The sequence below is a fragment of the Dromiciops gliroides genome, chromosome 4 (genome assembly GCF_019393635.1).
Source record: "Dromiciops gliroides isolate mDroGli1 chromosome 4, mDroGli1.pri, whole genome shotgun sequence".
NCBI lineage: Eukaryota > Metazoa > Chordata > Mammalia > Microbiotheria > Microbiotheriidae > Dromiciops > Dromiciops gliroides.
The window spans coordinates 154073927-154139048 of NC_057864.1; the positions used below are offsets into that span (position 1 = coordinate 154073927).

A 65122-nucleotide genomic window follows, 5' to 3' on the forward strand; every position below is an offset into this window, starting at 1 on the left:
CCTCACTCCCTCCTACAGAGTTATCTGGGTCCAGTGGCAAGATATACATCAGGACAATTGTGCTATTTACTAGTTATATAGTCTAAGACAAGTCACTCAACATTCTTGGGTCTCAGTTGCCTCACCTATAAAATGGCAGGGGGATGAGAGGTTAAATTAGATAACTTCTAAGGCTCTTCCAGTTCTAAACCTGCCATGTTTTATCTCATGACATCCAGAATGGTACTCCCAATATAGTAAGAGAACAAGAGGAAGGGCCCAAGTGTTGAATAGACTCCTTTATGGAGGATTTATTGCGAGGGGGGATGAATAAGAATGACATAGAATGAGAAGGCATGGAGGCCATCTGATCTGCACCAGTGAATTAAACATCCGAACTAATGAAATCACCAAAATGTGAGCTCTTTCTGGGCAGGGATTATTTTGCTTTTGTCTGTTATTTTTTCTTTGAGTCAAAGCCATGATGATATTTAACTCAGCTGGCCTTGCACATAATAGGCACTTAATAAACATTGGTTGAATTGAATTGGACCTCCCTAACCAGACTGTAAAAGTCCTTCAAGAAAGGAAACATCTTAAAGAGCACTTAAAAAAATCACAGCTCCTTGTATGTACCATGTACCAATATGTAGTTAGGTGGCACAATGTTTAGAGTGGAAGACTTGGAGTCGGGAAGACCCAAGTTTGAATTCTGACTCAGATCATGACCCCAGAGAAATTACTTAACCTCTCTATGTCTGTAATAATGGGATAATAACAGTACCTACCTCACAGGGTGGCTGTGAAAATAATATGAGATGACATATGTACAGTGCTTTATAAACCTTAAAGTTCTATGTAACTGGTAGCTATTATTGTCATCATCATTATTATTTTTTTTGTGTGGGGCAGTGAGAGTTAAGTGACCTGCCCATGGTTACACAGCTAGTAAATGTCAAGTGTCTGAGACAAGATTTGAATTCGGGTCCTCCTGAATCCAGGGCTGGTGTTTTATCCACTGTGCTACCTAGTGGTCCCCTATTGTCATCATTATTAATGTATCATATGTGGAATTTATAGCATTACTCTAATTGTCTAGAATCACATTGACTGGTTAGCATGTTCTTGTATTATTTTATATGTGGACCCTGTCTAGGGTACCCTAACTACCTAACTAGCTAGCTCAACAGCTCAGTCTAGCTCAACAGCAGAGTCTAGGTTCTATTTGTCTCTCTACCCCCTAAACAGTCTAGCCTAGAGCTGGGTGCACAGAAAGTGCTCATAAAATTTTGACAGTGTCATTAGTATCTCTCTCACGACCCTCCCACTGATCTAGTCCAATAATTGATTTTACTCTTCTTCCTCTCCACTCTTGACCCTAGTCAAGCCTCCTCCATTCTTAAAAAAAAAAAAAAAATATATATATATATATATATATATATATATATATATATATATATATATATATATATTTATTGGGGGGGTGGGGCAATGAGGGTTAAGTGACTTGCCCAAGGTCACACAGCTAGTAAGTATCAAGTATCTCAGGCTGGAATTTGAACTCAGGTCTTCCTGAATCCAGGGCTAGCGCTTTATCCACTTTGACGCTTAGCTGCCCCCAATCCTCCACTCTTGAATCCCCTTACCCCTTTGTCCAATTACCATTCATCTCTTGGCAAACCCCAGCCCTGGATTACTCTTCCCATATGCCTCCTCTGCTCCTCCTTATGTGCTGCTGAACAGAACTGGAGGAAGCCACAATTGAGGGGACTCGTACATTAGAAATTCATGAAACTCAACTTCAGTTAGACTTTCATTGCAGGAAAGTAGTTCTTTTGTTTCTTCCTATCTAAATCTTCACAAAAATGTTCCCAAACTTCTCTCTCCAACTTCCTACACCTCCTCCCTACCCATTCTCTTAGCTCAGGAGATCACTCAATGTGATTTCTCTCTGCTCCCCTTTTCTTCATCTCAAAAACTCTTGATATCATCCCCCATTTTTTCCTCCTTTTCTCCAGTCACTGACAATGAAGGGGTTGGTCTCTTTGTAAAGGCCAACCTCTCTCCATGTACACTTGATCCCATCCATTCCTGTCTTTTCTAGCAGATTACAACTTCAATTCTCCCCCTTCCCCACCAATCTTAACTTCCTTCAATCATATCAAAGTCTCTCCCATCCTTAAAAATCCTACAAGCAGGGGCAGCTAGGTGGGCAGTGGATAAACCACTGGCTCTGGATTCAGGAGGACCTGAGTTCAAATCTGTCCTTAGACACTTGACATTTACTAGCTGTGTGACCCTGGGAAAGTCACTTAACCCCCATTGCCTCGCAAAAAAAAAAAAAAATCCTACAAGCTACCTTCATATTTCTTTTCTCTCTTGCTCAGTCAAATTCCTAGAAAAAATATCTGTTCCTTTACTTTCTCTTCTCTCACTTGCTTCTAGAACAACCTTTGTAATGTGGCTTCCAACCTCATCTTTCAACTAAAACTGCTCTTTTCAAAGTTCCCAGTGATCCTTTCATTGCTAAATCTGGGTCATTTTTTTTTTTCAGTTCTCATCCTTATCCTTCTCAACAACCTGTTTGCTGCATTTGACACTGTAGATCACCCTCTCCTCCTGAGTGTTCACTCCTCTCTGAATTTTCATGATGCTTATCTCCCCTCATTCTTCTACCTGTCTAAACCATTCCTTCTCCATCTCCTTTGCTGGTTCATCATCCAGATTCTACTCCCTAACTATGAGCATTTTCTAAATCACTGTCCAAGGCCCCCTGTTCTTCTCAGTCTTTGTCTTCTTCCTTTCTTCTCTTTCCTCCCTCTCTCAATCCTTCTATTTTTTCTTTCCCCTCTCTTCTTCCTTTCTCCTCTCTCTTTATCCCTCCCTCCCTTCCCCCTTATCTTTTCTCGGTCTTTCTCTCCTCTTTCTTAAGTTCCATGAGTTTCATTATCTCTATGCCAGTGACTCACAGATCTGAATATTCAGCCCCATTTTTCTGCCCTAAGCTTCAATAGTATGTCACCAACTGATTATTGGATATTTCAGACTGGATGTCTTGGAGACATTTCAAAATGGATATGTACCAAAAAAATCATCCCGCACCCCCTTGTGAACTTTCCTGTTTCTGTCAAAGACCCCATCATTCTTCCAGACTTCTAGGTTCATAACCTTGACATTGTCCCCAACTCTTCACTCTCTCTCCCAAGCCAGTTACTTGCCAAATCTTGACATTCACCCCCAATACCTCTTTCCTCTGTTCATACAGCTACTATGTAATAGTCTCACCTAGATTATTTCAGTGACCTCCTAACTGATTTCTCTGGCTCAGTCTCTCTCCTGTCTAGTCTATTCTCCACACTGTTATGATCTCCCTTAAGCATAGATCTAATCCTATTGCTTCTTGGATGAAATACAAACACCTCTGTTTAGCTTTGCCCCAACCTATCTTTCCAGCCTTTTTGTACATTACTATTTTTGTTGCACTCTGGGATCCAGCCAAACTGGCCTTTTCTTTATGCCTTACACATGACACTCCATCTCCCATCTCTGATGCCTGGAATGTATTTCCTCCTCACCTACTCCTTATAAAATCCCTCTCTTCCTTCAAGCCTCAACACAAGCCCAGCTTTCTACATGAAGCCTTTCCCAACTCACTCAAATTACCCCATATTGAACCACTTTATATGTAATGGGTGTATGGTATACACACATACACACACACATACTATATAGGTTGCAGATATTTATATTTTTTGTAATATCTATATCCATATCCATATGTATATACGTATAAGTGCTTTGTTTCCCATGAGAATGTGAATTCTTTTTTGAAAAGTTTTATTTAGTATGTAGTCCATTGTATACAGTGTTACACTCTGGGATCCAGCCAGACTGGCCTATTCTCTATTCAATACATGATATTCCTTTTCCCATATATGATATACATTGTATACATTGTATCTCCAGAGTTCAGCATATAGTAGGTACTTAATACTTGATTGTTTGATTTGAAAGGGAGGGACTAAGACAAAGAGGGGGACTGTCCTCTTGACAGAGAGGGGTGGTTTGTGGTAGGATTAAAACTCAGATTTTCTAACTTTTAATGTGGACCTCTGATTTCATCTTTTTCTCTACTATTGATTTTTGCCACTGGCAAATAACTTAATCTGTCTGAATCTCAGAATTATCTTCTATTAAATGGGGATGGATGAAGGACAGAGGGCTAGACTGGATGATTGCTAAGGTCCCTTCTACCTCTAAACCCCAGAAGACCAGGATTAACTTCAGGAAAGTTATTCCACATCTATGGACCCATTTCTTCATCAGCAAATTGGGAACAATAATCTTTGTACTATTTACCTCATAGAGTTATTGTGAGGAAAGGGCTTTATAAAGTTAAAATAAGATTAAAAATTGTTGTTATTATTAAAGAGTTCATTCATTCAACAAATATCTGCTGATCACCTACCAAGAGTAAGGTTGACAGCCAGTTTCTCCCCTCAAGGTTATTACAATCTTAGCAGGGGAGACAAGACAAAAATGAAATCTCTTTGAAAAGAAAAAAAGATCTGTGTGTGTACACGGAAAAAACCAACATTGATTATAGGTCCTATTCAGGTTACAAGAGGTGTAATAGAACAATAAATGATAATTATAAGGTGAATGAGAGAGCCAATAAGGGGTAGTCTGTATGAAAGGTAGTTAAGAAGCTGCATGGATGAGACTTGAGTGGGTCTTGAAGGGTAGAAACAGGTTCCAGGGAAAACAGAGACCTCTGCCAACTTGACTTCTCAGATGGAAATATTGGACTCCCAGTCTTTGGATTTAGAGCCAGGGTCTAGTAAAGTCCCTGGGCGAGGCTGAGAAGCAGAGGTCCCGCCTCTATACAGTGCGGGTGGTGGGAGTAGGATTAGGACACTTGCCAACACAGACAGGTATTTCCAGTCCAGTAAGAAAGAAGGAGGAGGGCGGGGGGTGGAGGGGTGGGGAGGGGATCGGATGTGCTAAAGAGCAGGGTGGATCTCCTGGGAGAGGGCGGGGAGGTCTGCACCCTGCACGCTGTTCCTGCCCCTAGGGCTCAGATTTCAGCCTAGGCTCCTGCCCCAGTCCCGCTTCTCTTCCCCCCAGGGAATAAAGAGCAGCAGCATAAAGCTACAGGACTTCGGGGCCTGGAGGAAGGAATAAGTGAAAAGGGGACAAGCTAAGGAATTGGTTCTTCCTGTTACCACCAAGGACAAGGACTTTGTCTGAGCTGCCCACCAGGCTGGACTGTTGAGAGCACCACGAGGGGGCGCCAAGGGTCCAAGGCCACGCTGCAAACCCTTAGAGAAACTACAACTCCCAGACTCGGGTTGGGACCCCACCGGCCCAACCCCTCCCCTCGCTGGCTCCCATTGGCAGCGAGCTGAGGGGGGATTGGCGGTCTCCAGGGTAACTGGAGGCGCTCCGAGCCCCTGAGGCTGGGAGGCGGGACCGCCCCCTATTGTGTGACCCGGAGAGCGGGCGAGCTGAGCGCAGCAGGTGAGGGAGAGGAGGATCTCTGGGGGAGAAGTGGGGAGTGGGCTGGGGGGGGGTTATCCTGGGGACACCTAGAGAAGTGGGGAACTCGGGTCGGGGGGCGGAGGGGGTGGAGGACAGAAGAGAGAAGTTTGGGGGAGAAAACAAAGACCAGAGTTTTTTTGGGAGGGAGGGTAGGAGGGATGTTGAAAAAAGGAGTTCTTGGGGAGATAACAGGAAAAGAGAAGAGTTCTGGGGGTCACACCACGAGGAGAGGGGAGTTGCAGGGGACAAGAACTGAAGAAGAGTTCTGAGGGGAACAACAGAAGAGGGGAGGACGGGATGAGAACAGAAAGGGGGGGTTCTAGAGGAGACAGCAGGAATGATCATTCCAGGAGGTGGAAACCAGAGTTCTGCTGGGGAGAATAGAAGAGGAAATTCAGGAAGAGAGAACGGGAAAAGCAGGGAGTACCTGAGGAGGGACCACCAAGAAATGGGAGTTCTAGGAAGAGAGAAAAGGAGAAGAGACTACTCCAAGAGGGGAGTCAGAGGGACAAGAACAGAAGTTCAGGGGGTGAGAACAGAAAAGGGGAGTTGGGGGAGAGATCAGGAAAAGAAGGAAATTCTGGGGAAAGAGAACAGAAGAGGGAGTTCTAGAAAAGAGGAATTCAGGAGGAGATAACAGGAGAAGAAAAGATCTGAGAAGGGTGAGGGAACAGGGAAAGAAAATTCGAGGGGAGAAAAGAAGGGGTTCTATGAGGAAAGGTCAGCAAAAGAGAGGGGCTCAGAGACATCTCTGAGGAAGAAACAGAAGAGGAAGAGTTCTAGGAGAGACCAGTAGTATTCCTGGGGAGAAAGCAGAAGAGGGGAGTTCCAGCAGAAGAGAAAGGGAGATGAGGGGAGTTCTGAGGACAAAAACAGGAGAGGAGTGGGGTCCTAAGGAGAGAGAACAGAAGAAGGGAATTCTTGAAGCAGCAATCACCAAAAGTGGAGGTCTGGGAGAAAACAGAAGAGGAAGAGAATTCTAGAGGAAAAGATGGAGTTCTGGTGGGGATGGGGGTGGGAGGGAGAACAGAATAAAAGTAGTTCTGAGAGAGAAAACAGGAAAAGAAAAGAATTCTAAGGGAGAGAACAGGAAAAAAGAGTTCTAGGGATAGGGATAAGAAAAGGGGGTTCTGGTAGGATGGTACAGGTCGGGATGGGGGAGCAGAACAGAGTTCGGTTGGATCTGTGGGAAAGGGGAGGAAAAACACTTGGGGAGATTACATGTCCTGAGGGTTTGAGGGGGAAGGGAAGGGGGGAGATTCCATGTACCTCACTATTGTTTGTTCTTGGGATAATGGGGTCTGTCATCTGGGTAGTTCCCATATTGAGTACTGAAGAATTCACAGAAAAGAGAAATGAAGTGAATCATATTGGCTCCCAGCAATAGTAGTACACACTAGGCTGGGGTAAGTTTGTCCATTGGAGTAGGAAAGGCATAGAGAGGAGAGACCCTGGAGGATGTTAAGGGGACATTTGAGGGGAGAGTGGGAAGATGGAGTGTGGAACCTGGCAGAAGGAGGGCTAGGCTGCCTATGGAGTCAAGAAAAAGAAAAAAGGAACCAAGTTCAGCTACTCACCTAGACCTAGAGAGAGGCTCCACCTGCCCCCCCCCCCCTCCAGCCTGTGAGAGGGTGGGGGAAGTTGTTCCTACCTACTTTACTCCCTGGGGAATGTGATTCATCTTTGAAACATGAACCTTTTGGGGAGGCTTCCGAGAAAAGCAGAGTTCTCAGTTTGGGGACATCATGAAGCTGGGTGTTAGAGATCACTTAACGAGTAGCAATATGAATATAAGAGGAGACAGGAAGGCCTGGGGGACTCAGTACAGGCTAATGTGATTTTTTTAAGGTGAGATTTCCTTGCAATAGATATATGGCGATCTTTTAAAAAAAATTTTTTTTCTTTTTTTTTCATTTACAAGCACATGTTTCCCAGTTCCCCTTCTCCTGAGTTGGGAGGGAGGGGCGTGTAATTTGTAACAAATATGCATAGTCAAGCAAAACAAATTCCCATATTGGCCATGTCTGAAAATGTGTGTATCATTCTGCATTTCCCTGTCGGGGGATAATTGATACAGTTCATCATTGGTTGGTCATTTTGCTGATCAGAGCTCTTAAGTCGGTCAAAGTTGTTTGTCTTTACAATTTTATTCATATGGTATAAATTGGCCACCTGGTTCTTTTCAATTCATGCAAGCCTTCCCAGGCTTTCCTGAAACCATCTATTTTGTCATTTCTTATGGCACAAGAGTATTCCATTACATTCATATACCATAATTTGTTCAGCCATTCCCTAATGTATACCCTTTTAGTTTCCAGTTCTCTGCCACTAAAAATAACTGCTATACATATTTTTGCACATGTGGGTGAATGGCAGTTTCAAGAGGGAGGGAGAGGATAATGAGTGTAGTGAAAAGAAAAATTGGAGTAGGAATTGAGAGTTTTGAATGTCCTGTCTCTGACACTATCTTGTGTGTCTGAGTACCAGCAAATAACTTAACCCCTCTGCCTCAGTTTCTTCTCTCAAATTGGAGTTATATTTATAATAGGTCTTAAATCATCCCCCCTAAATTGACCTTCTCCAAACTTGATCCAAACACCAATCTTCCTAGTTTCCCTTGGTCACAAAATGCAGCCAACATTGATTTTTCCCTGTTCCCATTCCTCACATAATAATCAATTGCCAAAATCCCATTGATTCTGTCTCCATAATATCTCTCACATCTGTCTCTGCTTTTCCCAGATTCTTATCATCTCACATCTGGACTACTTTAATAAGCCTCCTAACTGGTCACAATCTGTTTTCAGTCTCTCCCCTCTCCAATCTGTCCCTCATATGAAGTACAAAATAATCTTCCTGAAACATAGACTCACTTCTTTTATTCCCTGACCAAAACCTTTGAGTTTCTCCCTATTGTTTCTAGGTTAAAATACCAACTCCTTAGCCTGGCATATAAAATTCTCCACAGTCTGACTCCTATCTCTACTTTCTAGACTTACCTCACATTCCCTCCTGCCCGCCCCCTCAGTCTGTCTGTCTGTGTTCTTTACTGGACTTCTAGCTGTTTCTCACTTCTTGGTTTTCACACAAATTGTAACCTATGGTTGCAATGGTCCCTCATTTCTGCCTTTCAGAATTGTTTGCTTCCTTTGAAGCTTTTGTGATCTCTTACCCAAAAGTTTCCTCCCTCCTTAAATTTCCTAGAGTATTTCATCTATATTTATCCCTTGCCCCCTTTACCTTATATTATATACTTAGCTTTGTATCCCCCCCCCCACAGAATATGTAAACTTCTTGAAGGCAAGGGACTTATAAAATATTGTTTCATCTTAATATCTCTAGTGCCTAGCCCACACTAGGCATTTACTATAGGTTTGTTGAATTCAAATAACCCTATATTATTCACAGTGTTATTATAAAGCTCAAATAAATTTATGAATAAAGAATATTATTGGGAAACTTGGGGGGGGGATGTTGCAGATTACCCAGTCTTGTCTTGGGAATTCAGAATTTTTGGTTTGTGCTAGAGTCTACTTTTCTATTCCTCCACTTTGTACCACCTCATATACTGCCTCTCATTCCCCTTTTATATTATTCTTTTTTTTTTTTTTTTTGCGGGGCAATGGGGGTTAAGTGACTTGCCCAGGGTCACACAGCTAGTAAGTGTCAAGTGTCTGAGGCTGGATTTGAACTCAGGTACTCCTGAATCCAAGGCCGATGCTTTATCCACTGCGCCACCTAGCTGCCCCTATATTATTCTTTCTAGCCTGGTAGTTTCTCCCTTGACATATTCTGACTGACTAGCTTTGTTTTATCCCTTTACATTTTTTTCTTCTTCCAGATACTGGTTCCCCAGAGAATATCCTCATCTGGAGCTACCTGGGCCAAGGCCCCAAGTCTCCCAAAGATCAAATTTGGCTGCAGTCACAACTCCCTGGCTGCAACACAGAGGAATTGAAGAGTTTGCCGGAAAGCAGAGGAGAGCACCCTTCAGCCAGGGACCATCCCTCGGCCCCTCCGTCAGGGCTCCTTGGGGACAGGAGGGGCCGGGTGGGACAGCTGTGCTATGATTTGGTGCCTTGGCCTGGCCACCCTCAGCCTGATCATCAGTCAGGGGGCTGACGGTGAGCTCCTTCTGGGGCTCAAGAAGCCCAGAACCCCACATATACACACTAGAGAAGTGTAGTAAAGGCCCAGCTTGGGAAGAAAGAGAGCCCCTAGCCCCAGACTGGGTCCTGAAGGGCTGTGGGCCTTGGGGATATACCTGGGTCAGCAGATGGCCCATATAAATGTTTCTTAAATTGGATTAAAGCCTTCCACCCTAAGTCACCTGTATAACCCTGATACCAGTACTCCTTGCTGTGCTTCCATTGCCTCTCTCCCCTCACTCCCCACAGGCCGTGTGAAAGCTGAGGCAGTGACTGTAGTGGGCCGTACTGGGGAGAGTGCCTTGCTAAGCTGTGACCTCCTGCCCCCCACGGGGAGGCCCCCCCTGCATGTCATCGAGTGGTTGCGCTTTGGCTTCCTGCTTCCCATTTTCATCCAGTTTGGGCTGTATTCCCCCCGTGTCGATCCTCACTACGTGGGTAAGAACCATTCTTTGACAGAGGCAGCCGTGCCATAAGGATGGGGGCCAGGGCTTCCTGGCTTCTCATGCCCTCTAATCCCCTGACCCCCGTGCTAGTGCCCAACCTCTGATCCCTTATCCCCATTCCTAATTTTTATGGATTTGATACTAACTCTACTTCTCGGGATTCTGTACACGTTTTGTCCCTATCCACCCCCTCTTCCCCAAACACAGCCCCCAAGTATCTGAACTAACCCCATCCTGAAATCCTATCAGACTCTCCTCCAGCATCTCAGATTTATCGCAAACCCAATTATCCTGTTCTCCAGACCCCATCCTCTGATTCCTCAACCCTTCATCACTCCTCAGCTCATGCATAATTGACACAGGGCCCAACCTGTGTCTCCTCATGGGAAGTTTCCCAAGGCTAAAAGGCAGAAGAAAAGATGATGGTTTTAGAGCCGGCAGTGACCTTAAGAGGTCATGTAGTCCAAGCCCCTCATTTCACAGAGGTCAGGCCTCCAGGAGATCTTAGTCTATTCTATCACAGTATTAGGGTACAGCTTGACAATGAAGGAGAAGGAGGCATATGATTAAGGAGGATGCTGCTGAGAAACTCCTTTAGAAGCTGAGTGACCCAGTGCTTAAACAAGGGATGAGACCTGGATGAAGGATGTATTTCTTTCCCTTTCATGCACCTGGGGCTGGGGTACTGGACACTTCGGCTGTCCCTCTCTTCCACCCCTCAGTCCTTGGGTGGCTGGTGCCTGGGCCCAGGGGCAGGCTCTGGTCTCTGAATCTAGGGGTTGGTGGAAGGGGTAAGACAAAGGAAGAATAAGACTGTCTCCTTCCTCCTGACCCCTAGGAGGGCTTCAACAACAGATAAGAAATAGACACCTGTCCTCTATTAAACCCTCGAGCACACTACAATTGGGGACATCTCCTTCCACCCACCCCCAGAGCCAGAGCCTTGGGATAGTAGTGGAGGAGGCTAGAGCAAGATTACATGGAGATGGTGGGTGGTATGGGGTAGGGATCAAGAAAAGGTTGTTCCAGCAACCAGAGTTGGATAGGGACAGAGTTTAGAACATCTTGTGGTAGAGAGGGTGGGAGAATCCTCAGACTTTGAGGAAGGTATCCCTCCACTTCCCCATCCTCAAAGTCTTTTCCATGCTGAACCTCCTAAGGAGAAACCCAGTGGAGGCCACTGAGGGGGGAGAAGTGGGATCCTGAGAGGCCAACCCCTTTCTCTAATTTGAATCCTGAAGGGAGCTGTGGGATTGGCTGAAGCTTATGGGGGAGGTGCCAGTGGGAGAGGAGAGGAGACTGGCAGGTACCTAGGGGAGGAATACCCAGTGATTTGCTTCGGATTTTTTTCAAACAAGGACAGTTGTTGGCTAGAGGCCCAGTTGGGGGAAGGGGTCTGGGCAACTTCACAGGACCCCTCTCCCTCTGTGTATGCAAATGATGTTCCAATTAAGGCCACTAGAATAAAAAGCTCCACCGCCTAGTGTGGTTAGAGTCTGTGAGAAGATACAAGCTCTAAGAGAGAGTGGGGCCTCCCTAGCTTTGTAAGAGGGACCTGCCTGGGCAGCCTCTCCTATTAGAAAGGTGGGGCTGCCTGCCTGCCTGCCTGCCCGAGAATGTGGTGGGGGGCAGGGAGTTCAAGCTAAGGGAGAAGACTTTCCCCCAATGATTCCCTAAGGGAACTGTTAACTTTCTACCTTTCCAACCCTCACCCAGCACCATCACCACCACCACCACCACCCTCCCTTTGATGTCAGTCTCCCAAACAGATAATTCTCCTCTAGGGCTTCTGTGGGGGTGGGGGTGGAGGGGTGAACCGAGATAATTGTCAAGCAAACACCTACTGTCTCCCCTCTTTTCTCTCTCTCTATTGCTCTTTCTTACTCAACCTACCTACCTGGCTTTGTGCCTTTATTGGCCTCATTTTCTCTATTACTCCTTTTATTGTACTTAAGGACTCCTGGGGGTGATGTCTCTGGGGAAAGGACATGGGGAATAAGGGAAGTACCTTTCGTTAATTTGGGGCTCCTTCTCACCATTGTTGGACAGTATGCTGGGTTAGGAAGTCAGATAAGTAAGAGATACCTGTTGCCTATTAACCCCTTGAGTGCACTACTGTTGAAGGCATTCCCTTCTCTATCCCCACCCCCACTCCCACTCCCAGCCTCCCCCCACTTGCCTGCCACTCTCCACTCCCTACCCCCAGGGCCTCTCCTGCCTTTGTGTGAGGACTCCCAACCACAGAGTTGCCTGGCAACTGGAGGTGGAAGTTGTTCAGGACAATGATGTTTTGTCATAAACCCTCTGGGCTAGTGTAGGGGAGACCAGCACAAAAGCAGTGGTGTCTGTAGGGGGTGGGACAAGTTGGACCTGAGATTTAGGGCATATCTTTGGGAAAATGAGTTCAGGACTTGGTGGAGGCCAGTGGGAGGGGAATTAGTGTTCTACTGAAGAAGAAGAATGGAGAGCCTGATGTCCAAAAGGGAAGAGTTTGGGGATGAGTGGGAGATTGTAGAACCAGGCCTCTATGCTCATGGTCCATGAGGAGCCAATGACTTTGGAGTTTCCTTGCCTAGAAAGGAAGGACTGGCAGCTAGGTAATTTAGGGGGAGAGCAACTTTTAGTGTTTATGGTGGGATAAGCTAGAGAGACTCTGCCTTGCCTCCCACCCTAAATCAAGGAAGCTCAAACATGGGTTGTTCAAGTGGAAGATAGAATTAATTGAACAGGACTGGTTGAATGCTTAGCAGCAATGGGTGTGTGTGTGTGTGTGTGAGAGAGAGAGAGAGAGAGAGAGAGAGAGCGAGCGAGCAAAGAAAAGTAGAAGATAGATGGCATATCCTTGAAGACTTTATAGACTTACATTCAAGAAACCTGAGCTCACTCTATACCTCTATATGTCAATGGATTCCTGATTTCACTGGCCTAGGTCTGGCTGCCACTGGTGCAGACAGATTACTACAGCCCATTCATTCCCTGCCCTCAACTCCTGTTTGAAGCATATAGGACAACCTGAAAAGACCCAGGTCTGGGCCCTGCCTCCAGTATATACTGGCTGTGTAACCCTGAGGGACTCACTGAATACCCCAGTGCTCTAGGCAACCCCCTAACATCTGCTGGCCTGGGAATTCATTTCCTCCCCTGTTGCAATCACAGTGCCTACCCTACTAGTATTTGTTATTCAGTTGTTTTTCAGTTGGGTCTTACTCTTCATGACCCCATTTGGGAGTTCTTGGCAAAGATACTGGAGTGGCTTGCCATTTCCCTCCCCAGCTCATTTTACAGATGAGGAAATTGAAACAGATATGGTTAAGTGACTTGCCCAGGGTCACACAGCTATTAAGTATCTGAGGCCAGATTTGAACTCATGAAGATGAGTGTTCATGACTCCAGGCCTGGCACTCTATCCAATTGATAATGCCAGATTCTAAACATTCAAAAGTGAAATGCTGTATAAATATCCCAGGCTAAAGAAGTGGCTGGACATTCTTTCATTCCTGGATAACTTGAGAGTACAAATGTTCCATCCATTTTCTTCCATCCACCCAGAATACCCTTTCTCCCCTGTGCTCCTTCATGCGTCTCCTTCAAAAACCCCAGAATTTACCTCTTCCAGGAAGCCTTTCCTGGCTTCCCCTGCATCTCTCTCTACATAATTTATTCTTCATACCCTCTATATTTAGCTACATGATTTACACTAGATTCTCCTGCATGCCTTCCTCTTTTTCTGTGGTCTTACCTCCCCCATTATTCTCCAAGGTCAAGGATTATCTCCAGCTCTTTGATAATTAACACAGAACTCTGCCTTAGGTGCCACCCCAAACCAGGAAGGACAGACTTGCCAACAATCTTATCATCTCTAGCAAAGAACAGAGTTCACTGGGGGCCTCTGCCACTCAGAGTAAGTCATGGAGACTGGTGTCATCTGTTCTGCTCTGTGTTAGGTGTTCCACCACACCAAGTATTCAGGTTAACTGAGAGTTACCACAGAGATCTTGTGGCAGTTATCAAAGTCTATTAAAACATGCTTTGCACGAAGACATCAGGAAACACAATTTGATCTTTGATGAGTCAAAGGGCACCCCAGTGTTCCAGGGTCACCATCATGACATCTGTTACCACTCTTAAAACCCATCGAAGCAACCTGGTTACTTGCATTTCTTGGGGATTTTGAGTCTATATCAACTGGAGTTCGTTGTACATCTTTGGTTTTCATTAGTAAACCTATGCCCAGGGTACTCAGTAACCAGAGGTGTAGGGATATGGTTAAATATTTACTTCCCTGGCCAAGGCTTATCATCTGGGAGGGGAATTAGATGGAAAACCCTTTAAACACATTCACCCATTATGCCATGTGTCACACCTCTGCAACTCAGGGCCTATCTAAGTGATTTGCAAAGGGACATAACCCACCAGAATAAATACTTGTTAATATGGGCCTTAACAATAGCAAGTATCCTTAATATGCAAATATCCTTAATAATATCCTCTTTATAGTGGAACTAGCTTATAGCTGAGGTAGGGATGTGACCAAGGCATGATTTTGTTCATTGGGAATTCAAAGAGACAGAATTGAGGTATTAGAGGGAGTAAAAAGGTGGAGTTGAGTACTATGTATGTATGTGTATTGAGAGTGTACTTTTGGGTTCTGAGACTACATTAAGCCATGTGCATAACTAATTTAGTCTAGGCATCCACTATGCCTATCAATCAATAAACATTTATTAAGGACATATTATGTGTTTGGTAGGGGCAGTTAGATGGTTCAGTGGATGGAACACTGGGCCAGGAGTCAGGAAGACTTGAATTCAAATCCAGCCCCATACACTTACTAGCTGTGACCTTGGCCAAGTCATTTAACTTCTCTGCCTTAATCCACTGGAGAAGGAAATGACAAACTACTCAGTATTTTTGCCAAGAAAAACCCCACAGGCATTACGGTCCACTACGGTCGGAAATGATTAAATGACGGAATAACATCATTGGTAACATACTTAATAGTACTGCACACTGTGCTGTACCCCAAGCACTCCAAGAACTGTGCTCGGCTTGAGTATCCAAAGACAAAAGGGAAACTTTGCTCCTTGCCCTCAAGGAGTTTACATTTTATTGGGAGGAACAAAACTTTTATATTCATTTGTGTATTCCTCCTCTAACCTGGGAGCTACTTTAAGTCAGAAAACTTCCTCTCCCTGCCCCCCCCCCCAACTTTGTATTCCCTGCCTAAACTGCTTCTTAGTCTGAAGTAGTTGTTTAATGCTTATTGAATTGAAAGAAGGAAAGCAGGAAGTCTGACCAGAACGAAGGACCAACCATGAGTCTGGAAGTGTGAGCATGAATACCTGGGGAATTCTACAAAGCTGCTTGGAGGGTTTTTTAAGAGGGAAAGGAGAAAGGAGTCTAGGGGGTTGGTTTATGTTAGTCTCTCCACTACATTTCCCATAAATCCTAGTGTCTTGGCTCTGTGCATGGATGTAGGAACTGTCTGTACAGATGAGTCAAGGTGTATGCTTGTATGGAGCTATGCTCGGCTATGTCTATGAATCTCTGTGAATTGGACATTCTGATTGTGTCTAGAGTCAGGCAACCAGGAGGATGAAAACCCTTGAGTCCATGCCCTAGGAGGATCCTTTGAAGGAACTGGTCATGTTTAGCCTAGAGAAGAGAAGGTGGGCTGCGGAGGGGGGTGGGGGTGGCGCTTAGGGAATGGGAGGAGGGAGAATGATAGCTGTTTTCAGGTCTCTCAAGGGCTGTCATGGAGGAGACATAAGGCATTTCTACTTAGTTTCATGGACGAGAATCAGGGACAATAGATGGAAACTGCAGAGGTGTGTTTAGATGTTTGAAAAAAAAAAAAAAACCCAACCCTTCTTTAACAAAGCTATCCAAAAGTGGAGTGTGTGTGCGTGTGCATGAGCATGCATTCGTGCATGTGTGTGTATGTGTGTGTAAGTAAAAGCGGGGGGGGGGGGGAGGGTTTTCTCCTTTTCTTGGGTCTTTAAGCAGAGGTTAGATAATCACTTTTGTGGGTTATATTAGTGTTAGTTTATAGATTGGACTAAATGATCAGTGAGGTCCTTTCCAACATTGATGTTCTGTGATTCAATCATTCTTCAAATCAGTCCAGGGTATGAGCATCTGGGGGAAAGGAGCTCTGTGAGGAAACAAGGCCTCTGATTTTGCTCCCAGCCTGTTTGCCTGGCTGACCTGGGTTCTAGCCACCCTAAGGCGCTTAGGCCTCTGATAATAGCTCTGGGAGATTAGGGGCTTTGGCTGGAGAAACTTGGCCCCCAGCCAGGACAACCAGCCCTATTAGAATTCCAGGGGCCCTGGTTCCCAGGGTGGGTGGATGTTGGTGGCAGGGTCAGTGGGGGAGGGGGGATGACAAGGGATGCTAGTAGCTCTATGGTCTTTCAAACAGTTTCAGCTTAGCTCACACTCCTGAAGAAGGACTTTAGAGATGGAATGTCTTTGGGGGTAAGAGATGAAGAGGCTAATTTTTGCAAAAGGTGGAAGAAACTGAAAGCTAGTGTGTCTTTTCTTTTCCCAACTCCACTTCTAAACCAGGAGCCTTGTGCAGCCCCAGATGTTTGTCCGTCTGCCTTCTTACCCTTGGGCTGTCTATATAGGAGCTGAAGGCAGTATTTCCTTTTGTTTGGAGTGGGTCCCAGCTGTAGAAGCAGGGGCAAGTGGGAGAGGGAAGAGGAGAAGAGGGAAGGGGGGTGGGGTGGGGAGAGATGCCGGGCTAAGGGTGCTGGACAAAGGGAGCAGCTTTTTCAGATCCCTCTCCCAGTTGTGCTAGTATGCTCTGGCAGAATTCCCAATATCCAAGGGGGCGAGGGGGTGCCCCAGGTGTCCATAAGGAATTTTTCAGATGATACAATAATCCTTTCCGCCTGTGTTTCTTCTTCTAGGGCGTGTGCGGCTACAGGAAGGGGCATCCTTACTAATTGAAAGGCTTCAGACAGAGGACCAGGGTTGGTATGAGTGCCGTGTACTCTTCCTGGATCAGCCCAATCCCGAAGATGATGTCGCCAATGGTTCCTGGGTGCACCTCACAGTTAACTGTACGGGCTGGGGAACAGAGTCGTTAGAGGGGAGGAGGGAAGTGTAGAAGTGAAGGAAATGTGGGGGGCAGGGGAGCTAGAAGGTGGGAACTGCTCAAGGGGGATAACGGGAAGAGGTTAATCTTTCTCTCTAAACAGGGCTTGCTACCCCGTTTTACATGATATATAGGTATATAAAATAGGTATGTGGAACTTTTTACTGTTGCCACATTTTCCACGACCCCCACATTCAGTCCCATGAACCAACACGGGGTGGCGATCCATAGTTTAAGAAGCTTCGATCAAAAGGACAGTTCCATTCTCTCTCCATCTCCCTGTTCTACCCTCTCTCCCTTCTTCCCTTCCCCTCCAACTTTTCTCCAGTCCTCTTCTTTCCTTCCCTTGGGCATTGTGTACCCATTTCCACGTATAAATATAACCCTCTTGCAAAGTGTGTTGGCACACATTGTCTTCTTTGAATGCTCAGCCCAGAGCAGAGAGGACATTTTTATCCTGAAACACAGGCTATATGATTTAGACTTGCCCAGACTCCCCCAGCTATTTAGGCTCCAGGACTAGATTGCCTCTTCCCTTCCCCCCTCCCTCTGAAAGGCCCAACTCACTCCCTTGGCAATTCCCAATAAGTCCGATATGGGGGAGGGTGTGGGTGCATCCAGCCTGACGTTCCTCTAATCCTGGCCCGGCTCCACCCATCAATCTTGGCCCTGGGCCATCGATTGCCTGGGCTGGGAGGGAGGAGCAGCTGTGGGTAGGGTCATAGTGATGAGAGTCTTTGAGGTATAATGGGGAGAGGGCTGAATTTAAGAGTGGAGAAGACCTGGGGTCAAATCCTGCCTCAAATGCGATGTGACTCTGGGCAAGTCACTTAACCTTTCTTGGCCTATGTTTTGTCATTTGTAAAACGAGAGCCTTGAATTCAGTGACCTTTAAGGTCCCTTCCAACTCTAAATCTGTGCTATAGATCCTACTGTGGATCCAATTTAATTAACTTTAGGGGCAGTCTGCTTTGTGCTAGAGATTAGACTTACATTTTCATTGTCTGTGTGTCTTCTTCCTCTGGTTGGGGGAAAATTGACCCTGGGGCCCTAATGCTTCCTGGGCTGGGGACAGGGTCAGGATGCTTCCTGTGCAGAGTTGGGGATGATTCTGCTGACCCACCCAAGATAGAAATCCTACTTCTTCCTCCCATTGATTGATTGCTCGGGGCCTTGTGCCCCCTCACAACTGCTTTGTCCACAGCCCCTCCCAGATTCCTGGAGACTCCCCCACCAGTATTAGAGGTTCAAGAGTGGGAGCCAGTGACCCTGCACTGTGCAGCCAGTGGCAGCCCCCAGCCTCTTGTGGCCTGGAAGCGTGATGGGCGGGACCTGGGCCAGGGCCAGGGCCAGATGCAGGTATGAAGCAGGGAGGGTGGCAAGGGAAGGAAATTGGGGAAAGGGTGTAGAGACTGGTGAAACTATGGGCAGGGAGGATGACGGGACTGTGACTACCCCTTCCAGTAGGAGGAGGCTGGAGGTAGTTGGGCTTGAGCTATTCCTGGAATTTAGCCCCATAGCCACGGGGTCTTTCTGATCTTGGGATTCTGCTGCTCTCTGCTGGTCATCTCTGGTAGCACAGGACAATGCTTGGGACTAAAACAGATTGGAGCTCTTTTCCTCCCTCCCATTTTTCCCCCAGGTGCAGAATGGGACCCTTAGGATTGGAAGAGTGGAGCAGTCCAGTGCTGGAATCTATACGTGCCATGCCTCCAGTACTGAGGGCAGTGCCACCCATGCTACCCACCTGTTGGTGCATGGTAAGGATTAGGGTAGAGGGTGCATAGGGACAAAGGGATGGGGAAGGAAGGAAAAGATGATGATGTGGGAGAAGCTGGGGTGGGGGTGGGGGAATAAGGACTGGGAAGCCATGGATATTTATTCCTATAGGAAGGACACAGGGTCTGAATAGGAGCCAACTCTTCTGTGCACTAATCCCGGCCTCTCCTGTCTCTCAGGAGTGCAGCCCTTCTATCAACCCCCTGCCACTGTCTTCAGTTCCTCCCTATATAATGGCTCCTTTCCTGCTGCCTATTAATGTGCCAAGGTCTCCCCTACCCTTTAAAGACTTTCATCCAGCCCTGTTATCTCCCCAAGTTACCATCCCTTATCTCCTTTTCCTTTCTCAGCCAGAATAAGTCATCCATACCCCCCCTCTTCATTTTCTCACCCTCTTCTCTGTTCTGTTCTGTTTTTTTATTTTGTTTTGTTTTTTGGGGGGTTTTTTGCAGAGCAATGGGGATTAAGCGACTTGCCCAGGATCACATAGCTAGTGTTAAGTGTTTGAGGTCAGATTTGAACTCAGGTACTCCTGAATCCAGGACAGGTGCTTTATCCACTGTGACACCTAGCTGCCCCTCTGTTCTGCTTTTGACCCTACTACTTGAAACTGCTCCCTCAAAGATTACAATGATCTTTATACTATTAAATTGAATAGCCTTTTGAAAAAAGTTCTCATTCCTTCTCCATGCCTTCTTTTTGTATACTTTTATATACTTTGTATGCTTTTATATATTTTGATGCTGTTGACCATCCCCTCTTCCTGGATACTCTCTTCTCTTTCCTCCCCTGACATGTACTGCGCAGACTCTCCTATGCGTCTGACCATTCTTCTTTACTGGCTGATCATACATCTTTAACTACCTATATACATACATATATCTCCCTTTGTAATCTCACAGATCTTCATGGGTTTTTCTTACTTTTTTTTCTCTTCATGGGTTTTTAACTTGGGGTCCATGAATTTATTTTTAAAACATTCAGAGAACTATTATTTCAATATAATTTGTTTTCTTTGTATCAGTTTATACATTTAACACTTCTGAAAAGGAGGGCACAGGCTTTACATTGTTATAATAAAGGTTAAGAACCCCTGGGTTACATTGTTAAATAAAGGGTTAAGAACCCCTGGGTTACATTGTTAAATAAAGGGTTAAGAACCCCTGGGTTACATTGTTATATCTAATGCAGGGGCATCTCTACCCTACATCTATAGATCTAGCCCCCATTTCTCTTTTCTTAATTCCTTTAGTTGTTAATGTTCTTTCCTTCCTCAAATTAACTTACCTCTCTACATGTTGTATTCCCCCCCATAGACCAGGAGTTGCTTGAGGGCAGGAACATCTTTTTGGTTTTTGTATTCCTGATAGCTCATACAGTGCTGGCATATAGTGAACACCTAATATATTTTAAAAATTTGAATTGAATATGATGTTCAGAATGGAGAAATCAGAGGACAGACAGAGCTGGTGTCTGAAGGGCTTGTGTAGAGGGGCCTCTCGGGATGAGTTATTACCCTAAAAACAGCATCTAGGTTTCAGGGGCATCAATAGATCTACAAATAATTATTGAGCCTCAACTATGCTCCCAATCATGTTATATTTGTTGTAGAAGAAACAGAAGCAATGGCCAAGGATCACAGGGTTGAGAACTGGGTGAGACCTTCTAGTCTCACCTTTTCATTTTACAGTTGAAGAAACAATTCCCAGGGAAGTTTAATAACTTACATAAGGTCACTCAGATATTAATAGCACTAGGTCTGGGGAAGTTAGGTGGAGCAGTAGATAAAGCACTGACCCTGGATTCAGGAGCACCAGAGTTCAAATTCTGCTTCAGACACTTGACACTTAGTAGTTGTGTGACCCTGAATAAGTCACTTAACCCTCATTGCCCAGCCTGCCCTCCCCCCCAAATAGAGCCAGATCCTCTGGCTCCAGATCCAAGGCATATCCAAGTACACTGCCCTTTGGATGACTTATTCTGGCTGAGAAAGGAAAAGGAGATAAGGGATGGTAACTTGGGGAGATAACAGGGCTGGATGAAAGTCTTTAAAGGGTAGGGGAGACCTTGGCACATTAATAGGCAGCAGGAAAGGAGCCATTATATAGGGAGGAACTGAAGACAGTGGCAGGGGGTTGATAGAAGGGCTGCACTCCTGAGAGACAGGAGAGGCCGGGATTAGTGCACAGAAGAGTTGGCTCCTATTCAGACCCTGTGTCCTTCCTATAGGAATAAATATCCATGGCTTCCCAGTCCTTATTCCCCCACCCCCACCCCAGCACACAAAGCCATCCCAGAAGCAAGTGTTAGAATGGGATAGCATTGGCCATCAGTGCATTGGGACTTCTGGGGAAGGATGATTCATGGAAGTGGTGGGACTTAAGCTGGGAATTGGAAGATGGGTTGAATTTAGATAGGTAGAGAAGAGGAGGAGATAAGGAATTTCAACTCGGCCGGACAGCAAGAGTGAAAGCATGAATGAATGAATGAGCATTCATATGCAGGGAGATAATGGAAAGACCAGATTGGAGTGGAGTGGAGTTGTGTTGTGTTGGTTGGCTCCATAAATCAGGTGACTGCTTTTCAGCATTCTTTTGCAAGGAAGGATGTATTAAACTCATACTATGTGCTAGGCACTGTGCTAAGCACTACAAGTATCTTATTTGATCCTTGAAACAGGGCTGCAAGGTAGGTGCTATTATTCCCATTTTGCAGTTGAGAAAACTGAGATAGAGGTTACATGACTTGCCCATGGTCACACAGCTGGCAGGTATGGGACTGGATTTGAACACACGTCTTCCTGTCTCCAAGTGCAGCAGTCTAACCACTCTACCAGCTAGCTGCTTCAAAAGGGCTTCTTGATCAGGTATAGATTTGATTAAGTGTCTTCTGAAGTTCTCTCTACTTCTAAAAGTTTGTGATTTATATTAAGTAATGTCTTTAAAAATTATAATAACTAGCATTTTTATAGTGCTTTAAGGTTTACAAAACTCTTTACACGTGTTATCTTATTTGAATCTCACTACAACCCTAGGAGGCAGGTGCTATTATTTTTTTTTACAGATGAGGAAACTGAAGCTTTGAGAGGTTAAATGATTTACCCAGGGTCATACAGCTAGCATGCAAACTCAGGTCTTCTGGACTCCTAATCCAGTACTGTAGCCACAGTACCACTTAGCTCTCCACTCAAGAGCCAAGTAGAGACGTTCAGGCTCAATGCCATAGAAATGTTTACCCTCTCTGGACCTCAGTTTCTTCATATGTAAAGTGAGGTAGCACTAGATCAACTCTCTAGGACACATTTTGATGAAAATAGAGACATCCATGGGTTTGTAACCAGAGGACCTGAGACCCCAACTCTGCCACCTGTGTGACCATGGGCCAGTTACTCAATCTTTCACACTTTTGGTTTCCTCATCCTTTAAAATGAGAGGTGTAACGATTGGAATGACGCCACCTGCTGGAGACTTACTGTAGAAGAGTTCCACCCATGAAGCGAAGGTCTTTGAAGGCAAGAACAGGAGTCTTTTCTTTGGCATCAGGAAGTGTCGTTGGGTAGTGGGAGGAAGAAAGAAGAGACTGGCGCTCAGTCTCACGTGCTTTCCTTTGGACTCTGGTGGAGAGCGGAGCTAGAAATGTGCTCTCCCTTTAATAGATAGGAATCTAGGCCTTTCTCTCTCTCTTTACCAAATTCTTATTCTCTTTAATAAATGCTTAAAAGTCTAACTCTTGCTAAAGCTTATAATTTATTGGCAACCACTCATTAGTTATTTTAGACAGACTAGCTAGAATTTTAGCCCTTAACAGAGGATTGGATTAGATAGTCTCTTAGGTTCCTTCCAGATCAAAGTCTAAGATTCTAGCACCTAGCATAGTGCCTAGAACATAATAGGTACTTAATGAATGTTGAATTGAATCTTAGAATCTCTAGAGTTTCTTCCACCTATTTAGCTCCTGTGCTCTTTTTTATTTTTTTGGCAGGGCAATGAGGATTAAGTGACTTGCCCAGGTTTGCACAGCTAGTGTCAAGTGTCTGAGGCTGGATTTCAACTCAGGTTCTCCTGAATCCAGGGCCAGTGCTTTATCCACTGCGCCACCTAGCTGCCCCAGCTCCTGTGCTCTTAAGGAAGATGGGAGCCATGCTTCTTTCTTGAATATGAAATAACATGAAAAAGTTTAAAGATGTTTAGTCTGGCAGTGGTCAATATGCATGAGGATTGGGAGTGAGAAAGGGACTAGAACTTTTGAAGTATTAAGGTGGAATAAGGTGATGAGAGCAAGGGAAATAGGAATGGAAAGTAAAAGGAGAATCTGAAATTTTGAAGAAAGAAACAAGAAGACTTAGAATGGCCATCTGGACTGAAGGAGAGGGAAGGGTCAAAGATGATCCCAATCTCTGTAGTCCAGGACATAGGAGAAAGCCTAGATTGTAGCCCCGAGTTCACATAGGGGTTGATGGGAGCCTCTCATTGATCAGCCTAAGGATGCCAAGGTCTATGCTTGCATGTTGGTAAAGTGTCTTTCCTTTGCCATCCATTTCCCCTTCTGCCTTCTCCCTGCTAAAATGGAAGTGTTAGGAAGTCGGGGGGGGGGGGTGCTGGTTTTGCAGAGAAAAATGTGATTATGTGTAATATTTCAAGTGGAGATATTCTCTATGTCTGTTGCTCTACTATCTCCATGACAAACAATTGTAGTGTGTCTGAGGGAGAGGGTCAAGGGGATGGAGGTGTAGATGGGGAAAGGAATGGGCAGAGCATTCTCTCTTCTGTGGTTCTGAGATGAGTATGGTAGAGTTCCCTTTGATGTGCTCCCCCCACAGGACCTCCGATCATCGTGGTGCCCCCCCAAAATAGCACAGTTAATGCCTCCCAAGATGCCTCCTTAGCCTGCCAGGCTCAGGCTCACCCTGCCAACCTCACCTACAGCTGGTACCAGGGAAGCACCAATGTCTTCCACATCAGGTGGGACCCAGGGAGGACTAAGGAAACTGCTTTCCATTAGTTCTGTCTGCCCAGCATGGAAACAGACCACGGGGAGGTTTGGGGTGGGGAAAGGAGAAGAATGGAGGGGTACTCTCTTCTGGGTGGGATGGGCCCTGATAACATCTGGAAGAAAATTATCCCAAATAGCAAGGGAGGGGATAGTACAATCAAACTGGAGAACCAGGCTTCCCTGAGCAACAATTTTTTTCCCCTCTTTTCTAATGGATCCACACCTCAGAGCTGATAGTATAGTGACCCCACTCTCTTCACTGGGGCCAGTCCCCAGATTTACCACGCTCTCCCCCTCACCCATTTTCCTGGACTGGCTGTAGATGTCCCTTTTTATCTCCCTTGTTCATCAGAGATAAAGAATGTTTTGTTTTGTTTTTCTCCCACCAGTCCCTTCTTGACTTCCAAGGTATAGGTGGGAAGAAACTCACATGAGGAAAATCATGGAGAGGGTGGTCTATCAGATCATAAATAGCTACAAGTGCTGTTCCCCTGCCTGCTGCAGGAATCCTTTACACACTCTCTGCACATATTGCCTTGTAGCCGCCTGCAACCCCGAGTTCGGATCCTGGTGGATGGGAGCCTTTGGCTGCAGGCTACCCAGCCTGATGATGCTGGACGCTACACCTGTGTGCCAAGCAACGGCCTTCGCCAGCCCCCCTCAGCATCTGCCTACCTCACAGTGCTGTGTAAGCCCTTCTCCTAGCTCAGAGATCTCTGTGCTCTGTGCTTCTGGCCTCTTTTTTTTTTTTTTTTAAATTTTAAGTGTGGCAACTGGGGTTAAGTGACTTGCCCAGGGTCACACAGCTAGTAAGTGTTAAGTGTCTGAGGCCGGATTTGAACTCAGGTACTCCTGACTCCAGGGCCAGTGCCCTATCCACTGCGCCACCTAGCTGCCCCTTTGGCCTCTTCTTCTAAAGCCTTTTGCTCATCACTACCAGTCTGTCATCCTCTGCCTCACATCCCTAGACTCCCATCCCCACCCTTTCTTCCTCACTACCCCTTGATGGCCTGGGATACTTTACTCTGACCTATATGTCTTTTACCTCTCTTTGCTACCTGCTTCCCTTCAGACCCTGCCCAGGTGACAGTGATGCCCCCAGAGACACCCTTGCCTGTGGGCATGCAGGGAGTGATCCGATGTCCCGCCCGTGCCAATCCCCCTCTGCTCTTTGTCAACTGGACCAAAGATGGCCAGGCCCTGCAGCTAGACAAGGTGCTGGCTTGGAGGAGGGGGGAAAGGTCACAATGGAAGCTGAATGGGATCAGGAGATGTGGGGTCATGTGTGGGGGGACTCTAATTTTTCATTTCCTTATCTCTAAAAATGGGAGGAGATGTAGACTCAATACCTTGTAATGTCTCCTTCAATCTCTGATATTCTGTGGTTTGTATGGTCCCACCCTCAGTTCCCAGGCTGGTCCCAGGCTTCAGATGGCTCATTGGTCATTGCCCTGGGGAACGAGGATGCCCTAGGAGAATACACCTGCACTCCCTACAATAGCCATGGCACTGCTGGGCCCTCCTCCCCAACCCGTGTGCTGCTTAAGGTGAGTGAGGGTCTTCTGTCCATGGACCACCCAGGCTCTCCTTATCTTGAGGCAGCCATGGCAGAAGTCCTCTGATGCTGGCTCTCAGACCAGAGTTACTGTTAACTCCCAGTGTTAGTTTCAGCACTACCAGGTGAGATAACGGGATGGGGTGGGGAGAAGGGACAGGACCAGCGTCCATTCTGTGCAGAGCACTGTGCTAGACATTTAAGGAAGTCCAGCTTAAAAAGAGAGCATGGAGTTTATGATTTAATAGGAGAATAAAGTCTGCAGCACTAAATAAACAATGATACCTAATGGCATTAGAGAGCTGCAAAATAAAGGGCTGTGTGAGATTGAAGGGGGAAGGCTAGTGCTGGCAAGGAGCTTTAATTCACTTCAATTTCAACATCCATTCATTCACTGAATGTTTATGTGTACCTTTATAAGTGCATACATCTTATGCAAAGACAAAAAAAAATTAAACAGCCCCCACCCAAAAGGAAGATGATAGTCTGTGGCTTCAAATGATGGGTAGAAATTGAACAGGTGAAGGGAAATGAGAACATTCTGGAACTGCGAACATAATGAGCAAAAGCATGGAAGTGAGAAAATGCAAAGTACATTTGGGGAGAGAGAGTAGTCCAACTTGGCTAGAGTATATGGAACAGGGGAGAGGTACTGTAGCACCTACTCTGTGCTAAGCACTTGAAAAATATTACCTCACTACATCCTCACAACAACCTTTGCAAGGTAGGCAGTAATAATATTCTCACTTTACAGTTGAGGAAATGGAGGCAAACCTAAGAAGTTAGGTGACTTGCCCAGAATCACACAACTAGTAAGTGTGTGAGGCCAGATTTGAACTTGAGTCTGTCTTGACTTAAGGCCCAGCACTCTATCCACTTCCTCACCAGCTGCCTCAGATAAAGGTGGTGCTAGGCTGTGGAGAAACTTGAATGCTAGATTCAGGTTAATGAAATGTCCTTTGTATGGAGGGAGTCATGAAAGAATTTTGAGCAGAATCATGATGTGACTTGATTTATAGATGAGGTAAATCAGTCTGCCAGGCGTAGGAAGGATGATGCAACTCATTCTCCCGGCCCATCTGGATTTCTAGAATGGGAAGGCCACCAAAACAAGAACCGGAGAACTTTTCCCTCCTGATCCTCCTGTCCTGACACAAACACTTCACTTTCTTCTATAGTGGTCCAAGCCCTTCAGTTGACTGTCTATCACAAGGGGTCATCTGACTCCTTGGAAATAAATTCCCTTCTCATATTTCCTGCCACCTCAGCTGAAGTCATGGGGAGTCAGAAAAATGAGGGAAACTAGTGAGAGAAAATCAGGGGAAGTGAGAGGGCTAAGTGATAGGAGAGGCCACCAGCAGGGGGCGAACACATACGTGTTGAGAGTGAGTTGGGGTGGGAGGTGGGGTGCTGCTGGATCTCCCTCCCTGTCCTTCTACCCTTCAAACCTCCATCTCCATTTCAGGCTCCACCAGCTTTCATTGAACAACCAAAGAAAGAGTATTTCCAAGAGGTGGGGAGGGAATTGCTCATCCCTTGTTCTGCCCATGGGGACCCCACCCCCGCCATCACCTGGGCCAAGGTGAGACACCCAGACCCGGGCCCCATAGTACTCAGCATTCATTTACCTCCTACCCTTTCATCCTTAGGCATCTGGTGGGAAGAAAGAGCCCAAATGCCTCTTCTGAGGAGGAGGCAGAGAATTCCAGGATCCCATTCTCAGGCATGGGGTGGAGTAGTGTTAGGGAGGATGAGAGGTGCCTGTGGTAGTCTTTGTCATGAGGAGTGACAGGTGGTTCTTCTGCAGGTGGACCGAGGCCTACGGGGTGAGGCCCAGGTAGATGATAACAGCAGCCTGGTCTTGAGGCCACTGAGCAAAGAAGCCCATGGGCGCTGGGAGTGCAGTGCCAGCAATGTTGTGGCTCGTGTGGCAACCACCACTAATGTCTACGTGTTAGGTCAGTGTCCAGAGGTTGGGGTTTGGGGCAGGGAGCTTGGGGTGGGGACAGATGGGGAATCTGGACAGGGTTGGGGGTTGGCTCCAGGGACTTAAGGTTTTAAGGAAGATGGAGGAGCATGGAAAGGGGCTTAGACATAGAAGGACCTCAGGAAAGAAGACTTGCGCCTCTATCCAGACCCTGCCCTGTCTCCTTCCTAATCCCCTAACCCTAACCCTAGCCTATTTCCTTCCCCTTAACAAGGCACCAGTCCCCATGCTGTCACCAATGTGTCTGTGCTGTCCTTGCCTGAGGGGGCTAATGTCTCCTGGGAACCTGGTTTTGATGGTGGCTACCTACAGAGATTCAGTGTGTGGTATACACCTCTGTGAGTATTCCCTTACCTGCTGCTTCTTCCCAGCCAGTTCCTTGAGGTTTTTCTCTTTTCCTTAACCACCTCAATCCCACTGTCCTCTTCCTTGTCCCTTCTCCACTCCCCGCCCCAGATGTTTCCCCAGATCTCTTATCTCTCTGTCTCAGTGGTTCTTGTCTATAACAGCAGTTCTCAGAATGTGGTCCACAGACCCTTGGGGGTCCCCAAGACTCTTTCAGAGCGTCCACAAGGTCAAAACTTTTTTTGTAATAATACTATGGTGTTTTAGTTTCTAATATGGTAAATATCAATAGATAGAACTCACATAAACAAAAGTCTGAGAACAGTTTGATCTGGCTCAGTCCTGGGCTTTGAGTTCCTCTGAATGAGAGCAGGAGCCAGCCCCTCAGGGGACAGGAGGACACATAGAAAAAGGAGTGGTTGATGGAACAGGAAGACCCAGACCACTGGTTTTCCTGGGACCCGAGGGCTCTCATGATCCTGCCCCCTTTTTATCCCTCAAATCCCAGAAAATTCTGGACAAGCCTTTCAGGAAACCATATCTCACTGCCTCTGGGCCCCAAACCTCCCCCAGTTCATTAATCTCCTTGCCCTTGGTTTCCACAGGGCCAAGCGTCCTGACCGTGCCCACCATGACTGGATATCCCTGCCAGTGCCTGCAGGTGCTGCCCACCTAGTGGTGGCAGGTCTACAACCCCATACCAGCTACCAATTCAGTGTCCTGGCCCAGAATAAGCTAGGGAGCGGCCCGTTCAGTGAGATCATCTTGTCCTCTCCTGACGGTGAGACTTCTCCCAAGAGCTACAAAGATAAAGCTGGGGGAAGGGGCAGGGGTGTGGGAGCAGGCTGAGAGGGGCTTGAGTGGGGCCAGGAATGAGGAACTGAGAAGGGAGAGAGAGGTGTTTGGGGACTTGGGTATGGGGGCAGCTGGCGAGGGTGGTGTTGACTTACACAGTTTACAATCATGTGAAGAAGATGAATGTTAGGGGACTGAAGAAAGAGCTGGGAAGTGGGAATATTGTTTCCAAAAAGAATGGGTGCTTCAGAATTGTGGAAGGATTCAGATGAGGCATTTGGAGAAGAGGAAGACCTGGAGAACTGAAGAAGCAGAAAGGTTATGGGGAAGTGAAGCAACCTCTGTCTGTCCTGAGTGTCCACTGTTCCAAGCAGGACTCCCAACCACCCAGGAGGTCCCTATGTCACACCCTATGGAATCCCAACTACCCCTGTCCCCACCCCGAGGACTCACAGCAGTGAAGACACCAAGAGGTGTGCTGCTGCACTGGGAGCCTCCACTGCTGGCACCGGAAACACTGGCCTGTTATGCCCTGGAGGGCCGGCATGGCTCCCATGGCTGGGAGGTGCTGGACAGGGACATCAGTGGAACTGACACTCAGCTGCTGGTGCCTGGGCTCATCAAGGTAGGAGAGAGAGGCTAGTGGGCTCTGGGAAGGAGGAGGGGAGGGGGAGAGAGACAGAGATAGAATGACAAAGAAAGAAAGAGAGAACTAGGTCATTTAAGCACTTATGTTCCAGGCACTGCTAGATGCTAGAAATCCAAACACGAATGAGACAGTCTCTACTCATAAAGGGGAGCGAGGAGTGGGGAGAAGGGCTAGAGGAGAGGGGTATGGGAGCCAAGCTGCAGACAAGGGGGTGGAGCAATCAGAGAGAGTGAGAGAATGCTGGGTCTGGAGTGAAGCCTGGATATGGCTGGGACCCTTTGGGAAGGTCTGGGCTAGGGTGTTGCCAGTTGGGAAAATGGGCCCTAGCTAGACCAGTGGCTTCTCCAGGATGGGAAGGTAGTAGGTTTTCTTCGTTTTCTTCTGAGGGGGTTTCCTCCTATGGCCTTTGACATCATTTCCCAGGTGACTCTTCTGCTCCTTATTCACTGTTCCCTTCTCCCAGTCACCTTCAAAAAGATATTTTACTGGGGGCAGCTAGGTGGCGCAGTGGATAAAGCACTGACCCTGGATTCAGGGGGACCTGAGTTCAAACTCAGACACTTGACACTAGCTGTGTGACCCTGGGCGAGTCACTTAACCCTCATTGCCTGGCAAAAAAAAAAAAAAAGACATTTTGCTGTGTGCCTGCTCTATGTAGGACACTGAGCTGTGCCCTATGCCCCCCACCCTGACCTTCTTGCCCCAATTTAGGATTCCTTCTATGAATTCCGTCTGGTGGCTTTTGCTGGCAGCTACATCAGTGACCCAAGCAACGTGGCCAACATCTCTACAGCCGGTGAGGCCCGGGCAGGTCTGTGCTGGGGTTGAAGGAGGAGTGGACCCTCCCCACCTTTGGGAATGGTGGGCTCTCAGAATCTTGGGGATCATTCTGCTCACCTCAGCTGCCCCACACTGACTTCTCCTTTCTCCTCCTCCACACTCAGGCATGGAGGTGTACCCTTCCCGGACACAGCTTCCTGGCCTGCTGCCCCAGCCTGTGCTGGCTGGTGTGGTAGGTGGTGTTTGCTTCCTGAGTGTAGCCATTCTCATCAGCACAGTGGCTGCTTGTGCCATGAATAGACGTCGGGCTGCCAGACTCCGAAAGCGCCACCGAGGTAGGCCCTACCCTGCTGCTACCTGGCTTCTGTTGCCCACTTAGACCCCAGCTTCTCACTCATACCCCAAGTGGGGGGGGATGTACCCCAGCCTCACTTGTCCTCTCACCTAGGCCCTCTTCTTCATCCCACCCAAGCCCCAGGCCAGCTTGATTCTCCCCATTCCACCTTTAGGCCCCACCCAGGGCCTATGTTCTTACCCCACATCCATACTTACTTGTGATGTACAACCTCTCTTTGCCCTCTCACAGTCCTGTGCCATGCCCCATCACAGAGGCCTAACGACCTCTGCCCCAGCCCCTGTTCCTTCCCACTCCCTCTAGAGGACATCTGGAGCTTCCCATGCTGGGACTGGGGGCTCCATGGGGTGGGTAAGAGGACCATGGCCCAGGGACTGGAGCATGGAGTAAACGAAAGACCAGATTCCTCTCTCCATTACTGTCATCATCCCCCTGTTCTCACACCCTTCCAGATCTACCACTCATCTTCTCCCCCCCAAGGAAGTCACCTCCGAAGTAAGTTCTTCCATTCCCTAGTCCTTTGACCCCGCTGTGCCCTGGGCTGTGCTACTTCCTTCATTCTCCTTCACCTTAGGTGGGGCAGCAGTTGGTCGGGACTTGGGGGTGGCTGGGGCTTGATTGGGGCAGGAGTTTGCAGCAGATCCAATGGGGGCCCTGAGGAAGGGAAGATGTACCTTCAGCCTTCCTACAGGCCAGGGTCTTTTTCCAGTCGAGGCTCAGTCTTACCAGTCCCCCGTGCTGTTCTTCTCTTTCCTTTACAATAGGGGTTCTTAACTTGGAGTCCATAAACTTAAAAAACAAAACAAAACAAAACTTTTTATAAGAATCACAATAGAATTGGTTTCCTTTGTAATCTATATTTTTTCTTTTGTGCATTTAAAAACATTATTTTGAGCCAGAGTCCACAGGATTCACTCCTGCCACAGAGGCTCATGACAAAAATGGTTAAGAACCCCTGTGTAGACACTTTGGCTTTGCCTCCTGCCTTCATCTCCTTGGCATTGTCTGGTCCTGTTGCAAGTGTCTCATGTCCCATCTGTTAGAAGTGTTCTGTGCCCCCTCCATGCTGATGTGGGCACTGATGCCCCACCCCTTCCCAGTTCTGCTCCAGGCTCGGGCAGCCCTGACAGCGTGGTGAAACTCAAACTCCAGGAGTCCCCGTCTCTCAGCCTTCGACAAAGCCTGCTGTGGGGGGAGACCACCCAGCTCCCCAGTCCTCCTGCCCAGCTTCTGCCCAGCCCACTGCCCCTGGAACCAATCTGCCGAGGCCCTGATGGGCGATTTGTCATGGGACCAGGTGCCGGGACCCCCCAGGTTTTGCTGACCCAGGGCCAAGATGAGCCCCAAAGCAAAGGCCGTCGCCAGGCGCCCTCATTTGACTGTAGCAACAGCAGTCCCAGTGGAGTGGCCCAACCCCTTTATATTCCTGACATCAGTCCTGTGGGCCCGCCACCTAGCCCCCTGCCAGCCCCTGGTCCCCTGCTCCAGTATTTGAGTCTCCCCTTCTTCCGGGAGATGAACGTTGATGGGGACTGGCCCCCTACTGAAGAACCCAACCCTGCCCCACACCCTGATTACATGGACACCCGACCAGCTCCCGAGACAACCCTCTCTCGACCTCTGGGCTCCCCATTCGGCCTCCCTAAGGCAGTTCTGCCTGGGAGTGGGGTCAGTGCGGGGGGCTCTGATTCATCCTATACTGCTTTGGCGGACTGGATGCTTCGGGAGAGGGGGTTGCCTGGGCCTCCTCCTGCTGTGCCCAGAGGCAGCCTCACCAGCCAGAGCAGTGGAAGGGGTAGTGCCTCCTTCTTTCGCCCACCCTCACTGGCCCCCTCTCTTGGGGGCAGCTACCTCAGTCCCCCCTCAGGGGACACCAGCAGTTGGACCAGTGGAGGAATTGGCCTGGAAAGGTGGCCTCGGAGAGAACATGTGCTGACTGTCAGTAAGAGGTGAGGATAGTGTCTTCCCAACCCGGGGTCCCAATCCCTGATCCCCCTCTCCCTTTTCTGTTGCCCTCCCTTTTCTCTTTGTCCTCTCTATTCCTCCCTTGGGCCAGAAACTTGATTCACCCATCTCCTTAGGGTCCTCTGAAGTAGTGGCTAATCCCTGATTGTGGGCATTCCTCTGAAGCTGAGGGCACCTTCCATAGCCATCCCCAGGCGAGGGGGTGCATACTGTCCCAAACCTTTCTGCTCCATAACCCCCCCCTCCCACACACACACAATTATATGCCTACAGGAGGAACACTTCAGTGGATGAAAATTATGAGTGGGACTCTGAGCTTCCTGGGGACTTGGAACTGCTCGAATCACTGCAGCTGGGGCAGAGGGGTGGTGGCCTCCGGGTCCAACCGGAACTGAAACTAGGTGCGTGAGACCTCAGTGCAGGGGATCAGGCTCCAGCATCCTTCCCAATTCAGTTCACTGGGCATCTCTCTACTCCATGATTTTTTGTTTGTTTGTTTTTGTTTTTGTTTTTGTTTTTGTTTATATGGGGCAATGAGGGTTAAGTGACATGCCCAGGGTCACACAGCTATTAAGTGTCAAGTGTCTGAGGTCGGATTTGAACTCAGGTCCTCCTGAATCCAGGGTCGGTGCTTTATCCACTACACTACCTAGCTACCCCCATGATTTTTTTCTTCCTCCCTCTCCAGCCCTGGATTCAGCTTGGTGCCTGCTTGTTCTCCATTCCTAGCCAAATTTTGGTTTGGAGTTGTACGCCTAGTCTCTCTATTCTGGGATAATAGGATATTCCCTGTCTTACTCTCACAAGGGAGGTTGGCTTAGGTGCTCTCTCTTCCATGTCCCTCACATAGCTAGTCCCCTGAAGCTTTTTGTATCCTCTAAATCTGTTGCTTAAAAATCCTTCCATCTCTCTATCCCCTGCTTCATGCTCTCACAGGCTCCAAGGAGCCAGAGGGGTCCTCCTGGGGCACTGCCCAGCCCCCTGGGCCAGAGGAACGCTGTGCTGCACTCCGCGAGGAGTTCTTGGCCTTCCGACGTCGCCGTGATGCTACCCGGGCACGGTTGCCTGCTCGCCATGAGCCCATCAGCCACTCGGAGCAAGCCACGTTGCTATGAATGCTCTGTGCTGGTGGGACAAGGACCTATGGGCAAGGTTGAACAGGGACACCTGCAGGGGTACTGGGGGCACTGATAATGTCCCCAGCTGGTACCTAGGCACAGATACTGGCTGGGCCGGGGGAAGGATGTGGATAGCACTATCTCCCTTAGGTTGAATTGGGTTTCCCCAGAAGGGTCTCTCCTCCTCCCCAGGGCAAGAAGAGGGAGGATAGCCACATAGATCTCAGGGTCTGCCCTTGCCCCTTCTGTGTGAGTGAGGTGTGGGGGATGTTTTTACAGGCAATTAAAGAGAGACTGAGAATACTTCACTTGTGTGTTGTACCTGGCTTTGAAGCTGAAGGAGGGAGGGGTGGGGGACTAGGAGCATGAATGGTAGAGATGGGAATTCTCCAAGGTGGAACATGAGTCCCTCTCCAGCAAGGGGCCAGACCCAAAGGTGGGCTGAAAGGGTGATCCCTGAAGGGACTTTTGTCCAAGCAAATACTATCCTTCACGCTCAGCTCCAGCATTGCTTCTGCCTAAGAATGCTGAGTCCCCTCTGAAGAGACCTCCCTGCCACAACCCGCCTTCCTCCATCTTGCAAATGTATTAAAGAGTAATAACGGAGATTTAAAAAAAAAACACCTGAGATGGAAAGTGGGAGAGGAGAGTCAGTCTTGAGCTCCCAGAAGCCAACCCTCCCCTTGCCTCTGGGGCCCCAGGGAGGAGAGAGTGACCTCACTCTGTTACCACCTGTCCAGGCTTGAAGAAGGTGGCAGGGCAGGGCAGGGCAGGCCACACCAACAGAATAGGATTGCCTCCTTGCCCTGAAGAGCCAGGAGTTGATGTAATGCAGAAATCAAATCAACAAGCATTAATTATGCACTTTGCATGTACCAGGCATTGTGCTAAAGGCTTAAAAAGCAAAGGCAAAAACAGTCCCTGCCTTCAAAGAGCTCACAGTCCACCAGGGGAGATGACATCAAAACCACCATGTGCAAACAAGATATGATAAATTGGAAATAACCTTGGAAGGAAGGCACTAGTATTAAGGGGGGCTGGAGAAAAAGCTTTTTGCAGAAGAGAACGCACTAACTTTGAAATCTTCGGCCCTGGACTCCTGTCTTGACTCTGTCACTACTTTCGGCAAGTCCTTTCACTTCTCTGACTTCAATGACCTCAACTGTTATCTGGACTAGATTTCTAAGGTCCCTTACCATTCTGAAGTACATGATTTTATGGTCCTCTTCCCAATCAGACCTTACTTCTATTCCCATTCGGCATAATGGAGGGAGAGGAGGAAGAGAGTTGTCTTGGAGTGTGCCTCAGTTTCCCCATCTATCAATGATATGCATAGATAAGGGGTGGCAGGACTTGTTATACCCAGTGGTTGGTTGGTTGGTAGTTGTCTTTTGTCCTTTGAAGAGGACCAAAATGACATCACTATGTTAGTTAAGTTACAGTGTGTCCGACTATGACTGATCTGACTGATAGGAGCTTGAAATGCTCTACCATGGGTCAGGCACAAAAAATTTTGAACATTTGGGTTGGATTCTTTAAATTTGCACATCTCATGTTTCTTCTGAGCTATTTCAATTTTACTTTGCTCATAGAGCATGGCACTTTCTCTGATGAGGGCATGCCATGCTGGGCAATCCTGTGTCAGTATCTCCCATGTCATGCAGTCAATTCCAAAGTTCTTAAGAGAGACCTTGAGAGTGTCCTTATATTACTTTTTCTGACCACCATGTGAGCACTTGCCCTGTGTGAGTTCTCCATAAAATAGTCTTTTAGGCAAGCATACATTTGGCATTCAAATGTGACCTGCCCATCAGAGCTGCACTTTCTGCAGTACAGTTTGAATGCTTGGCAGTTTAGCTTGAGAGAGGACCTCAGTGTCTGATGTCTTATGCTGCCAGGTGATCCTCAGAATCTTCCTAAAAATTCAAAAGGAAGAGATTAAGTTTCCTAGCGTGGCACTGGTGCACTGTCCAGGTTTCACAGGTATACAACAATGAGGTCAGCACAATGACTTTGTAGACCTTCAGTTTGATAATCAGTCTAATACCTTTTGTATCCCATACCTTCCTTCGGAGCCTCCTAAATGCTGAGCTAGCTCTGGCAAATCGTGCATCAACCTTGTTATCAGTGTGTACATCCCTGGAAGGTATCCTGCCAAGGTAAGTGAACTTATCCACCACAGTATTCAAAACTTTTCCATTTGCTGTAATTGATGGTTCCATATAAGAAGGTCTTCAATGAGGACAAACACAGCATCAAGGTCAGCTGCTGTGCTGATAGTAAATTCTTGAGGGAGTTTTTGTGCCTGACTTTGTTTGCAGCTGATTTCTCCCTCAATGCAATCTCTGAGATGCAACAAAGCATGGACTGATTCTCTGCTGCTTGTGATAATTTTGGCTTGACAATTAATAGCAAGAAAACACAAGCGCTCCACCATAGCCAGTATTTAAGCACTCTGCTCCGGTTTTCCAGTTAGGCCCAAATCTTTGGGGTTACTATTGGAATCCGAGGCCTGTACATACCGGTAACCCCAGAACCCACCATAGCTCCCCGATGCCTTAGTTGCCCTGTGCCTTTAAATCCTCGCCCATCGCCCCGCCCCAGGCCCGCCCCGCCGGGCCAAGGCGGGATCTGCCTGAAAACCCCCGCCTCGGGAAGTCCAGTGCCACTCACTGCGCCGCGCCCCAGCCCGCTCAGCTCTCTATCCACCGCTCTGCGGTAAAGGTGAGCGCGGAGGGCAGGGAGGAGGGAGGGAGGCAGAAGGGAGGCAGACCTGGGCAGCACGAGAAGCCTCGGGTGGCTGGCCGTGAGTCACTGAGACCAGGGCTTAGGGTCCGCTCCTTGCCCTGTGCCGCCCCGCCCGTCCTCTGGATTGGCTCCGCGCTGTGCTGGCTGGGCAGGTGGGGCCGGGGCGGCGGCCCCTGCGCTGTGCGCTGTGCTCGGGCTTCGCTGGGCTAGAGAATTTGGGGTCCGTGCCCCCCTCCCAGAGCACCGGGAGAGATCTGGGCGAAGCTCTGGCCGGGACTTTGCGAAGGGAGGTGGCGGAAGGTGAGGGGCTAGCACTGGAAAGGACGGTATAAAGAACCCGGTCCCTTGCCCATGCCTGCCAGTTAGTGCCCTTCTTGAGACTGCCCTTTTGGCTTTCCTTGACCTCAGGCACTTAGGTTTTCCCCTGATGCACTTCTCACTTCTTCTATTCGTGGCCACGTGTAGAGTGTTGTCCTCCTTTCTCTAAACTCTGAGCTGACTTTCTTCTCGCTCACTTTTCTCTGGAGCCTGGCGCTGCTTGATTTCGGGCCTCCCAACGGGAAGGCACCGGGGTTAGGACTAGCTTAGTACCTGGATTGCCTCAGTAACCCTATCCTTTCTTCGTATTAAGAACAGGGTCAGCACTTTGATCCCATCCCTCGAGTGTGATTGGAGGACGAGGGTGGGGGGTTCTTTTTATACCGAGGAGCCTTGGCTGCAGCCTGACCTGTCTGGCTCTCATGGCCTGGGATGGGGAGGCGGGGGGGGGGGGGGGGGCGGGGGGTGTCTGTCGCTTCCCCACCCCCATGCCCCCTGCTGCTGGGAAAGCCTCTGGCCGTGGCTGTTGGGCGGGCTGGCTGCCCAGACCACTGCGTCACCCTGGCGGCGGGTGAGTCATCTCTCAGTAACGGCCAGGGTGTGGTTGGGGAGGGAGGGTGTTGGGGGGGAAGGTAAGGATTAGAGAAGACAAGGGGCCCGAACATACAAGGCAAGAGAGGGATTAGCACACCTCTAGTAGGGATGGAAATGGAAGAGTATGGACTGTAACAGATCCTCTAGCTAGGGGCCACTGACTTAGATTTGAGATCGTAGTGGGAAAGAAGCTGGATGTGAGTATCAGAGTCTGAGAAGTTGAAACAGTTCTCTTCTCCCAATTCTTACTACCTATCTAGAGAGGTACCCATCTGGAAATTGCATTAGGGCTGCATCGGGCATTGCCTGGTACACAGCAGGTACTTAATAAATGCTTCTTGCTTCTTTGACTTACCGGTACTTAGCAGGAAAGGATAGCAGTGAGATTTGTGTGTGGGAGGGGCATGATGGAGTTTCCCTCCCAATTCCCTACTACATACAGCTTGGAGTTTCCCATTCCTGTCTTCTGATGAGTGGAAATGGTGGGGTGGGGCAGGCCCAGGAGGGCCCTCTGGACCCCAGAACCAACAAGTCCTCTTTGTCTTCCTTCCCTCTCACTCCCATCCTGCCTCTGCCTTCCTGTTCCCTCAGGGCTAGATCCTGACCTCATTTGCTCCTCTGGGAATTTTCTTTTGTACATATTGGTACTAGCCTTGAGCTCTCACCCCCAGAAGTACCCCAAGTCCTAGTACTCTCTCCCCCAGCTGACTAGCCTGGGTGCCCTATGAAGAATAGGAAATGCTCCTCCAGGTGCTGGTGCCACCCACCTCCTCCTTACTCCAGACTGTTCTCAGAGCTTTCTCTCCCTTTCTGTCTGGGCGGGATTTTCTTTGTGCCCTGCCTGGCACCCCCATCTAGCCCCTTGCACTATGTTTAGTATACAAAAGCCATAGCAACAGCCCCCGCCTGACCTCCTCCTGCCCCCCCTCCCTTCCCCACCCCAGCACACCCTCCTCCCGCCCAGGCCTTGTGGCTTCCTGTTTGTGTATCTCTAGCTTTCTCCACTGGGGACAGGGGGGCTCCCCTATGGGGGACAATGTAATCAGACCAAGCTGCCCTCCCGACTCCCCTCCTTCTTCCTGCTCCTGTTATCCCCTCACCCTGGGAGCAGATCCCACTCCTTCCTTCTGTGGTCCCTTTCAGCACAGTCTGGGAAATTGAGTCACCCTTCTTCGTCCATCCTAGAGCCTCTGCGGCCCTCAGTACAGATTGTCCTTTCCCCCTGGCATTGAGAACAAACAGCACAGGACCCTGGTTTGGTCTGAGGCTGGGCTTGAATCTGGTCATTGGGGGGTAACGGCATCCCTTTTCCCTGTTCCACCAGCTCTTAGTAGCTTGGATGGTTGGGTCGGGTTCTTAAGAGCCAGCCTTCCTGGGTTAGGTGGGAGGTTCTGCCTTTCCCTTTCCCTCCCACTCCCTTACACTCTCCTTCCTTCCTCTTAGCTGCTCTTCCATATCTCTGAGCTATCCAGCTGCTGGCTTTCCATGGCTACTCAGGCTTAGGCATCCCGAGGACCCCACACTAACTTTCTAATTCAGCATGTCCTCCCCTCTGGGCAATAACCCACTCTTTTCCCATGCAGGGTAGGAGGGGCAGGCCAAGGGGTTTGCTGCCATGGTGGGCCTCTTCACCCTTAACAGCCCAGCCGGAGCTTGTCAGCTCACGCCTGTGATACCTCCTTCCTCCCTTCAGCCAGGATGGGGAAGGGAGGAAGAACAGCTGTTGGCCAGGATGGTTCCTTCCCAGGGCTCCTCCCTGCTGCCCTGGCACTGTAGAGTGGTTGGGGCTCCAGAACACAGCAGACACTGCAGCTGGAGCCCCATCTTTTGCCAGCTGTGGCCCAGGCCAATGAGGGGAAAGGGGCGCCTCTGAATTCTCCTCAGTGGGGTTCAGAAGTTCTATGCCTGTTCAGCCCTGGGAAGATGAAGGATCTGGTTATCTTCCTTCCCCACCCCCTGTATTCCCGTTAATTATCCTCCTGCTTGACCCTTCCCTCAGGCTGGACCATTTAGCACTGAATAGGACCCTGCTCTGAGGACCAGGCCTGCAAAACTGAATTGATCCTAGGAGATAGGGTTCAAAACTTGGCTTGGGAGAAGTGGGGGGTTTACTTCTCTTCAAAATGGATCCACCTTGGGTGTTTCCTCTCCCCTTACTTTCTCCCCTACAATTCCAGAGCCTTCACATTCTCAAGGAAAGGTTAGGTGGTGAAGCATGGTGGATTTGGATGAGGAAAGAACTCAATGTCCCTCTTCCCACCTTGGATGCCTCAGCTCTATCTCCCTTCCCAGTCTCTCCCCTCTTCAAGTTGATAAGATCAGGTCAGGGCCCAGACCAGAAATTCTCCATTCTTCTCCCAGCTCTTACTGTCCTGGCTTTCTCCTTGGGGGAAAGAGTATGTGTATTGGGGGTAGAGAAGAGGCTTTGTTAATGAAGCTAAAAATAGTTGATGAGGAGAACCTTCTAAGCAGGAAGTAAACTGTGAAACTTGATAAGTTGGGAAAGGAAGGAAGGTTTAGATATTGAACAGAGGCTGAGACGCTGGTTCTCCAGGCAGAGAAGCCTTTATAATTCCCTGGGGCTTGGGGTCTACCCCTGTTCCAGCCTCCTCACCACATTCAGACCTCAACAGGGAGGGAACTCTAAGGGGTATGTGTCCTGGTTACTTTGCATGTTGCCATAATGAATTCAGAACCCTCAGCTGGACCCCACTAAAGAAAGCTGGAGTATGAGTATGGAGATTGTAGATCAGAATGGTTGCTCACCTTTGGGAAGATTGGCCTAGAAGCTTTGGAAGCTAGTGCAGTAAAGGAGGCAGTTTCTTAGCACACATCTGTTCCCTCTCCCTGAGTACTGGCAGCTGCCCTGGCAAGGAATGCCCTTCGTAGTGTGATCCCAGAGCTATCGCCTAATTCTGGGGATAGAGGATTCTAAAGGAGAAGATGGGAATGGAATGGCCACTGAATGAGTTTCCATGTGGGGCAGTAGGGTTGTACTGGGCCTGTCCAGACAAGTATTTGGGCACTGAGCCAAGGCAGGGGGTGGAAGGGTGAGGATAGGCAGCATCTTGGCACAGTGTAGAGGTTCTAGCTCAGGCTGGCAGACAGGAAACTACCCAACCACTTTCCCTTCTATCCCTTTGACTCATGCCTCTTCTCATCGCCAATCTCCAGTTAAGGGAAACTTACTCTCACCTGGCTCTTGCCAAAGCCTGCCATTTTGGAATCCCTAGAAAGGAGGGGTCAAAGAGAGACCCTTCCCTTCCTATAGACCCACTGACTGTCAGCCTTCTGCAGATCAGGTGTAGGCTATGCCCTCTGTTTGGACTGCCTTCTAGAACATGCACCTGCCCTCACACACCTGTTGAAATGCTACCTATTTTTCCAGGCCAAGCTCAAGTCCTCCATGTTCCAAGATGACTTTGTTTCCTACCTTAGCCCTAGTATATATCTTCTAAAGGCCAACAGCTTGTAGGAGTCTGCACCACACAACTGAACCTGAATTACAGAGTTTTCTGTGCCGTCGATTGTTTCATGTATATAGACTCTTGTCTTTCTAGTGAATAGTAACCTCCTTCAGTAAGGGCCACAACTATTTTGGGTTTTTCTTTATAGTCCTAGCAACTTGCCTAGCACTTAATAAACGCCCATTGAATTCTGAAGAAATTAGTCCTTCAAGTCCGGGTTTTTCTTACATTGCCCACAGAGCCCAGCATGGAACTGGGCACATAGTAATCTCTCAGGAAACATTTATTGGCTGAGTCTCCCCAGGTCCATTTGCCCAGTCCTACAAATCAGGCTCCGTTGTCATTGCTCCCTACTCTATGGGGGTCCCGATCCTTTTCCCAAACACAGAGAAAAGGGAAGGCAAGACCTGGGTTAAGATGAGCTGAGCTGGTTACTGTTCATTCAGTTCATTTGCTCAGTGTCTCCTCTGTGGGTGAGAAGCTGTTAGCCACACACCTTGGAGGATTATATCCTCTTCTCTAAAGGGAACAGTATAAGCATTTGCTATACACCAAACACTGGGGATGTGAAACCAAAAATGAAAATAGTGCCATTCCTCAAGGAGCTTACATTCTACTGAAATATAATGTATAATGGAGTTAATTCTAGTCTTAGAGTCATCAACTATATCTGTGTGACCTTAGGAAAGTCTTTCCTTCCCCCGGGCCTCAGTTTCCTCATATTTAAAGTGAGGAAGTTGAGTTAGTTTAGAGCTAGAAGGGTCCCTACGGAGAAAGTTCATTCAATGCCTCTACTTAACTGGATTGTGGGGTGTCTCCTCCCAGGTATCTGCATCACCATCTCAAAATGGCCAACAGGGGACCTGCTTATGGACTGAGTCGGGAGGTACAGCAGAAAATTGAGAAGCAGTATGATGCTGACCTGGAGCAGATCCTCATTCAGTGGATTACCACACAGTGCCGCAGAGATGTTGGGCGGCCCCAGCCTGGGCGGGAGAATTTCCAAAACTGGCTCAAGGATGGCACGGTGAGAGCTGGAGTTCAAGACATGGGATCAGCAGGGAGAGTAGACAAAAATATAAGGGAACTGGAGAGCTGTTGTGTTCTTGGGTGGGTGTTATTTAGACAGGAAGAAATTCCTGCTCTTTTCAGCTGATCTGAGTAGATTTGACTAGATGATACTTTGGATACTATTGAAGTGTCCCCCCAGTGATACAGGGGTGTCATTTCTGCCCTGCCTTCTCCTCTTCTCCTGGCCCCAGGGGGCAATTTGGGACCTAGATAAGGCAGGCCAAGAGGATTGGTCTTCCCCATCTATCCACTGTGAGATGGGCACCCTTTCATGCCAAGCCTTGCCTTCCCCCAGGTGCTGTGTGAGCTCATCAATGGGCTATACCCTGAAGGCCAAGGCCCGGTAAAGAAGATCCAGGCTTCAGGCATGGCCTTCAAACAGATGGAACAGATTTCTCAGTTCCTCCAGGCAGCGGAGCGCTATGGCATCAATGCCACTGATATCTTCCAAACTGTGGACCTCTGGGAAGGTGAAGAAAAGGCTGCATGGCAAGGGGATTGGCCAAAGACTGGAAGGGGAGACTGGATGGGAGGGTCATGGTGGGATTTTGACATCTCCTTGGGAAGAACTGCCCAAGAACAGCTTTGAAGGATGGTGGCTTTGAGGTTGGGGAATGGGGATAAGATTCAGGTTACTGATGGGCAAGGATTTAAAGGGCAGGGTAGCATTTTGAAGGAGAGAGAAGAAGGAAGAGATCCTAGTGGGAGGGGATTGGGGAAGAAAGATAAAGGGATTCAATGGATTAGTGTCTCTTTCCTAATATTTTGGGAGGTTCTCTATGGTATCTAGACCTCTAGACTTCCTATATCATCCCTAGGAAAGAATATGGCCTGTGTGCAGCGGACACTGATGAACCTTGGTGGGCTGGCAGTGGCTCGGGGTGATGGGCTCTTCTCTGGAGATCCTAACTGGTTCCCCAAGTAAGTAGTGGGACATTCCACCCTCCCTGGGGTGGTTGGGAAAATTCTTGCCCACTTCCCTTCCATAAACAGGGTGGCAGGATTTATTCTGATAGCCCTGGATTCCCCCTTGCCTAGAGTTTCCCTTGTGGCTGACCCCTGTCTTTTCCACCACTAGGAAGTCCAAGGAAAATCCCCGAAACTTCACAGACAACCAACTGCAGGAGGGCAAGAATGTCATCGGGCTGCAGATGGGCACCAACCGGGGGGCATCTCAGGCGGGCATGACTGGTTATGGGATGCCACGCCAAATCCTCTGATCACCACTCTTCCTTACTCTCCCTTGAATGGTTAATATATTTCTAGCAGTGACATTCCCAGGAAGCCCGTGGAAACCTCAAGCCCCTTCTGTTCCCAATTCTTCCTCTTCTCCCCTACTCTCTACCCACTGGGGGCACTGCTCCTCGTGTTGTGCCTGAGCCGCTGCCTTTTCACCTTGAACTTGCCGTAATACACTCCTTCCCCACCCCCAATCAGCAAAACTGGACCAACTGCTCCATCCTTCCCCATCCTGGACCAAAACTGGGGGGCGCCTGACCCCTTCAACATTCCGATTCATTCTCCCACCCTGGCTTATCCTCTCACTTCGGAATTTGTACCATTACAGTCATTCCTTAGGCCAGGGTTCAGGGCACTGCCTTGAAAGGAGCTGAACGTGGGACCAATTTCTCTTCCACAAGATTGTTCTTTCTGCCACCCCCACCCCCCAGCCTTGCTCCTGTGGGGACTTAATTTATAGGGAGGGGCCTGTGGTGGCTGCTGTCCTGGCCACAGCTGGACTTTGAAAGCCACACATCTGGGTAGGCCTCTCCTTGGCAAGGGCCTCTTTATCCCTTGGTCCCTCCCTTCTTGGCATTCCCTTCCGCCTATTCCCCTCAACAGGGTGGAGGGGTGGAGGGGATGTCCAGGGAGGTGGGTTGGCCTTGCCTTCTTTTCTCTCCTCCCTCCTTCCCCTCTTCTTCAAAAGACCCACCCAAAGTCTGGGGCTTGAGGAATGTGAGTTTGCTGATCTGAATAAAGATTCCCAGTGTTTGTAAGATGTAGCCCGGCTGTGTCTGAGGGAGCTACCTTGGAGATGGGAGGGAGAAGGGGAGGAGGGTGCATGTCAGAAATGGAATTAAGATAAGGCAGAGACAAGAGAAATGACCCTAGAAGGGGAAGGGATCAACAGGCCTGTTCTTCATCTATAAAATGAAGGGACTATTCTGGACGCTCTCTTAAGTTACTTTTTACCTCTAACTAAACCCTGTGCTTCAATGCTCACGAGCCCACTTTCCCTTAGAATATCCTTCACCTTAGAATGTCTCCCTATCTTGGAACAAGGGTGGGCATCAACAAGGATCTAAGTTGTCCCTGGCCTAGGAACTGTGGTGAGTGGGAAAACAAGGATTTGGAGCCTTTGGGACCAGTCCCAGTCAAACATGTCTGTCCTTTTCTCTGCTTGGATGAATTTGGGCTGTTATCAGCTGGAACCAGTGACATCTTTCCCAAGTAGGGCCAAATGAGCTGTGTTTCTCTATGCAAGTTGTCCCTTACTCAGATGAGTCCTCTATACTCCCATAGGCTTGACACAACCCTTAAACCTGGCCACCCCAGCACTTAGGAAGAAGACTGGTGGGGAAGAACAGTTGAGTCTGGATAAAATATTGAGAAACAGTGGGTAGAATACTGGATTTAGAGTCAAGAAGACCCAGGTTCAAATCCTATCTCTGATATTTACTAGCTATGTGATCTTGGACAAATCACTTAAGTTCTCTCAGTCCTAGTTTTCTCATCTGTCAGTTGGGGGAAAATAATACCACCTGCCTCTTAGGGTCATTGGGAAGATTAAATGAAGTAATATGTCTAAAGCACATTGTAAATCGTGAAGTGCCATATAAGTCTTAGCTCTTATTTTTTTACTACTTATGAGGTTGTTGTGAGGCTCAAATGAAATGACTAAAGCACAATACAGTTATCCCTTTCACATTGTGACTTTTCCCCATCTCCGTTTTGATATATATCTGGTTGGCATAAGAAATTAAATAGAAATTTGGGGAGAGTTTTGTGGAAGCTACAGATAGCACATGAAGGTCAGCAAATGACAGAAAAAGTTTAGAAACTCAGAAATGCATAAAATGTGTGTATACTGTTAAATGTCAACCTAAATTTTATTATAATGTACTGTAAACACCTCATAAAAGAAAAAAATGCCATCTTCTCGGTACAAAAGGAGGGCCAAAAACCTTTACATGGATTTTCCAGATTGTGGGGGCACCTCACCCCTAACCCCTATGATAGGGAAGAAATAACTATAACTATCAGTACTAGAGATGGCCCTTGGGCTGGAGAAACTGGCATCAAATGTAACAAACAGAAAATCAGACCCCTTTAGGTTGAGAGGTGGTACTCTGGACATCTGTTGCTTTCATTTCTTGTATGGGAGGACCCCAGACTTCAACAAGCATTTATTAAGTGCTTTCTGTATACAGAATACCAGAGTCTGGACTAGGGAGATGGCCACATCTGCCTTCATATAGCTTATAATCTAGTTAGTAGGATAATGTTAATCGCACACTCATCTCTTAAGGTTTTCAAAGTGCTTCCTCTTATTTTTTTTAGCGCTTCCTCATAACAAATCTTCGAGGCAGGTATTTAAGTCACCCCCCCCCATTCCCCACCATTTAATAGATAAAGAGACAAGGTCGGGAAGCTTGCATTTAGGGGTAGGATTTGAGACTAAATCCAGTGCATTCTATCTTCCCTCAATGGCTATTTACATATGTCTTTAGGTATAATACATATAAATAACTACAAGACAAAGTGATGTGATAAATACCTAAGAGAGGTGCCAGCCAAGTGCTGTACAAGGTCTGAGGGGCAGAAAAATGTAACTTATTTTAGGAGATCAGGATGGCAAGTGTGGTATAGTGAAAAGAATATTGACTCAAGTGAGAGGATATGGGTTCAAATCTCACCTCTTCTGCCTAATATCTGTGACGTTAGGCAAGTTACTTAGATTCTTCTGTAAAATGAGATGATGGGAATACAAGGCCTCTGAAGTACCTTTCAGCACTTGATTTATAAGCCTGTAAACTTTTTTTTTTGGAAGCAATTGGGGTTAAGTGACTTCCCCGGGGTCACACAGCTAGTAAGCGGTGAGGTCCTTTTGACTCCAGCCACCTAGATGCCCCAAGCCTGTATACTTTTGAGATAAACCTTAAAGGTCAGATAACAGGTGGAGAAGAAAGGGACATTTCACATTTAGAACCTTAGTTTCTTCACCTATAAATTTTAAGCCAGGGGTTCTTAACCTTATTGTTATGTACCTCTTTGGAAGTCTGGTGAAGCCTGCAGACCCTTTTTAGGAGTGATTTTTTAAATGTATAAAATAGGATGAGAAAGGGAAACAATTATATTGAAATACAATCACAAAATTTTTTAAAGTTCATATATCCAAAGTTCAGAGCCTGAGTTTAAAGTTTAAACTCAGGGTATTGGGTTAGGTAATCTCTAAGGTCCTTTCCAATTCTAAATGCTATCATTCCTTGAGAAAGGCATGAATGTCAGAAGCAGGCTGTGACCAGCCCACAAGTCAGGTGTGGTAATCCTACCCACAGCCTCTGCCCAAGCAAATATTGACTGAGAATTGGGCCATCTCAGCCTGGTACTTGCCTGGCCCTTGGCTCCTCCCACTCATAGGGCTCCTGAAGCCTTCTCCCCAGGGCCAGGTGTTGTTACTCTCTTCTCCTCCCAAACCACCCTTTAATACTTCTGACCCCCTTTGCACTTATGCTCTTGTGTTAAAGGCTCTTGTGTAGAAACTTTATTTCCTCCCAAGATATTTCCATTCCATCATTTTCTGGTGACTTATTTTTCCCCAAAGGATATCTCTCCTTAGGAGAAAAGCCATCTCCTTGACTCCTGAGAGTGATAAATTGAAGAATAACTTGGAATCAGGCCTCTTGGCCCCAGATATTTCCTCCCTTGTGAATAGATGTAGGGAGGCTTGGCAAGAGGCTGAACTTCAAAGAGAGGGTGGAGTTGGATAGATAGAGGAAGGCCAAAAAAGATGTGGATACAAGACATCTAGAATTGTACTCTGCACAGCAAGAAGGGGTTTAGGTTAACATCTAGTAATATCAAGGCAACTGAGGGTCTCAGCTTTCATCTACCACCCTCTCAGAGTTCTTAAAGGTGGCTTAGGAGCCTTACATATGCTTCCAACCTTCTTCCAATCACTTGTGATTCCTATATAGGATTTAGAGTCAGAGTTCTTAGCAATGGGACTGTCCTCTTTGATGGTTGCTTCTCTTTATTTTAATAGACACCAGTGATTCCTGTGAGGAAGTTTTTCCTCTTATCTGACTCAGACCTGGAACTAGGAATTTTAAGACTTGGGGCAAGAGGTAGTAAAAGTGGAACAGGACAGTGGCCTGAGGCCTTGGAGGCAGGGGAAGGTCCAAGACGTTTCCTTAAAAATCTCTCGTTTCGGCTTCTCTTCATATCCACCTGGGATTTCTAGAGCAATAGGGGAAGGGGGTAGGCTTATTATAGCATCAATGAGCTGGACTGAGTGGATATATCCGAGTATTTTTGTGTGTGTGTAAGAGGGAAGAGTGTGGCAGAAGAGAGTATTTGGGGAGGTGGAGGTGGGGATGGGGTTGGGAGGACACCACTTCCTCCTCTAAGTCCTTGAGAAGGCTTAGCAGAAAGGGCTTGAATCCTACAAGGTGTGAGGGGATGGGTGATTATGGCAGTGGACCTAGATGCCAATTTGATGTCCCCTCTAACCTTGTGAGTGATACTAGAGTCTAATTCTATTCCAGCTGACATCAGGACTTCTTGTTCTGTGAATCCTTTCATGCTATCCTTGTCACCACACCTATGTCTGAGCCTCCATTCCACTCCAAAGGGAGGTCCCAGGTCAGACTCAATAGGATTCTGAGGCCCTACTCAAGCCCATGTTCTTGTCTTGGGGCTATCCTATGCTTTCTGCTATGGCCATGGGAGATATACCTAGCAAAACAGTTGTGAGATCATAGAATTCCCAGTGTCCCCACCTCTTCAACTCTGTCTTGGCCAACTTAGGGAGGAGATACCCATGGTGTTAGGACTGAGGTGGGTCTGAGGAAAGAAGAAATACTTGGTTCCAACTTCTCTTCATACCATAGTCTAGGGGCATTGTTAGCCTCTAGCAGCACCAAAGCAAATGTAAGGAAATCATGTTCCTGAGAACCTAGGCTTTGCCAGTTAAGCTGAGGGTGGAGAAGAAGGGTCATATCCTCATGTGTGTAAGGAAGTGGCATGGGAGGAGGTTCCTTTCTCTCCTGCCATTACTTTCTAGTATGTGGGCCTTTAACCTCTTTCCCCACACCCACAATGTTTGGCTGCTGGTAAGAGCCTTCAAAATTTGGCTCCGTGGAGCAAAAGCCATTGTTTCAACTAGTTATAGCTCTGGTATAAACCAAGCCAGTTGTAACAGTTTCAGTTTCATTCCTTGAGCTCTGCCCTCAAAGGGGTTAAGTTACTTCACAGTCCAGACATGTCAGTGTTCCCTTCTCCAGGTTGGTGTTTTTCCTTCAGTCATTCCACAGATCCATCAAATCTCCCTTCTGTTGTTATTCTTCATCTAAAGTTAAGGTATTCAGAATGACCCTAGGGCTGAGATCCAGAAAGAACTCTCTCCTAATGTCTTGCTATTGGTGCATCCTCATAGCACAATAATGTAGAATTCTTATATCACAATAACCTAGCGTCGTCATATTTTATTAATCCAATGTCCTGTTAATCTGTGTTGAAGTAACCCATTTCTTATGTTTGAGATGAAGCCCAGTTTATCAGTTCTCACTTCCTGAGGAGAGCTTCCCACCTCCCATCTAAACTAAAGCAGTAGTTCTGAAACTTTTTGGTCTTAAAACTCCTTTACGCTAAAAAAAAAAAAAGAAAGAAAAAGAAAAAGAAAAGAAAAGAAAAAAGTTATTTACTTATTTTTACCATTCTTTTAAATTTTTGAGTTTCAAATTCTCTCCCTCCCACCGGTTCTCCACCCACTAAGAAGGCAAGTAATATGATATCAATTATACATGTAAAATCATGTAAAACATATTACCATATGATCCACCATTACAAAAAAAGCAGAGAAATAAAGAAAGAAAAATTATATTTCAACTTGTCCTCAGAATTCCTCATTTCTCTCTCTGGAAATGGATAATATTTTTCATTATGAGGTCTTTTGGAATTATTTTGAACCATTATATTGATCAGAGTAGTCAAGACTTTCGCAGTTGATCATCATTACAACATTGCTGTTACTGTGTACAATGATTTCCTGGTTCTTCTCATTTCACTTTGTACCAGTTCATATAAGTCTTGCCACATTTTTTGAAACCACCCTCCTCGTCATTTCTTGTAGTACAATGGTATTCCATCACAATCATATGCAACAACTTGTTTAGCCATTCTCCAATTAATGAGCATTTTCTCAATTTCCAATTCTTTGTCACCTAAAAAAAGAGCTACTATATGATTTCACATGCATAATTGGGTACCACATTTCTTGCCTTCACAATGGGTGGGAAGGAGGGAAGATTATTCAAAATTCAAAATTTTAAAAATGAATGTTAGATTTTGTAATTTTTAAAAAGCTACTGTAAACATTTTTGTACTTATAGGCCCTTTTCCTTTTTCTTTGATCTATTTGCAGTATAGTTGTAGTGGCATTGCTGAGTCAAAAGGTATGCAAAGTTTTATGGCCCTTTGGGTGCCAAATGGTTCCAAATTTTTGCTTTTGCTTTGTTTGAAATCATGATTGTTATCCCCAGAAGAAGCATGAGAGATACTGCTCAAGTCCTTTATTTTAACTCTATGTATGTCTTTGTGTTTCAAGTTGTCTCTTGTAAACAACATATTGTTAGATTCTGGTTTCTAATCCATTCTACTATCCACTTCTGTTTTATGGGTGAGCTCATCCCATTCACATTCACAGTTATGGTTACTAATTGTATACTTCCCTCTCTCCCATTTTCTTTTGTTTTTTCTTTTCTCTTTCTTTTTATTCTGTCTCTCCTCAAAAGTCTGTTTTGCTTCTGACAATTAACCCTCTCTTTTATTATTCCCCATGCCTTCTTTTCTTTTATCCCCTTCCCTTCCTGATTCCCTATTGGGTAAGATATATTTCTTTACCCAACTGAGTTTGTGTGTATATATATATATTTTTTTCTTCCTCTTTGAAGCAATTCTGATAATAGTGAGGTTCAATCATTGCCTGCCAAGTCTCCTCTAATTCCTCCTCTACTGTAAAAGCTCTTCCTTGCATACCTCTTTTTTTTTTTTACGGGGCAATGGGGTTAAGTGACTTGCCCAGGGTCACACAGCTAATAAGTGTCAAGTGTCTGAGGCCGGATTTGAACTCAGGAACTCCTGAATCCAGGGCCGGTGCTTTATCCACTGCGCCACCTAGCCGCCCCCCATACCTTTTATGTGAAAAAATTTACTCCATTCTACTTCTCCCTTCCCCCTTCTCCCAGTGCATTACTCTTTCTTACTCTTTTATTTTTTTTAGATCATGCCAACATAATTTATTTATATACATGCTATCTGTCTATGGTGGATGCCTTCTGACTTCCCTAACAATGATAAAGTTCTTAGGAGTTATAGTGTCGTCTTCCCATATAAGAATGTCAATAGTTTAACTTTGAGTACCTTATTATTATTCTTTCATGGTTTACCTTTTTATGCTTCTCTTGACTCTTTTATTTGAATGTTAATTTTCTATTCAGCTGTGACCTTTTCACTACTACTTTAAGGTCCTCTATTTTTCCATTATTTTTCCTTTGTTTTATTGTTTCTTGTTGTCTCATGGTTTAATTAGCTTCCATTTCCTTATTCTAATTTTTAAGGAATTAATTTCTTCAGTGAGCTTTTGTGCTTTTTCCATTTGGCCAATTCTGGTTTTTTTAAGGAGTTCTTTTCTTCAGTGAATGACTTTTGTGCCTCTCGTACCAAGCTATTAATTCCACTTTCATAATTTCTTGCATCACCCTCATTTCTTTTTTTGTTTGTTTGGGTATTTTTTGCAGGGCAATGAGGGTTAAGTGACTTGCCCAGGGTCACACAGCTAGTATGTGTCAAGTGTCTGAGGCTGGATTTGAACTAAGGTCCTCCTGAATCCAATGCCAGTGCTTTAATCCACTGCACCACCTAGCTGCCCCCCCTCATTTCTTTTTTCAATTTTTTTCCTCTACCATTCCTAATCTCTTTTTGAATTCCTATTGGGTTTTGATTCAATTAATATTTTTCTTTGAGGCTTTGCTTATAGTTGTTTTCACACTATTTTCTTCCAAGTTTGTTTCTTGGTCTTCCCTGTCACCATAGTAACTTTATGGTCAAGTTAATTTTTGTTGTTGTTGTTGTTGTTGTTTCTCCATCCTATTTCTTGACTTTTAACTTTATGTTAAAGTTGGACTTTGTTCATCTGGGGGTGGGGCGGCTCTGTCCCAAGATTTAACCTTTTTTGTGCTGCTCTTTTCATAGTTCTGGGGAGGTGGGGCTGCAAGTTTTTAGTGCTTCTAAGGTAGTGTTATCTTGGAAGAGGCGTGGCCACTGCTCTCTTGATCTGAGCTCTGGTCTCTACCCAGGAAGGGCTCTCTGCTCCTCCATAGCTACAAGCACTAGTGAACCTCTTGGTCTTGGAATTGTGACCAGGTCCCTTGCTCCCTTGTAACTGACCACAAGAACTCCTCTTCGACCTGAAACTGTGATCCAGAACTGCTGTGGGCAATAGAGTTGCCAATCAGTGCCAACTGTACTCAGTTCTAGCACAGGATGCCTTGTAATCTTTTTCTGACCAGTTGGTTGACTCCCTTACTGTCTCTGGGCTGAGAGCTCCAGAAGCTACCACTGCTGCTGCTGTCAAAGCTGCCTCCCAGGCCCTTGGCTCAGTGTCACAGATCTCTCTTGCTGACCTCCTAAGTTTTCTTAGGCTAGAAAAATGTCTCTTCCTGACCTTTTGTTGGCTCTACTTCTCCAAAATTTGATTTGAGGCATTATTTTAAAGTTGTTTGAAGGAGAATGTTGAAAGAGTTCAGCTAGGTTGCTGCTTCTAACCCATCATCTTGGTCCCTCCCCTAGTCCCCTTTACACCTTTAAAAATTGAGAACCCCAAAGAGTATTTGTTTATGTAGGTTTTACCTGTCAGTATTATCACATTAGAAATGAAACTGATCAAATTAAAAAAAAATTTGTTGTTTATAATAACTATAATAAACCCATTACACATTAACATAAATAACATATTTTAAAGAATACATATATATAAACAAAAAAAATAGTGAGAAACGTGGCATTGTTTCACATATTTTTACAAATCTCTCTCTCTTTTTTTTTTTAGTGAGGCAATTGGGGTTAAGTAACTTGCCCAGGGTCACACAGCTAGTAAGTGTTAAGTGTCTGAGGCCGGATTTGAACTCAGGTACTCCTGACTCCAGGGCCAATGCTCTATCCACTGCGCCACCTAGCTGCCCCACAAATCTCTTTTAATGATAAGATTAATAGAAGACAGCTAGATTCCCACATCTATGTTAGCATTCAGTGTGTTGATTCAGTTGTCATATAAAGAAAATCTGTCCCCACACAAATTGGAAAAGGAAAGAACATTTTAATAGGCAAATAATATCTTAGTATTGTTTAAAAAATAGTTTTTACTTCACAGAACTCCTGAAAAGGTCTGGGGAATCCCCAAGGATCCTCAGATCACAATTTTGAGACTGTAAAGGAAGTTCCAAGCAAGACAGACCTTGGAAGCTTGGCCAACTGAATTTAATTAAACTCAAAAGTATTTCTTACATGCCTACAGTGTACAAGGAATTCTGTTAGGCAATGGAGGTCACAAAAGTGAAGGGTGACACAATCTCCACCCACAAAGAGTTGGGTGTGAGGAGAAGAAGATGATGAATGAATGTGTGATGAGTGTGTATATGTATTCAGGGTGTTTGTATGCATTTTGGGTGTGTGTGTATGTGTGTGTGTGTGTGTGTGTGCGCGCGCGCGCGCACGCGTGAGTGAGCACACAGAGGCTTCTGCAAGTGTGAACAGAGGTGCCAGACAAAGGCTAAGAGAGAAGGAAGGAGAGGGCTAGGTGAGGGGCCACCCACTCCAGCCCATTGACTCATTTTCCACTTCCAGAGTAGAAAATTCCCACTTTTGTGGTAGGGCAGGGATAAGATTTGGGCCTAGGGCAGCTCTGGGGGAGAAGCAGCCTCACCAAAATATATGTGTTTATGAATGCATTGGGGTGTGTGTGTGTGTGTGTGTGTGTGTGTGTGTGTGTGTGTGTGTGTGTGTATGTAAGGGAGTAAGTAAGTGTCAGAGAGGGAACTGGGGAGAGTGATCTACATGTATCTGCCAAGGACTCTGCATTGTCCAAGGTCGTGTGTCCATACATTTATGTATGTGTGCACATGAGCATGTAAGCAGGTCTCTGGGTATATTTCGGCATGGTACTCCATAGAACAATGTGTCCCTTTCCAGTGTCCACACAGAGTTTATGAAGGGTGTGGAGAACTTGGCAAAGCACCCAAGTCATAGCGAAAAGCAGGACAGAGGTGGGAGGGGACCTGGAAGGGAGAGTTAGGGTATTTGGGATTAAACTTGAAGATGTAAAGGCAACTAAGACGATTTAGTGAAAATCTGCTGCTGTCAAAGCTGCTTCCAAGGCCCTCAGCTCAGTGTCACAGATCTCTCCTGCTGACCTCCTAAGTTTTCTTAGACTAATGTTGATTACCCATCGGTAGAACGGATTAGGAGGAAATGGACTGAGGGGTAGTTTCAATATAAGGAAGGGGTAGCCTTCTGAACAAAAGTGTTATTAAGCACAGGAGTCAGGGAGAATGAGCTATAGAAGGCAGCGGGGAGTGACCATAGGAGGTAAGAGGCAGCAGGAATGTAGTGGAAACAGTATTGACAGTGTTAAAAGCCCTTGTTGGAGTCCCAGACCTACCATTCACTAGTTTGGTGACCCTGGAAAAACATTTCCCTCTTGGACCCAAGTAGAAAATGTACTGGATTTAGACTCAGAGGACCTGGGTTCAAGTCCTGCCTGGACTACTTTACTGTATGACCTTGGGCCAGTCATTTATCCTTTTTAGACCCCTGAAAGAGTTGGGTGAGATGAAATCCACTCTAAACCTATGGTCCTATGAGACTAATTTAATATGTGTATATGAATTAATGTGATTCTATACATATATATGTATTAAGCACACAGTATATTACTTAAGTGGTGGGTAGAGGTCATGCTATATCTAGCACCATCCAGACTTTCTTTTTGTTGTTGTTGTTGTTTTTTGCGGGGCAATGGGGGTTAAGTGACTTGCCTAGGGTCACACAGCTAGTAAGTATCAAGTGTCTGAGGCCAGATTTGAACTCAGGTACTCCTGAATCCAGGGCTGGTGCTTTATCCACTGCGCCACCTAGCCGCCCCCCATCCAGACTTTCTTTTTTTTGTTGTTTTTTTTTGGGGGGGGGGTTTGCGGGGCAATGGGGGTTAAGTGACTTGCCCAGGGTCACACATGCAGGTAAGTGTCAAGTGTCTGAGGCAGGATATTGAACTCAGGTACTCCTGAATCCAGGGCTGGTGCTTTATCCACTGCGCCACCTAGCCACCCCCCCCCCATCCAGACTTTCTTAAAGGCCTGCACACCTTTCTCAAGGATAGTCTATTCCCTATTGTCCAGATGTATTCTGTTCACAAATTCTTTCAGCCTACTTCCTGACTTGGTGCTTGATGCTAGGACGAGGTTAGGCATTCTTCTGGAACGAAGGTCTCAGCTGTATTGACTGTGTTTATTCCAGGATCTCAGGGACAGCTCACACTGGGGACCTGTAAGCTGTCAGTGCTCCCAAAGTGGTCTGATCCAGGGCAAAGTCTGATCCCTGTTCCTTTGGTCTGAGCTCTGCAAATTCTTGACCTGAATTTGGATCTGAGCAAATAGAGAATGCTGCTAGTCTCAGGCTTTGCTTTGGTCTGGGATTCCTGCTCCAGTTATTCCTCTGCAGACTTCAGACTGGTGGGAAGTTGGAGCTGAGATGCTGCTCTGCATCTGAGGTCTGAGTTACTTTGTGCCATCCACTGCTGCTTACTTCTGAATGAGTTCCTCTTTCAATATGAAGCTCCAGACCTTTGACCACTCCTTGTTCAGAACCCTGGACTACTCCTTACCCAGTAATGCTGTTTCTGGGTGCATGCCCCCTTCTTGATCTATCCTGGATCTGTGACCTGGTAGGAGGCAGCATCATTGCTGCCAGTTGGCACCTGTCCTCTCACCCTGCTCAAGGTTATGATGCCTCATATGGGTTTGGGACCCCCTTTTGCCCTGGGACACAGCCTTTTCCTGTGCTTATCCTCCATTGTGCTCTTTTGGGTCCCTGCTAACAAATTCTCCTTCATCTATGGCTATACACCAAGGTTCTATACTGTGCCCTTTCTGTACACACACTCTCTCTCAGTGGTATTATCAACTAACTTGGATTTTCCTACCATCTCTATGTAGATGATTCCCAAATCCATAGATCTCACCCTACTTTGGCCTGACCTCCAGAGGCCCATCACTACTATTTCCATTACATGGTAGGATCTGAAATTCAACATGCTCAATATAGAATTGATTATCTTCCTCCAACCCCTCAATTCAAACTCTTTCATGTTCTTAGCTTCCCTATTTCTGTTGAAGGTACTGCCATCCTTCTAGTCAACCAGGTTTTCAACCTCATGGTTATCCTAGACTCTTTACTCTTCCTCACTCTGCATATCTACTCAATTGTCAAGTCAGGTTGATTTTACCTCTCTCCTCTCTCCTCCATCCATCCCCTTCTCTCTGCTCACATCACCACTACCATCACCCTAGTTCAGGGCCTCTTCACTTCTTACCTGGATTAATGAGAAAGTCTGCCATAAGTGCCTTTGTTCTCCAATTAATCCTCCATACAGCTGCTGAAATGGTAGGTCTCATCATGTCATTCACCTTCTGTAAGTGGCTCCTTATTTCAGTGTTCAGTCATTTTAGCTGTGCCCGACTCTCCATAATCCCATTTGGGCTTTTCTTGGTAAAGATACCACAGTGGTTTGCCATTTTCTTCTCCAGCTCATTTGACAGATGAGAAAACTGAGGCAAACCAGGTTAAGTGATTTGCTCAGGGTCACACAGCTAGTTTATGTCTGAGGCCAGATTTGAACTCGGGAAGATGAGTCTTTCTCACTGCAGGCCACTGTGCCACCTAGCTGCTCCTTATTACCTCTGGTATAAAATATATGCTCCTCTGTTTGTCTTTTAAAGCCCTTCACAGCCTTTGTCCATCATACCTTTGAAAGTCTATCTTACATCCCACCCCTATGCCAATTTATATACTGTCTATTTTAGGCAAAGTGGCTGCCTTGTTTTTCCTCACACAAGAAATTCTGTCTCCTGCCCCCATGTCTTTGCACAGGCTACTTATTCATACTTAGAAATCGTTACCCTCCTCCCCACTTTATTTCTGCTTCTTAGAATGCCTCTAGTTTTTTTTTCAAAGCTCAGCTTAAATGATGTCTCCAATAGGAGACATTTCCTGATTCTGCTAATTCCTCATGCCTTTCCTCTATAACTACCTTGTAATTATTTTGTATTAAGTGAGAGCATGTTGTCTGGCTAAAAGCTAGATAACGTTTATTTAGTACTTTAGAGGTTTGCAAACTGCTTACAAATATTACTTGTTTAATCCTCACAACAGTCCTGAGAGATAAGTGCTATTATTACCCCCATTTTACAGATGAGGAAACTGAACATAATGTTCCAGTTAAGTGATTTGGCCAGAGTTACATAGCTAGTGCTTGTCTGAGGCCAGATTTGAAATGGAATCTTCTGGGGTGTCTAGGTGGCATACTGGATAGATCACTAGCCCTGGAGTCAGGAAGACTTGAATTCAAATCTGGCCTCAGATACTTGATACTAGCTGTGTGATCCTGGGTGAGTCACTTAACCCTCATTGCCTCCAAAGAAAAAGAAAAAAAACACCAGATCATCCTGACACTAAGTCCTATACTTTATCCACCCGTGTCACCTAGCTGCTTCCTCTGTAGGATATAAAGTCTTTGAATCCAGTGACTTTCATTTTTGTTTTTGTTTCAGCTCCTAGCACAATGTCTTGCACAGAGTAGGAGCTTAATAAATGTTTGTTGACAGATTGACGGACCCTTAAGAATTCCTCATAGGCTCCAGGTCTGTGCTAGAGCTCTTCCATAACAGAAGCAAACATCCTTGGCATCAGTGTCTCCCTGATTTATGCCTTGCTTTGTTTTCATAATACATTATTGTTGTAAAGAAAGAACTGTAACCTTAAAAGTTCTGGAGAAATATGAACAATCATGATCATTTCTTTGGGACTGATCATCCTTTGGTCATCCTGGAAGAGAGGAATGATGGGTCAAGGTGAAAACATTTTTACAGAAGTGGAACATCTGAAGACGACAATGTAGGGGAGAAGGGAGCTGGGAAATAAGTGCTCATCCTGTTCTGGCACAGGGCTACACAGTCATATCAGTGTAAAAGACAGAAGGTACCTGAGATGCTGGGCAGCTAGGTGGTGCAGTGGATAGAATGATAGCCCTGGAAACAGAAGGACCTGAGTTCAAATCCGACCTCAGAAACTTGCTAGCTGAATGACCCTAGGCAAGTCACTTAACCCTGTTTGTTTCCATTTCCTCATTTGTAAAATGCATTGGAGAAGGAAATGGCAAACCACTCAGAAGGAAATGGCAAACCACTCTAGCATCTTTGCTAGGAAAAGCCCACACAGGGTCATGAAGAATTGACTACAACTCAACAACAATGACAAAACCTGAGATCCTATCTAGTGCAAATCTGACCAGATCAAAAACCCTTCCTTATGACCTACTTAAGAAATAGCTAACCATGGGGGCAGCTAAATGGCGCAGTGGTTAAAGCACCGGCCCTGGATTCAGGAGTACCTGAGTTCAAATCCGGCCTTAGACACTTAACACTTACTAGCTGTGTGACCCTGGGCAAGTCACTTAACCCCCATTGCCTGCAAAAAAAAAAAAAAAGAAAAAAAAAAGAAATAGCTAACCAGCATTGACTTGAAAGGAAGGGGGTAGGGAGAGGGAAACAAGTATTTATTAAGTATTTGTTATATGCCAGGTGCTTATAAATGTTGTCTCATTTGATCCTCACAACAACCCTGGGAAGTAGGTACTATTATTATTCTCATTTTTTTTTTTTTAGTGAGGCAATTGGGGTTAAGTGACTTGCCCAGGGTCACATAGCTAGTAAGTGTTAAGTGTCTCTATTCACACTGGATCCTGCCTTCCATGATCCTGAGCCATCAGTGGGCCTGGTGAACTAAGACTCCAATTGACTCCAGAGTTTCTGTGTCTGCACCACCAAGTCCTATGAAAAGGACAACTTGGACATCCTTTGGGCACTGTGTTGCACACTGCTTTGCTCACTCAGTGGGGCACGGTCAAGCAGAATTAGCCATACTCAGGCTGTACATGTCACAGAACTTCTTGGCCAGATTGATTCCTTGTCTCAGGGATTTCTATAGTCTAAAAGAGTGTGACCTTGTAGCTGCTTCTTTGGGTGTTTATTATTTATTGTTACACATTGTCTCTTTGGGATCATAGATTTAGTGCTAGAAATGACATCAGGGACCCCCTAATCTAATCCAACTCCCTAAATTCCCCAGCTCTAAGAGGTGAGCTTTTGCCTTATCCGGCCTCCATTTTGTAAAGGTATGGTATAGGCCTTTGCGTCAAGTTCCAACCCTCTTCTCACCATTCCCTCATATGATACCCCCTTTCCAGTACCCTCCTATGTATTCTCTTCTTCTATTGGAAATGTAAGCTCCTGGAGGGCAGGAACTGTTTTGCTTGCTTGGATTTGTATCCCTGGCACTCAGTACAGTGCCTAACACAGAGTAATCCCTTAATAAATATCCTTCCGTTATATATATATATATATATATATATATATATATATATATATATATAACCTATATCAGATTACCTGCTGTGGGGGGGGGAGGAGGGGAGGAAGGGAGAAAAATTTGAAATTGGAAATCTTATATAAACAAATGTTGAAAACTATCTCTACATTTAACTGGAAAATAAAATACTTTTATCAGAAAAAAATAAAAGAAATAAATGTCCTTCCTATCTTCCTTCCTTCCTTCCCCTCTCTTTCCTTCCTTCCTTCCTTCCTTCCTTCCTTCCTCCTTCTCTTCTTCTTTCTTTCTTTGATCTATCTTTCTAACTATTCAAAGATGGTGGAGCTTCCCTAGTGGGTAGAAATTTGAGGCAAAGCTCTAATTGGTAGATCCAAAAAGCCACACACCCTAAGACAGTGAGTGTCATCAATCAAGGGAAAGGAACTGAGGGAAAGGTTTTGGAACACTCTGGTAACCATAAACAATGCAGGCACTTAGCTCTAGGCAGCCAAGTGGATAGAGCTTGGCCTGGAATCATGAAAATCTGAATTTAAATCTGGTCTCAGATACTTCCAAAACTGTGTGACTATGGGCAAAACACTTGACCCTTGCCTTGATTCCCTCAACTGTAAAATGGAGATAGTAATAGCACCTACTTCCTAGGGTTGCTGTGAGTTGCAAATGAGTTAATATTTGCAAAACACTTAGCAGGGTGCCTGACAAATAGTAGGTGATTAATAAATCCTTGTTTCCTAACTCCCTTCCCTCCCATTCCTGTGGGCATTCACAAACAAATTATCAGGGGGTGAGCCTGGCAGACCCTAGTGAGTAGTTTTAAGCACCATCTGGGGATTCAGTCTATCATAGCCTCTAGTCCTATTGCCATCTTAGTGACTGTCCATAGCCAGCTTGTCAATCCCCTTTCTGAAATGGGGACTATAGGGATAGTTGGGTGGTGCAGTCGATAAAAGTACCAGCCCTGGATTCAGGAGGACCTGAGTTCAAATGTGGTCTCAGACACTTGACACTTACTAGTTGTGTGACCCTGGGCAAGTCACTTAACCCTCATTGTCCCAAACCAAAAAAACAAGCAAACAAAACAAAAAAACCAAACATACAAAATGGAATGGGGACTACAGACATTGCCTAACCAAGTAGAGCATATAGCAAGATCATCATCTCCCCTTCTGTGGACAATGTTTTCACTACTCCTGCCTAAGATAGCACTGACCTTTTTTTTTTTTAATTGCCACATCACCTGTCAATCACAGGTTCTAGAGCAGAAGGGGCATCAGGGGACTACTACTCCAACCCCAGAGAGGTCCAGAGAGATTAAACAGCTTGCCCAAGGTCACACCAGTACTGATCATAGGGGTGGGATCTGAACCTCTATCTTTTTTTCCCTTTTTTTTTTGGTGGGGCAAGGGATAAGTGACTTGCCCAGAGTCACACTGCTAGTAAGTATCAAGTGTCTGAGGTCACATTTGAATTCAGATCCTCCTGAATCCAGGGCCGGTGCTTTATCCTCTTAGCTGCCCCCGAACTTTTGACTCCAGAAGTCAGCACTCTTTCCATTGTAAATGCCAGTTATTATTAGTGGTCCACTGTCATCACATTTCCATATAACCTAAGCTGGCAGGAAACCTAGAGAGATTCTGGCACAACCCATTATTTTATATGTTTGTACATTGTCTCCCCATTCGAATGTATACTTCTTGAGGGCAGGGACTGTGTTTTTGCCTTTCTTTGTATACTCAGCACTTATCGCAGTGCCCAGCACATAGTTATTATTTGAAAAATGCTTGTTGGCTGGTTATAAAGCATGCAAAAGAGATCTAGAGAAATAAGGAACACGGTCAACTTCACCAAACTAGAGGGATGACCAAGCTGGACTAGAGCCTTGATCGCCGGTGCTGAATTCATTTGTCAGTAGCAAAGGGTTTGTACCAGTCTCAGTCTTGGCCTCTCAAAACCGTGGACCTTATTGCATGCACAGTGACTACCAGGAGTTCAGTCTTCAGCTGGACTGAATGTAGTTTTTTTTTTCTTTTCACTCATGGGTGGGGGCTGAGGCCACAGGAGAAGCAGAAAAGAGGCCAGGCTCCAGGGAAAGTGTGAAGGCTGGGACAAACAACAGTATGGTAGCTTTTTGGAGAGGGGACAGTGTGTGTGTGTGTGTGTGGGGGTAGTTGTGGTGGTGCCACAGAGAGTTAGCTTCCTCCTGGGGAGGTAGGGGATGGATGATCACCGGAATACAAGGAGAACAGCTGGGGGAGGGGATTCTTTTCCTCTGTTCCATGAAATCATTCCCAGATGGTCTGCCTTTGTATATAAGGTGGTCCAGCCGAGAACTCCTAGGGATGAGATTGGTTAGAGCCCCCAAGTATTTCAATTTCTTTTGGAGGACACCAAGTCACGTTTGGGCCTCCCTATTCCCGTCCATAGATAGCTTCCCACCCACTCACCCACCTAACAGAGTCCTCATCTTCTGGGGAACCCAGAACTCTCCGTCAAGTTTACCAGGACCAGGAATGACCTGGATCTAATAGATTTGCCCAGAGTCTATAATCTAGAAGAAGAAAAGGCCCAGGGTAACTCCTTAGAGAAAGCCCTTCAGCTTTCAGTTGGGGAGACTGAGATCTGGAAGGAAACGGGGGACTGAGGCCTCCTCAGAGGAAAGTGAGAGCTGAGCAGGGAGCTTCCCCACCCACTGCTGTTTGGGGACTGAGTTTGGGTTGCCAGGGGAACCAAGCTATGCAATTTCCTGACTTTGGCAGATTTCCCTTGTTGCCCTTATCTTAGCGACAGTGTCCCGGCCCCTGGGCCCAAGCTGGTCACGTAGACTGGGTGGGGGAAGCGTGTGCCAGGCATGTGGAGGTGGGGTTCAGTTTACCCAACTGGCCTGTGAGAACCTTGGAGGCTTGTTGGGGTACAGGTGGAGCAGAGAAGCCTGGAATTGGCCAAGCTGGGTTACCACCCCATGGGCACAGGCAGACCATGTGGAAACAATTTTTCAGGACACATGGAAAAATGCTGCACCCCAGTCTCTCACTTCTAAAATCAAAACCTTCTCCTTTCTGCATCCTTTACTTTTATTTCCTCTTTCCCTCTCTCCCTCCTACGCCTTCTTTCCTCTGGCTTTATTGCTTTTGTGATAACCCCATATCCTTCTGTTTCTCTCATCTCCAGTTTTAGTCTCTCAATGCCCATCCCCTCCTTTTTCTCATTTCTGTCTCTTTATCCAATCACTCTCTTATATTCTTTCCTGGAAGTCCCTATTTTCTCTCTCCTGGTAACCTTTTTTTTTTTTTTTGGTGGGGCAATGAGGGTTAAGTGACTTGCCCAGGGTCACATAGTTAGTAAGTATCAAGTGTCTGAGACCACATTTGAACTCAGGTCCTCCTGAATCCAGGGCCGATGCTTTATCCACTGCACCAACTAGCTGCCCTGTCTCTAGATAGCCTTGTCCCACACCTTAGTCTCTTCTCTCTTCTTCTCCCCACCTCTGATCCATGTCTGAGACCCCAAGGATGTCAAACCACTCCCTTGACAACTGTTCCCTAGGCTATGTTCTTGGGCTGCATCAGGAAAGATGTAAAGGAGGCATAAGGTTTTAAAAGTTTTTAACTACTTGAATGGGTTATAGAAGGTGATTTTTAGGGAAATAGGGAGACTAATTTTTTTCAAGTACAATTGTAGTACAAAGTTATACAATTTGAGTAAGAGACAGGCCACTGGAGCCTTTCTAATGGAAAGATTCAAGGGTATATTCTGTATTGCCCAGATAGATTTTGAATTGGCTGGTTTCCGCAGTAGGTCTCCAAGTGAAGGGTCCCAGGACTCTGTTCTTGACTTTATGAAGGTGAACATTTAGGGGCAGCTAGGTGGCCCAGTGGATAGAGCACCAGCCCTGGAGTCAGGAGGACATGAGTTCAAATCCAGCCTCAGACACTTAACACTTACTAGCTGTGTGACCCTGGGCAAGTCAGTTAACCCCAATTGCCTCACTAAAAAAAAAAACAAAAATGAAGGTGAACATTTTTATTAGTGCCTTGGAGAAAGGCATAGATGGCATGCTCATCAAATCTTCAGAAGACACAAAGGCTGGGAAGGACAGCTCACATTGGATGACAAAGTCAGGATCCCCAAAGGCCTTTACAGGCATGGGGCTGGATCTGGTCAGAGGAAATTCAGTAAAGGTAAATGTAAAATCTTAAACTTGAATTCAGACAATCAACCTCACAAGTACAGGATGGGAAGGCTTGGTGAGATAACAATTTGTCTGGAAAAGGTTGGGGTGGGGGTGGGGTTACTGGACTTCAAGTTCAAGGTGACATGGTGGTTAATGTTATCTTGGGTTCCATTAAAAGAGTCAAAGCACACACACACACACACACACACACACACACACACACACACACACACACAGAGAGAGAGAGAGAGAGAGAGAGAGAGAGAGAGAGAGAGAGAGAGAGAGAGAGAGAGAGATGGCACCCGCACTTCAGGAAGGTAACTCTGAGGCTCAGTGGATAGAGTATTGGTCCTGGAGTCAGGAAGACCTGAGTTCAAATCTAGCCTCAGACACTTTCTAGCTGCTTGACCATGGGCAAGTCACTTAATCTGTTTCCCTTAATCTACTGGAGAAGGAAATGACAAACCATTACAGTATCTTTGCCAAGAAAACCTCATAATGGGGTCATGAAGAGTCAGATATGACTAAACAACAAAAAAGCTTTCAGGAATTAGGAGCTGAGTTCCTCTGTTCTCGCTTCAGGGTCTTGTATTGTGTTCAGTTCTGGGAGCCAAAGTTCAAGGAGGACACTGGTTGAACTGGTTTGTGAAGGACCTTAAGTCTTTGTTTGAAAGAAATGGAGATAGCCTGGAAAAGAGAAGACTCAGGGTGGACAAGATTTCTGTTCTCAAATATTCGAAGGGCTGTTTGGTAGAAGAAGACTATGGAACAAGTTTTGACTGAGATGCTCCAATGGGAGATCCAAGAGAGGTGACCTTCCTCCCTTCCCTTTGAATATACCAGTATCTTAATGTATATCTAGTCAAATCCCCCCACTTTATAGCTAAACAAACTGAGATCCAGGTAAAGGAAAGGGACTGCTTCAAATCACATACTTACTAGGAGAAAAAGGAATTGAACTAGAGCCTTCTGAATTCCAGTCTAGAGCTTAGATACAACTGGGGCCTGAACCTATTCTTTGGAATTTCCTTCAGATGATTCAGTCAGGAACTCCACTTTGAGAGGACTGATTGGAGACTGGGGGGGGGGGCGGGGGGGGGGCGGGGCGCGGAGGAATCAAAAAGACAGGCTTAATGAGGACTTCTTAATTTTTTCTGTGCCCTTTGGCAATCTAATGAAGCCCACTGAGTTATCTGAATGATATTTTTAAATCCATAAAATAAAATATATATGATTACAAAGGAAACAAATTCTATTGAAACAGGTATCAAGCTATTAAAAAAAATTCCAGAGTCCCAGGTTAGGAATCCTTGATCTGGAAGACAGAAGAGATTATGGTCCCTGGAAGACTCCCAGAGTTAGGAGAGAGATGGGGCACCCACAGAAAATAAAAGACTACAGAGAATATCCACGAGACCTATCGATCACAGCAGAACGACCCCCATTTAGTTCAAGTCGCTTATTTTACATTTGCAGAAACTGAGGGTCTGGGGTAGGAAGCTGCCTTGTGGATGATCACACAGCTCGAAGGAGCTATATTTACTTAAACAAAGTGTTGAATGTCAACAAAGAAACCACATCCCTCTGCCCTGGCTAAATCTAACCTTTTCTCTTTCCCCGGTTATTCCTTCCCTCCCCCACCCGTTGTTCTCTTTGGGTTGGTTCTCCACGGCTGCTGGTCTGATCACCCAAGGACTATGTTCACGGGGTCTCTACACTCCTGAAGTGTCTCTCTTCTGTCCGTAAAGTTTCCTCTTGTACATTTCCTCCTGTGCATTTCTATCCCGCCCCTCTGTCCACCTTACGGCCGGGACTCCAGGGGCTTCCCAAGCTAAGCCAGGAGACTGGCTGTGGGTCCCAAGGCTTTTCCTTATAAGCAAATTAATCACCAGAGCTGGCCCGCCGGTAACCTCCCTTCTGAACGTGGGGCTTTAAAGCACAGTTAATATTCAAATCCTGACCTCGGCCAAAGTTAGGGGAGAAGTCGATCAGAGGTAGCCAGGGAGGTATTGCTCTTGACTTGGGGCAAGGTTCGAAAAAGTCCAACAGGGACGTGTGGGAGTGAAACAAGGACAGAGAACCCCCCCTCTAACCCCCCCGCCCCACCTCCCCTGCTCCAAGAGCCGACAGCTGACGCCACTCCCCCCTGCCCAAACCCCCGACTACAGCCTTAGTTCCAGCCAGGCTGCATCTCCCCTCCCAGCCAATGATCCAAGAATATAGCCCCTCTGGGGCTTCATTCCTTAGCTTTTCCGAGGGTGGAGACAGGCCGTGGA

General features: G+C 46.5%; 2 protein-coding genes across 3 annotated transcripts; both read left to right on the forward strand.

Moving 5' to 3' along the window:
• The first annotated feature begins 9586 nt into the window (after positions 1-9586).
• On the forward strand, positions 9587-33819 carry IGSF9 (immunoglobulin superfamily member 9). Of its 2 annotated transcripts, none has more exons than XM_044005457.1 (20): positions 9587-9644; positions 9918-10106; positions 17029-17181; positions 18421-18575; positions 18859-18976; positions 23815-23956; positions 24530-24682; positions 25115-25202; positions 25394-25534; positions 27008-27124; positions 27350-27500; positions 27744-27867; positions 28480-28655; positions 29044-29294; positions 30030-30114; positions 30263-30433; positions 30906-30948; positions 31554-32402; positions 32692-32819; positions 33355-33819. In XM_044005457.1, the coding sequence occupies exons 1-20, from the start codon at positions 9587-9589 to the stop codon at positions 33531-33533; spliced, it is 3471 nt and encodes a 1156-aa protein (XP_043861392.1). In that variant the 3' UTR covers positions 33534-33819. The 2 variants fall into 2 exon arrangements, with proteins under 2 accessions (XP_043861392.1, XP_043861391.1); XM_044005456.1 differs by having other exon boundaries at positions 24530-24675; positions 25060-25202.
• Positions 33820-36146: 2327 nt separating this feature from the next.
• On the forward strand, positions 36147-43731 carry TAGLN2 (transgelin 2). Its single transcript, XM_043999303.1, has 5 exons — positions 36147-36260; positions 41489-41690; positions 42030-42204; positions 42553-42655; positions 42813-43731. The coding sequence occupies exons 2-5, from the start codon at positions 41511-41513 to the stop codon at positions 42952-42954; spliced, it is 600 nt and encodes a 199-aa protein (XP_043855238.1). The 5' UTR covers positions 36147-36260; positions 41489-41510; the 3' UTR covers positions 42955-43731.
• Positions 43732-65122: the final 21391 nt, after the last annotated feature.

Excerpts from the sequence above, each read along its gene's own strand:
- TAGLN2 (XM_043999303.1), top strand. The coding sequence starts at position 41,511 with ATGGCCAACAGGGGACCTGCTTATGGACTGAGTCGGGAGGTACAGCAG. Across the intron at positions 41,691-42,029 it reads ACTGGCTCAAGGATGGCACG|GTGCTGTGTGAGCTCATCAA; the intron begins GTGAGAGCTGGA and ends GCCTTCCCCCAG. Across the intron at positions 42,656-42,812 it reads GATCCTAACTGGTTCCCCAA|GAAGTCCAAGGAAAATCCCC; the intron begins GTAAGTAGTGGG and ends TTCCACCACTAG.
- IGSF9 (XM_044005456.1), top strand. The coding sequence starts at position 9,587 with ATGATTTGGTGCCTTGGCCTGGCCACCCTCAGCCTGATCATCAGTCAG. Across the intron at positions 25,535-27,007 it reads CAACCCGTGTGCTGCTTAAG|GCTCCACCAGCTTTCATTGA; the intron begins GTGAGTGAGGGT and ends TCTCCATTTCAG. Across the intron at positions 30,115-30,262 it reads GGCCAACATCTCTACAGCCG|GCATGGAGGTGTACCCTTCC; the intron begins GTGAGGCCCGGG and ends CTCCACACTCAG.